At 38.9% G+C, this 72,089-nt stretch overlaps 3 protein-coding genes, 1 long non-coding RNA gene and 1 pseudogene across 4 annotated transcripts in view; 4 read left to right on the top strand and 1 right to left on the bottom strand.

The window, feature by feature from the left end:
• The window catches only part of LOC101400059 (olfactory receptor 1L4), a 951-nt gene extending 902 nt beyond the window's left edge, over positions 1-49 (top strand). The window contains exon 1 of the mRNA XM_004423760.2: positions 1-49. This exon is cut by the window's left edge and continues 902 nt beyond it. Coding sequence (XP_004423817.1) covers positions 1-49 — 49 coding nt within the window.
• A 5,497-nt stretch (positions 50-5,546) lies between these two features.
• Positions 5,547-13,288, top strand: LOC101400330 (olfactory receptor 1L4-like; annotated as a pseudogene).
• Positions 13,289-31,287: 17,999 nt separating this feature from the next.
• On the top strand, positions 31,288-32,226 carry LOC101400593 (olfactory receptor 1L4-like). Its single transcript, XM_004423761.1, has one exon. It carries the CDS (start codon positions 31,288-31,290, stop codon positions 32,224-32,226), a length of 939 nt encoding a protein of 312 aa, XP_004423818.1.
• A 14,813-nt stretch (positions 32,227-47,039) lies between these two features.
• Positions 47,040-63,365, bottom strand: LOC147913203 (uncharacterized). Its single transcript, XR_015549018.1, has 3 exons — positions 63,122-63,365; positions 50,495-50,629; positions 47,040-47,102 (listed from the first exon to the last, which is right to left on the bottom strand). It is a non-coding gene; the product is annotated as an uncharacterized LOC147913203 (long non-coding RNA).
• A 4,311-nt stretch (positions 63,366-67,676) lies between these two features.
• LOC101400859 (olfactory receptor 1L6-like) lies at positions 67,677-68,606 on the top strand. The gene has a single exon (XM_004423762.1). It carries the CDS (start codon positions 67,677-67,679, stop codon positions 68,604-68,606), a length of 930 nt encoding a protein of 309 aa, XP_004423819.1.
• Positions 68,607-72,089: the final 3,483 nt, after the last annotated feature.

Raw genomic sequence — 72,089 nt, 5'->3', positions numbered from 1 at the left:
AGATATGAAGATGGGTATGAGAAAATTAAGGTTCAGAATTCACTTGTAGAAAGAATAACAATGTAGAATGTTATAATTAAGAGATGACCTAAAAGATGATTAGGTAACCTTCCTTCCTACCCATTTTTCACATGGCACCTAAAGAGGTCTTGAGAGATGGTGTTGAATAGCAAAAAGAGCATTGACCCAGAAGCTAGAATAGTTGGTTTCTGTGAATGACATTGACCAAATATATGTTCAATTCCAGGCTGGGTATTGCTAGGATTCCAGATTTCTGGAAAACAGTTTCTGCCACCTGGAGTGGAATAAAGCTATTTGCAAATAACTCTTCTACAAGCCTGACATTGGCTAGTACTCAAGTAATTATAAAGCCCTATTGCTTTTTAAAATAAGACATTACATGGATTTTACAGGGAATTGGGGAAGATTCTTTGAGGAATGACCTAACATTTTCCTTAAAGAGGGACTGATTTTGAAAGACAAAGTTCAATAAATGAGAGAATGGGCAGAGCATTTCAAATAGTGGAAACCACCAATGCAGGTAGAGGCAATAAACATTGGAATGTGTTGGAGAAACAATGAAAAGTCCTCTGAGGCTTGGTCTATTTTAGAGCAGGGAGAATAAGGCTGGACAGATAGAAGAATTTACAAAGATGATTTACACCCCCCCTCCAACACCAAAGTGGCCTCACAAGGTGAATTCTCAATACTTGACTTTTTCCCTTCTCTTTTAAATCTTCCTTTCCCGCATGACCACAACCTCACAGAAATGCCCTTTATATCCTGGAAAAAGCAATGTGTATAAGTCAGGATAAGCTAGGTGATTCTGTGGAACAAACACTCTCAAAATCTTTGGACCTTAAATCCAAAGGTTTATTTCTTATTCACATTGCATTTCCTCTATAAAAACATATAAGGGTGTTGCTCTTTTTAAACACTCAAGGACCAAAGTTGATGGAGCAGTCACCATTGTAAACATTAATCATCACTCTGCCAGAAGCTGAGAAAGACTCTTGAAGATTATGCACTGCTCAGCCATAAGAAACGATGAAATCCAGCCATTTGTGACAACATGGATGGACATTGAGGGTATTATCCAAAGTGAAATATGTCCGAGGGAGAAGGTCAAATACGGTATTATTTCCCTCATTAAGTAGTAGATAATAACAACAACGAACAGACACATAGAGACAGAGATTGGATTGGTGGTTACCAGAGGAGAAGGGGGGAGGGAGGAGGGCGAAAGGGATAATTCCGCACATGTGTGTGGTGATGGGTTGTAATTAGTATTTGGGTGGTGAACATGATGTAATCTATGCAGAAATAGAGGTATAATGATGTACACCTGAAATTTATACAATGTTATAAATCAATGTTTCTGCAATAAACAAAAAATTAAAAAAAAAAAAAAAGATTGTGCACTGGCAATTAAAGACTGCTCCAGAAATGACTCACACCACTTCTGACCACAACTCATTGTCCACAACTAATCTCATCACCCACCAAACATAGGGGAGCCGGGAGGCACAACCCAAAGATGTATCTGTAAAATGGAGAGTGAGAAGTATTTGAAGAACTGCATTAATGACTGCTAAAGAGCTCTAATATCACAAATACATAAGTGTGAATTTGTAGGTTAATCAATTCTTCTCTGATTATGTCATCATCAATAACAATAGTAATGTAAGATATATAGTCTCTTTGGAATCCTTTTCCTTCAATTACTTCAAGTTTTTACAACCACCATCTTTTATAAACCAGAAGCTAGTTGATGGCAGGACCTGAAGTTGACTACAAGTCTTTTGGCCTTAACGACATAACAAGAGGTGTATAGCAGCCTAACGGAAGATAAGAACACCTAGGGCCCAACATCAAGGTCCTGGCCACTGTTGTCACTATGTCCTCTTCCAATTATCAGGAAGGAACCCTCATTCCAGGAAACAAACTCCTTTTGCAGTGGCCTTCATATTAGTAGGGGCACCCCTGGCTTTCACCACTCTCTTTCACGAATCACTCAGCTTTCGGGATGCAGGCCTGGAAGATCTGGACCCTCTCCACTTCCTCTATTGATGTGCTCTTATGCTCAACCAGTAAAACACATCACAATAGAATGCGAAGAATGCCTGGCCTATATTAAATAAGTAAATTCATTAATGACACATTCCATTGACTTATAGAGCTAATTAAGTCCTTTGGTCCAAGGTAACATAACATATTTTTTTAGTTTTGACTGCACGCTGCCATCAGCCCCAAACTCCTTTTTCTCAACAACATACAGTTACTAAGAAATCAAAATATTTATGCATGATCCTACAAATATTTTACAAGTTCAAACTAAAGAGAATTCTAGATACTGAGGTACCGCGAGATAGCACGTTGGGGTGAAACAGATACCTATCTGCTCCTCAGGTTAGTTCTAACCTCAGTCTGACATAGAGTGCTGTCTCTGTCAGAATATGAGGCAATTTCCACAACGTATCCTGTCACCCTTCAGAAGGGGTGAGCTGATTTGGGCAGGTCATATCTGGGACTTTAATAAAAATGTTGCCATCCAAAGAAGGGATGCCAGCAGTTAACTTGGAAAATTGCTAATAAGCATTGATAAGAATAAGATAAATCCCTTCTGAAAGTAGATATAATCAAAGTTCTAAGCAGACCTTCTGAACACCTCTCCAGGTTGGGTGAATGGTTCTCTATGGTCCTCGGGAGTAGACCAGGAAACTCCTTGACAGCTCCTCCTTCCACCATAAAGATACCTGGGAAGTGGTTGAATATAATGGTGAAAGAACACTACAGGCAAGTCCTTTGATGGGAAAATTATAAAGAGAAATGTATTGGGTTCTTCCACTGCTAGTTATTATATATTCATAAATGTTGAATAACGTTCAACACTGCACTAAGAAAAATTTAGTTCCTTGAACATATTTTGTCTTTTTAGAATGAGTGATATAAACAAGGAAGATTGTGAAACATGAAAGCTGAGGTAGACCTATGGAAGGGTGCAGAGTGTTTATGACATTGAAGAGTCTGACGGAGAAGGCATTAACAAAAAGACTGAGAAAGGGTAGTCATATAAGCCAAGAATAGAAGTTTCAAGAGGCAAACACCAGAGATGAGGATATGGATGTATTTCCCCCAAAGGCGGAAGATCTCTTCAGCCAAGCAATCTCCAGGAGATGCCCCATCAGCAGAAATTCACAGGGAAGCAGCTGAATAGCTAGTTAGGCTGTAACCTGGTGCAGGACTTATAACTACAAACAGTACTGCGCTCTCCAGAGCCAATGCATCCCTGGACAGGAGAGGTGCTCTGAGAGTGGTTTTCTCTGGATGTATCAGGAATTCCAGACATATACAATAAAGGAATTCCTAGCAGTGTACCCAGAAATTCAGTTCTTCTGAGCTAGGGCCCTACTGATCTGCATCATACGTACCCTGGCTTGCTGCACAGAAGCAGGAATAACCAGGGCTTCATGGACGGAGAAAGTTCAAAAGAAGAAGGTGAAGTCAGCCAGGTTCCACAGACATAAAGACACTGGGGACATGGTCCCAAGCCTCTTTTACCATGGTCAGCTTTCAGCTTCCCACTAGAAAACCTTGGAGTTTTTAGATTCACCTCATGGAATCCATCCACCCCCAGGCCCTGCACTAACCCAACACGCCTGCCCCTTGTTAGGAAGGTAGTATAGCTGTTATGACTCAGAGGCTGCCTAGGAGTCAGGAACAAGATAAGGAACCGTAAGACCAGGATCCCATTCCAGCCCCACCCTAATTGTGACCTTGGCAAGTCAGAGGACCACTCTGCCTCACATGTGAAGTGTGAGAGAGGCCCCTACATGGGTCCCTCTCAAAGGTGCTGTGAGGGTCAGACTGGAAGATAGAGGCAGTGCTTATAAACTAAGGCAGCATACACAACAAAGAAGACTGTGTCAGGAGGCAGAATAAATTTTTGCATTCCCTGTGTAACAATAAAATTATTTCTGGCTACTTAAAAAAAAAGACATCTTTTATTAGGTGAATGGTTAAATAAACTGTGATACATTCAGACAACGGAATATTACATGGCATTAAAAAGAAATGAGCTATCCAGCCACGAAAACACATAGAGAAAACTTACATGCATATTACTAAATGAAAGAATCTTTCTGAAAAGGCTACATGCTACATGATTCCAACTATAAGACATTCTAGAAAAGGCAGAACCATGGAGGCAGTAAAAAGATCAGTGGTTACGGGGGTTAAGGGGAAGGGAGGAAGGAATAGGAAGAACATGGAGGATATTTAGGGCAGGGAAACCATTCTGTATGATACTATAGTGGAGTCATTATACATTTGTGAAAACCCATGGAAGATACAACAGCAAAAGTGAACCCTAATGTAAACCATGGACTTTGGCTTGTGTCAATGTAGGTTCATCAATCATAACAAATGTACCACTCTGGGGAGAGATTCATAATGGGGGACACTATGCATGTATGCGGGTAGAGCATATATGAGAACTCTAAACTTTTGATCAATTTCACTGAGAGCCTATATCTGCTCTAAAAAATAAAGTATATGTAAATGGAAAAAAAGAAAAAAATTCTATCTAAAATTCTGATTGCATGGCATTTATATGAGAACAACATGGGTTAGTGAAGCTAAATGTCTTGCCCAAATTCACTCATTTAGTAATTGGTGAAACTGGAATTCAAAACAAGTAGTCTGGTTTAAGAAATAGAAGCAATAAAATGTTTAACAAGGGCAAAGAAAAAAGTATGAGAGTCAGAGATGTTAATAATAACAGACACTCACTCAGCTTGTAAGAGGCAGAGCCAGCATAGGAAACTATTCAGTCTGGCTCCACAGCCTGTACCTTAATCCCTTCCCCATAACACTACACCTGCACCAAGATACAGTCATGCATGCAGACATAGGACCTCAGAGATGTTAGAGGCCAACACCTCTCCTTCCAGGCAGGCACACATGAGCCTACACACAGATATGCACAGGAGAACATGCATGTTCAGAGAATACACATATGTGCATGAACACACACACGTACATAATTCATATGCATGAGCATGAACACACCTCCACCCCAGCTGCTGCATGGCCCTAATTTCCTTCTCGGGCACAAGAGGCTACACCTCTGGAGCCTAGGTTCCCCTCTGAGGGCATCAATAATGATCTCCTCTCCTGGGAAGACCACAGGGCCAATCCTCCCGGGGCTCTGGCTTGTGGGGAAGACAGGCTCTTAGGTCTCATTTTCTATCATCAACTCACACTATAGGTAGAGAGAAGGACAAGCATGTTTCTGAAGCTAGATCTGCACTTCAAACAGCCTCCCTCCTCAGAGATTCTGAGCTGATTATAACCTCCTGGAAGGCCCCCATGGCTGATCAGGACCCTGAATCCCCTCTGTCAAGCACACAGGTAGGCAGACTAAGGAGTCTTTGGAAAGAGAGATTCTGGGGTCTACAACTTCATGTGATCTTCCTCCAACTTCCTGATCTTATCTTCTTCTCTCTTCCATCACAATAGTCAAGAAAGAAGTGAACAAGAAAGTTATGATAATACAGGAGATAACAGCACACATTCTGACGCTGGACTCCACCACCATCGAGCAGTGTGGCCTTAGGCAAGTCACTTCAATTCCCGGTACCCCACTTTCATTATCTGAAAACGGGGTGCTGTAAAGATTAAGTGACTTAATGTAAGTAAAGTTCTAAGAGCAGTATCTGGCACGTGTAAGCACTATGTAATTACTAGCTATTATAGTACCGGGACAGAGAACATACATAGGAAGGGGCTGCAATGAAGTGGGTGTCTCTAAAGGGGACATCTGGGTGAGGCATTGCCAGCTCAGCAGAAGAAGACAAGAGATTGATTTTCAGCAATGTCCCACTTTAAGCACCTTTGGTTGATCCGATGTAGAGTAAAGATACGCTGAGAGAGAGGGAAGACAATTATTCACAAAAAGAATTTCAATGGGCATATGTTAAATGTACACTTGCCTTGGAATATAGAATTTAACAGCTGGGAAGGGCTAGATAAGGCTCTAATCTGATATAGGAGTGAAAACTAGTCAGAAAGGAGAGATTTCAGACAGCAGAAAAGAGAAGGACCCGGCCTGAAAAGGCCCTGCAGAATCCCTAAGGAGAAGATATATGTTCCAGAGGGCTATACACCTGTTTGTCTTACTGCTGGAAGTGGGAAGAGGGTACACAGGAGAAGATAGGATTCCAAAAATATGGACCCAGGAGAGATTCTAAGGTCAGTTACTGATGCTGCAAAAGCAGAGAGCTGCTGTTTTCTCAGAATTGAACAGAGCTGGGCTCCAAAGTGTGTTATGACCTTTCCTTCTGAAGGAAATGAAGAAAGGAGAGCATATGGCTTTTGAAATGGGAGGCCGAAATGGGAGTAGGATGGAAGGAAATTGAAAGGATCCTAATGTGTGGGACCAAAGGACGGATTAGAAGAAGTGGGTCAGCATGGAGGCTTAAGACACTTGGCAGTAAGTGTACTTCTCTCTGCAGAGGACACGCCAGCTTAGTTCTTGACCATATGTGTATGGTTCTGGGAAGAACTGTGGCAGAGTAGTTTAAAACACACAATTTGAAATCAGACATACCTGGGTTTGAGTCTTAGATATACCACTTACCACCTCAATAACTCTCTGAACTTCAGTCTCTTTAGTTATTAAGGGGGATAATAATCCTACTAGCATCATAGTGCTATTCCGAAGATTAAATGAGACAAGTGCTAAGCACAGAACCTGTCCAATAAAGGTAGCTGAATGTTTTTCCAACTTAATCCTTTCTCAACTGTCCTTGCTCATTCAGGGGAGCAGGTGCATGGACAGTGGATAGTTTTCCACCAGAGTATTATCCATCCAGCGTTTTTACATCCTGTTTAGGAAGTGCATTCTGTGCTCCATGTTTTACTTCCTGGGTTCATGTGGGCTGGTTACTAGAAGAAGAGCCCTGCGTAAGCCCTGAGGATGCAACAAAGAGAAAACCAACATGAGATGATAAATGTCCACAAAGTGGAAAGTTCCAATGGAGAAAGTGGAGAAGTATAGAAATAGTCTATATTTCCTGTCTATCCAGGAAGGGAGTAAATACTCTTTAAGGTAGGATAGTGTGATCTAAAAGGCTTGGAAAGGCTGCCAGTTCCTGATGATCCTTCCCAAGCATTAACAGATGACAAGCCTCAAAATTAATGTCATTTCTCTAGCTTATTGTATGAGCAATAATAATATCCAACTCTAGAGAGCTGTACCAAACTCTTTCACTCTGTAAATTTTTTGCCAGCAATGCAAAATGTTGCATTACTAATCATGATAACTTTCTATTACATGGTGCTATATCATGTAAAAATGTGTGTGCATATATTATCTTATTTAAATAATAGGAAGGTAGTGAAACAATGTATGTGATTCATAATAAAATTAAGACACATATTCCAATCAAGTTATTATAATTTCACTTTTAAAGGAAAAGAAATGTGGTACCATTTTTACTCTTAAATTGCCTGTGAATCAAACCCCATACTTCTTCTGAATCATCTAAAAACCTTGATAAAGCATCTTTCTCTGTCCACCTTGAGTAGGTCGTGCAAAACCAACAGCCATGGGAAAAAGAGGCTAAACATTTGGGGAAGAGGCAGAAGCACTTCTTATCTGAATTCTAGTTCTCTCATCTACTAACATTGCATTTTCACATGAAAATATCAGAATAAGCAAGGTATGTAATTTTCTGGTATCAGATAACAGGTGTATACCTCCTCCAACTATACTCTAGGGGCAACGAACAGGTGTTGCAAGTAAGTGGAATTGATTTTCACCTATTAGACTGCTCAACCAACTGCAGTCAAAATCATTTCATTCTTTTCATATCTACCTTTGAAAATTATTCAGGGACAGCCAAACAGTCAGAGTCCTTTGATCATTGTCTATGTAGATTAAGTCTGCAAACAGTCTGGGCTTTGTAATCCTTCTTTTTATTTTTTACAGCTTTATTGAGGTATAATTGATATTCAAAAACTGCACAAATTTAATGCATACAATTTGATGCGGTAATGGAACCATGGGCATACGCATATGTTGACTGTCATCTGAGTCTCCAAATGCAAGAGTAGGTGAGGAAGAAAGTAGAACCATCCCGATTTTATTGATGTGTATGCTCAGGTGAAATGACTTGCCCTGGGCATGAGGAAATATAAAATGTTACCAGATTCAGCTGCATGGGAAGGGGGCTGAGCACTGCCTCTGAGAAACATCGCATAGGACTGGAGAATTCCAGGTTCAGGCCCAAAGAGGGTCACATAGCCCTTCACCACCAGGGAAAACAAAGTCCTAGGAGTGAGGCTGAAAGACACAGTGAAGGCAATGGGGAAAGAGTCCAGAGAGTCAAATGAATACACTGCCCAGGAGTGAGGTGAAGGGTAGTTGGCTCAGTTTGGGAGTATCTATTAAAACGTTCAATGTTCATAAACTCCAACTCAATATCCAATATCTCAGAATGTATTCTGTACCATAGGAACTCTCTCATGAGTGCAATATATATATATATATACTAGTCTTATCCTTTTTCCAAGAGGGATATGTTCCAAGACCTGCAGTGGATGCCTGAAATGGCAGATAGTACTAAACCATATACATATTACATTTTTTCCAATACATACCTATGATAAAGTTTAATTTATAAATTAGGCACAGTAAGAGATCAATAGCAATAACTAATTATAAAATACAACGTTCTTAGCAATATACTGTAATACAATTTATGTGAACGTGGTCTGTCTCTCTCACAAAATATCTTACTGGCCTGTCCTCACCTGTCTTTTTCTTGTGATGCTATGAGATGATACAATGTCTACGTGGTGAAATGAAGTGAGGCGAATGATGTAGGCATTGTGAGATAGTGCTAGGTTACTACTGACCTTCTGACAACATGTCAGAAGGAGGATCATCGAGCCACGACTATGTCCATGGTTGGATATCAAGCGCAGATGATGTCAATGGTTACTTGAGCATGAACACTATGATACCACAGCATTCGATCTGATAACCAACCGGACAGCGCAAGATTTCATCACGCTACTCAAAACGGTGCGCGATTTAAAATTTATGAATTGTCCTTTCTGGAATTTCCCACTTAACATATTTAGGTTGTGGTTGATAGTGGAAAATGAAACTGTGGAGAAGGAGGGACTACTGTACAAAATATCCATTGTAACACTGCCCACAGGAGAGAAAAAGCATTATGGATACATGAACCCCATTCCTGGATATAATATGTATATAGATTTATGCAGAGAAAAAAACTTTACAATATGCACACAACTCTAGCTCTCTGAGAAGTGGAAATATAGGGAATTTTCACTTTTTAATTATAAAATTAACACGAAGAAACGTGTCTCTTAGTGTGAAATGCAAACAACATAATATAAAGTTAAATACGGAAGGAACTCCTCACTCCATCCCTCCAATATCGCTTCAAAAGGCAACTAGACACACGAAACACACACACACACCAAACACAAATATAAAGGACATATTCTCTTCAAAAAAATAGGATTATTCTATATGCATTGTTCGGCAACTTGCTTTTATCACTTAACAAAATATCACAGACAGTAGTGTCACAGTGATAACATAGTTTAGCAATGAATAGCTTCCGTTCTGCCATCAGATGCCTGAATTCAAATCCCAACTCTGCCACTTACTAACTGTGGGACCTGCTTGGTTACTTAACTTTGCTAAATTTGATTTTTTATCTGCAAAATAGAGATACTAATAGTACCTATGGAGATACTAATAGTACCTATCTCTTAAGATTTTGAGAAAATAAAATGATAAAATACATGCAAAGCGCTTAGCTCAGTGTGTGACATATATTGAGTGCTAATAAATGTTAGCTGACGTTAGCCATCTTATTTCTTTAGAGACTGCATGATACTGAGTAATGAGAATACATTATAAATTGTTTTAATAATTCAACTATTTGTAGATATTAAGGTTGTTTCCTCTGTGAGTTGTTTTGTTGGTTGGTTGGTTGGTTTGTGTTGTTTTGTTTGGTGTTATAAGCAATGCTATGATAAAAATGTGTATACATATCTTTCTTCTACACATACATGACTATTTTTAAGGGATAGATTTCTATAAGCAGAATTATTGCATAAAGAGATGCAGATTTTCAATTCTGATAGAAACTACCAGAAATCTTATACAACTACCCTCTCGCTACCAGTAAGTATAAGGGTCCTTTTCGTTTTGGATATTGTCGGAAAAAATATTGTTGACAATCTCACGGGTGTAAACTCTATTTCACTCTAATTTATATTTTCTGATTACCAAGGAGGTTAAACATTTTCTCGTAAGCTTTCTTTGGTAAATGTGTTGCAGATATTTTCTTTGACTCAATAGTTTATATTTTAGCCTTGCTTATGGTCTCTTCTGGTGTCATTTTCACATTTTTGAGAACAGTATTTTGTCATTCTTGCCTCTACGTTTTATTTCTTTCTTGAAATAGCATCCTCATCTTCAGACCATAACAATATACTCCTTTATTTTGGCTAATGCTTATTTTCTGGTGTGGATTTTTTACTTTTAGATTGTTCATTCAAATGGGTTTTATTTCTCTGTGTGGGTTGGACAGAAATCTAGCCTTACTTTTTCCAATTGTTCAGCCAATTGTAATAAATATCACCTATTTATAGTGCATCCTTTCTCAATATCTATGAAATAAAAATTTATTATACCCAAGTTCCATATAGATAAAAACCTATATATATGTATCAATATAGGTGTACAGAATACTTTATGATGGGCCCTGGATTTGTTTTTCTCTGTGTGTACCATTATCTTATGGTTTGTCATCATTATGTGCTATTATTGTGCGTTAGAAAAGTTCTCTGTCACTAATTTTTTTAAAATTATCCTGTCTTTCTTTAGACATTTACTCTCTAGATGAATTTTAGAATGACATTCTCAAGTCCCACTAAAAATTCCCTTGGGATGTTATTTAGGTGCATTGAATTTTATTAATTTGAGAGGAATTGACTTTTTGCAGCTTTATTGAGATATAATTGACACATAACATTGTCCAACATTCCTGATATATGCATGTTTAGAATAAGGACTTCATAGTCTTTTAATTAAAAAAAGTAATACACTTAAAGAATTAATCTGGGGCCGGCCCAGTGGCGTAGCGGTTGGGTGTGCATGCTCTGCTGCAGCGGCCCAGGGTTCTCCAGTTAGGATCCTGGGAGCTCACCAATGCACCACTTGTCAAGCAATGCTGTGGTGGCATCCCACATAAAGTAGAGTAAGATGGGCATAGATGTTAGCCCAGGGCCAATCTTTCTCGGCAATAAGAGGAGGATTGGCGTCGGATGTTAGCTTAGGGCTGATCTTCCTCACAAAAAATGGAAGGAAGGAAGGGAGGGAGGGAGGGAGTGAGGAAGAATCTCAGTAACATAGGATATTCTTGATAATATTCCTAGTTTGAGTGGCACCTCTGAACCTAAAACTTCTGATTTAAGTGTCTAGATCATGTTAGCCAAACAGAAATGCTCAAATAAACATTAAGCATGTTTTGCTCTGAAGATTTAACAAAGTCTCATCTTAATTCTGTGGGTACCATAGATGGTTGATTAAATCTGTTGCTCCCTTTTCTTCTATCCCCACTACCACCACCACCACCTCTGCACCTATGAGTAGAAGAGAACCTCATTCATTGGGACCCCTTGTATGAAAGCATCCTTATTCAAGGTGGCACTGAACAGCCTCTTCCCCTGAAAGAAGAAATAAAATAGGCTAAGAATTTAGTCAAGAAACAACCGAAGAAGAATCTTTAGAAAGAGAATTAAGAAGAAGCCAGAAAAATTAGGCTACATACAAGTTCCTAAGAACATGTAAGAAACTTTAGTTTCTCATTCAAGAAGTAGCCTGGAATTTTTAAATTTTCCCCTTGGTGGAAATTATTCCCTGTTTCTCTGTACAGTCACTACCACATAATGACATTTCAGTCAATGATGGACGACATATATGAAAGTGGTCCCATAAGATTAGTGCCATATAGCACAGGTTGTAGTAGGCTATACTCCCTAGGTTTGTGTAAGTACACTCTACGATGTTCACACAATGATGAAATCGCCCAACAAAGCATTTCTCGGAACATATCCCCATCGTTAAGGGACACATGACTGTATTAATTACAGTCATGTAATTAAAGTAAATATTCTTTAATCTAATAAATAGTAGTGGACTTTTTCATAGGCTGGAGGTTGGGAAAGAAATTGTCTTGATGAAATTTCCTGTCACATCTATACCACTGCTTCTCCAAACCCTGCCCAGGAAGTCAGAGACGTGGAGATAAAGAACTACAGCAGCAGCACATCGGGCTTTATCCTCCTGGGCCTCTCTTCCAACCCTCAGCTACAGAAGCCCCTCTTTGCCATCTTCCTCATCAGGTACCTTATCACCGCGGTGGGGAATGTACTCATCATCCTGGCCATCCACTCTGACTCCCGGCTCCACACCCCTATGTACTTCTTTCTCAGCAACCTGTCCTTCATGGATATCTGCTTCACAACAGTCATTGTGCCCAAGATGCTGGCGAACTTCCTATCAAAGACAAATTCTATCTCCTACATGGGCTGCCTCATTCAGATGTACTTCTCCATGGCCTTTGGGAACACTGACAGCTACCTGCTGGCCTCTATGGCCATAGACCGGCTGATAGCCATTTGCAACCCCTTACATTATGAGGTGGTTATGAACCCACGGCGTTGCCTCCTCATGTTGCTGGGTTCTTGCACCATCTCCCACCTGCACTCCATGCTTCATGTGCTACTCGTGTCCCGCCTGTCTTTCTGTGCCTCCCATGCCATTAAACACTTTTTTTGTGAGACTCAGCCTGTGCTAAAGCTATCCTGCTCTGACACTTCCTCCAACCAGATGGTGGTCATGACGGAGGCCCTGGCTGTCATTGTGACCCCCTTCCTATGCATCCTCTTCTCCTACCTGAGAATCACCATTACTGTGCTCAGAATCCCCTCTGCAGCCGGGAAGTGGAAAGCCTTCTCTACTTGTGGCTCCCACCTGACTGTAGTGATCTTGTTTTATGGTAGTGCCATCTATGTGTATTTCAGACCCCTGTCCATGTACTCAGTGGTGAAGGACTGGGTTGCAACACTTATGTACACAATAGTGACACCTATGCTGAACCCTTTCATCTACAGCCTGAGGAACAAAGATATGAAGACAGGTTTGAGAAAATTAAGGTTCAGAATTTACTCATAGCTGGAATACTAACATAGAATCTAATAATTGTGAGATGAGCTGAAAGATGATCAGGTTACCTTCCTTACTACTCTTTTTTTTTTTTTTTTTGGTGAGGAAGATTCACTCTGAGCTAACATCTGTTGCCAATCTTCCTCTTTTTTGCTTGAGGAAGATTATCCCTGAGCTAACATCTGTGCCAATATTCCTCTATTTTTTTTTTTTTTGTATGTGGTCACTGCCACATCATGGCTTGACCAGTGGTGTAGGTCTGTGCCTGGAATCCAAACCCACAAACACTAGCCACCACAGTGTAGTGTGCTGGAATTAAGCACTGCGCCACGGGACCAGTGCCCTCTTCCTACCAATTTTTCACATGGCACCCAACGAGGTCATGAGAGGTGTTGTTGAACAGCAGTAAGATCACTGACCTGGAAGTTAGAATACTTGGTTTCTATCAATGACCTTGATCAAATACGTGTTCAATTCCAGGCCACATTTTCTAGGAATCCAGATTTCAAGAAAACAGTCTCTTCCACTCATATAATGGAATAAAGTATTTCCAAACAACTCTCCCACAAGCTTGACATCAGCTAGTACTCAAGGAAATATAAAGTCCTATGAGTTTTTAGAAAAAGATGTTACATGGATTTCATAGCGAACTGGGAAAGACTTCTTGGAGTTATGATGAAAGGTCATCCTTAAGGATAGGTTGAATTTTTACAGCAAGTTAAAAAGACAAGGACATGGGCAGAACATTTCAAATAGTGGAAACCACCCAAGCAGGTAGAGGCAATAAACACTGGAGTGTGTTGGAGAAACAGTGAAAAGCCTCTGAGGCTTGGTCAATTTTACAGCAGGGAGAATAAGGCCGGAAAGATAGAAGAATTCACAAAGCTGATTAACACCCCCACCAACACTAAAGTGTCATCACATTGTGAATTCTCAATACTTGACTCTTTTTCCCTTCCCTTTTAATTATTCCTTTGCCACATGACCACAAACCTCATGGAAATGCCCTTTATATCCTGGAAAAGGCAATGTGTATCAGTCAGGATAAGATAGGTTATGCTGCAGAACAAACATTCTCAAAATCTTTAGACGTTAAAACCAAAGGTTTTTTTTCTTATTCACACTGCATGTCCACTAAAGAAAAGTATAGAGTGCTGCTCTTTTTAAACACTCAGGGAGCAAAGCTGATGGAGCAGTCACCATTGTTAACATTAACCATCACTCTGCCAGAAGCTGAGAAAGACTCTTGCAGATTTTGCACTGGCAGTTAAATACTCTGATCCAGCAGTGACTCATGCCACTTCTGACCACAACTCATTGTCCACAACTAATGTCGTGACCCCACCAAACACAAGAGAGACAACAGGCACAATTCAATGACATTTCTGTATAATGGAGAGCCAGAAGTATTTGGTGAACTGCATTAATGACTACTACACAACTCTAATAATATACGAATACATGTGTGAATTTGTGGCTTAATCAATCCTTCTCTGATTATGTAATTGTCAATAACAATAGTAATGTAAGATATATACTTTCTCTGGAATCCTTTTGCTTCAATTATTTCATCACATTTTTACAACCACAGCTTTTAAAAATCAGAAGCTTGTCAATGGCAGTACCTGAAGTTGAATACAAGTCTTCTGGCCTTAAATATATGACGAGAAATGTACAATGGCCTAATGGAACACACGAACATGAAGTCCCAGCAGCAAGATTCCTACCATTACTGTCACTATGGCCACTTCCAATTATCAGGAAGCAAGCAGCAATCCAGGAAACAAACTCCATTTGCGGTAGACTTCATATTAGTGCAGGCATACCCGGCTTTCACCACTCTCCCTCACTAATCTCTCAGCTTTGGAGATGTGGGCCTAGAAGATCTGGACCCTGTCCGCTTCCTCCATTGATGTGCCGTAGTTTTCTAACGCTCAACCAAGTACAATATACCACTTAAGAATGTGAAGAATGCTGGCAGATAGTAAATAAATAAATTCATTAATCACAATTTCCAGTAACTTATAAAGCTAATTAAGTCCTTGGTCCCAGGAAACCTAACATATTGTTGTAGGTCAGACCTCACTCTGCCATCAGTCCCAGACCCCTTTTTCTAAACAACACATACTCACTAAGAAATCAATATCTTTTATATAAGAGCCTACAGATATTCTAAAAGTTCAAACTAAAGAGAATTCTAGATACTAAGTGACTATGAGATAGCATGTTGGGGTGAAAGAGTTACCAATCTGGACCGCAGGTTAGCTCTACCCTTCTTAGTCAGAGCTAAGTGTTGTTACTGTCAGAATATGAGGCAATTCCCACAAGATATCCTATCACAAATCAGAAAGAGTGAGCTGATGTTGGCAGCTAGTATCTAGGGACTATAAATAAAAGTTTTGCTGTCCAAACAAGGGAGCCCAGAATTTAACTTGGGAAATTGCTAATAAGCATTGATAAGAATAAGATAAATCCCTTCTGAAAGTAGATATAATCAGAGGAAAGGTCTAAGCAAACCTTCTGAACACCTTGCCACGTTGGGTGAAATGCTCTCTATGGTCCTTGAGAGTAGACCAGGAAACTCCTTGACAGCTCCTCCTCCCATCATAAAAATACCTGGGAATTGGTTGAATATAATAGTGGAATAATGCTATAGGCATGTCCTTCAATGAGAAAATTGTAAACGGAAATGTATGGGTCCTTCCACTGCAAGCTCATTAAATATTAATAAATATTGGAGATTTTGCTCAATACTGAACTAAGAAAAATTTAGTTCCTTGAACATATTTTTCCTGTTTATTAAAGTGAGTGACGTAAACAGGAGGAATGTGAAACATGAGGAAGGCCTAGAGAAGAGTGCTGAGTATTTCTGACATTGAAAATTCTGATAGAGAAGGTATTAGCAAAGAGGACTGAAAAGGAGTGGTCATATAAGCCAGGAATAGAAGAAGTTTCAAGCGGCAACAGCTAATAATCAGCATCAAAATATGATGGGATGGGCCAGCCCGGTTAGGTTTGCATAGCTCCACTTCGGCAGCCTGGGGTTCACATGTTTGGATCCCAGGTGTGCACTGACCCACCGCTTGTCGAGCCATGCTGTGGCAGCATCCCATATAAAGTAGAGGAAGATGGGCACGGATGTTAGCCCAGGGCCAATCTTCCTCAGCAAAAAGAGGAGAATTGGCACCGGATGTTAGCTCAGGGCTAATCTTCTTCACAAAAATAATATATATATGATGAGAGTTTAAGCAAAACAAACTTGGAAGATTGTACTTTGGCTTTAGTGACATGAAGATCATTGGTGACATTGGTAATGAAGTTGCAATAGAGAAATGAAAAAGGAGCCAGATTGGAGTGGGTTAAGGAACCAGTTGTTACTCTATACATTAACAAGAACAATCTGAAAAGGAAATTAAGAAAACAACCCCATCAGTAGCATCAAAAAGAATAAATTACTTAGGAATAAACTTAACCAAGAAGTGAAAAACTTACAAATTGAAAACAAAAACATTTGGTAAAAGAAATTAAAGAAGACCCAAATAAATGGAAAGACATCATCTGTTCATGGACTGGAAGATTAAGTATTGTTAAAATGTCCATACTACACAAAGTGGTCTACAGATTCAATGCAATCCCTATCAAAATCCTAAAATCCCAATGACATTTTTTACAGAAGTAGATTTTTTTAAATCTTAAAAATCATATGGAACTACAAAAGACTCCAAATAGCAAAAAAAATCCTGAGACTAAAGGAGGTTTCACACTCATGATTTCTAAATATATTATGAAGCTGTAGTGATCAAAACAGTATGCTACTGGCATAAAGACCAGTGGAATATGATAGAGATCATAGAAATAAAACCGAGTACATACCATTAACTAATTTTCAACAAAGGCATTATTAACAATATATGATGAGGGGGACCGGGCCCATGGCATAGTAGTTAAGTTCCACGCACTCTGCTTCAGCAGCCTGGGTTTGTGGGTTCAGATCCCAGGCATGGACCTATTACCACTCATAGCCATGCTGTGGCAGTGACCCACATACAAAACAGAGGAAGATTGGCACAGATGTTAGCTCGGGGCTAATCTTCCTCAAGCTAAAAAAAAAAAAAGAGGAAGATTGGCAAAAAATAAAGAATATACGATGAGGAAAAGATAATCTCTTTGATAAATGGTGTTAGGAAAACTGGATATACATGTCCAAAATAATTAAATTAGACCATGATCTTAAACCACTCACAAAAAAATCAACTTGAAATCAGTTAAAGACTTAAATGTAAGACTTGAAACTATAAAACTCTTAGAGGAAAATCTCCTCAACTTTGGTCTTGGCAATAATTTCTTGGATATGACACCAAAAACACAGGCAACAAAAGTAAAAATATACAAGTGGGAATACATTGGACCAAAAAGCTTCTACAAAGCAAATGAAACAATCAACAGAATGAAAAAAAAGGCAACCTAGGAAAGGGGAGAAAATATTTGTAAATCATATATCTGATAAGACATTAATCTACAAAATATATAAGGAACTCCTAAACTCAATAGCAAAAAAACAAATATTCTGATTTAAAAATGGGAAAATGACTTGAATAGACATTTCTCCAAAAAAGCATACAAATGGCCATGGGTGTATGAAAAGATGTTCAAAATCACTAATCATCAGGGAAATACGAATCAAAACCATGAGACAACACTTCATACCTGTTAGGATGGCCGCTATCAGAAAACAAAACAAAATAGAAAATAAAAAATATTGATGAGGATGTGAAGAAATTGGAAACCTTGTGCAATATTGATGGGAATGTAAAATGGCACAGCCACTATGGAAAACAGTATGGAGTTTCCTTGAAAAATTAAAAATAGAACTACCATACAATCCAGCAATCCAACTTCTGTGTATTTATTCGAAAGAATGGAAATCAGGATCTCAAAGAGATATCTTCACTCCCATGTTCATGCAGGATTATTCACAACGACCAACATATGGAAACAACCTAAATGCTCACTGACTGATGATGGATAAAGAAAATGTGGTATGTGCCTATTATAGAATACATTCAGCCTTAAAAAAAAGTAAGGAAATTCTGCAATATGCAACAACATGGGTAAACATGAAGGACATTATGCTAAGTGTAATAAGCCAGTAACAGAAGGGCAAATACTGCAGGACTCCACTTACATGAGGTAGCTGAAATAGTCAAATTCAAAGAAACAGAAAATAGAATGGTAGTTGGCAGGGGATGAGAGGAAGAGGCAATGGGGAATTGCTGTTCAGTTGGTATAGAGTTTCAGTCATGCAAGATGAAAATGTTCTAGATATCGGATTTCTATACAATGTTGTGCTTATAATTAACAATACTGTACCATACAATTGAAAACATATTAAGAAGGCAGATCTCAAATGTTTTTTGCCACAATTTTTAAAAATAATGATACAACAGGAAAAAAAGAGAAGATCTAGATAAAGGTGGGGAAGAGGAACAGAGCCAGATATCTCAGAAAGTGGAGGGCCCTACCTTTGAACACTGTATGAAAACAACAGCAAACACAGAACACCATATTAAGATACTCAAGAGAAGAACGTATAAAAACACATGGATTTTGTATCCAGCCAAAATTACTTTCAAATATAAAGGCCTCTTCCACTACTCAAGAGCTTCTAAAGAACCTACTGTAGCACAAGTTTCAGAAAGCCAAAATGACTGGAGAGATATCAACTTAAGAACTGGTGACAAAGAGCAAGCATATGTTTACCCATAGAACTAACACTAAATGGAGAGCCATCACCAAGATGGTGGAGTAGGAGATCCCAGCCTCTCTCCTACCACAAAGATCAACAACTAGACAGCTATCTAGGAACAAAAACAGCTCTGGGAGAACTCTGGAATCCCCTTAAGAAATTTCAACAACATGGTAGAACAAAAAACTTGAGAATAACTGCACAAAAAGGGAAGAAAGAGCAGCCTCATTTTGCCCACATCATCCCATCCCCAAGCCGGCATCACTTGGTGTCGAGAGAACTCCCCAGCTACAAAGAGTTTCCCTCTCTGGAAAAGGGAGAGCGGGTTGAGCGACCAGCTTCCCCAGCCTTTTGAGGCACCACACAAGGGTGCTACTTCACCCTACCCAGAGACCAGCAAAGTTGAGATGTATAGAGATGGCTAGGAATAAGGAAGAAAAGTAGGGGCTACCAGCATCAGCCATGTAATGAGAGCAACCGTGGATTCCAGTGACCTGCTCTGCAGATGACCCCAGCAGCTTTCACCACTGAAGAAACCAACAGCCAGCACAGCGACCATGGACCTCCTGCAGATTTCAGCAGCTTTACCTCACAGGTATTTGCATTCACTGACACCAGCCACCTGAGTGCCTCTCCACTCCCTCCCCAACCCCCACATACAATGGAACATTATTGATAATAAAGACAGAATCCCACCATTTGCAACAACATAGATGGACCCTGAGGGCATTATGCTAAGTGAAATAAGTTAGACCGAGAAAGACAAATACTGTATGATCTCACTTATATGTGGAATCTAAAAAAGTTGAACTCACAGAAACAGAGAGTAGTTTGGTGGTTGCCAGGGACTAGGTGGGGGAAATGGGGAGATGATGGTCAAAGGATACAAACTTTCAGTTATAAGATGAATAAGTTCCAGGGATCTGATGTACAGCATGGTGACTATAGTTAACAACACTGTATTGTATACTTGAAAGTTGCTATGAGAGGAGAGCTTTAATGTTCTCACCAAAACAACAAAATGGTAATTATGTGAGGTAAAGCGTGTGTTAACTAATCTTATTGTGTAAAATAATTCACAATATATACATGTATCAAATCATCACACTGTACACCTTAAATTTGCACATGTTATATGTCAATTATATCTCGCTACAGCTGTGGGAAAAAAAGAACTGACAATAAATGATGGTTATAAGAGAGAGAGTATACCATGTAATGGCAAATGTTCTGACAGTGTAGAAAAAACAATAAACAAAATGTGAGGATAATGGGAAGAATGTATAAGAAATAGAATACTAGAATAATAATAGAATATGCTTATTAGCCTTTTAGTTATTAACTGAGAATTAAAGAAAATTATTTCTTATCAAGTCGTTGAGGACAGAGAAGAGGGGGGAAATTATCGGCTAATTTCAATACTGTTTATAAGAGCTTACCAGTAGACAATAATGAAAAGGTAGGGGACTGCTATAGATCAGGAAACAAAATGACAAAATATAATATGTGGACATTATTTGGATTCTGATTTGAAAAAATCAACTGAAAAGAGTAATTTTTAAGACAAGTGGAGAAATTTGAATATGGATTAGGTATTAAATGATAGCAATGAATTAGTGTCAATTTTTAGGGATGATGATGGTATTGTAGTTTTTTAAAAATCTCACTTCTTAAAGACACATCCTGAAGTGTATGGATGAAATTATGTGATCTCCGGGATTTGCTTTAAAATAGTTACCAGCAAATAAGCAAGTGAGGGGGACATAGATGAACAAGATTGAAAAAATTCTCACAATTATTCTACTGGGTAATCACGGGGGTTCAATTATACTATTTTCTATGCTGTTGTTTGAAATTTTCCATAATAAAATGTTTACTAAATCACACAGCCTATTAGCAGCACATCTAAGACCAGACCACAAATCTCAAGGCTCGTGGTCTATTACTCCTCTCCCTGTTATCATCTCTTTGCAGGGAAAAAAAAGAAAATGATTGTAAACTCATCGTTATCCGTAAGGTCCTGAAAGTCCTCGGTGCTTCCCAAAACCTCTAACTGAAATTCTAACATGAGAGAATTTACTGAAGTCATCAATCATATTTAAGACATGCAACCTGGGAAGAGGAGTCACTTGCCAAATTATGAATCGTTTATACCTGGTTGAAATGAATGATCTGAAACCAACTTCTAGATATGGAGGTGGTAGAAGAGCACGTGAGGTGTAAAAAAGGTGGAGAGAATTGGGCAGAAATGTAGAAGCCTGGAAGAAATAATTAATGCAGAGAGATTAAGAAGCAACCTTGCACTTCTCAAAACCAACAAAGGAACAATCCCAAATCCCCATCGGGGTATCAGTGACTCTACATTCTTCCATAGCCTGGGAGCACTTAATTTTTAGTCCCTCTGAGCAACAGCCTGTCCCACGGGTAATCGAGGCAAGTTTCACACGGGAAAAAATGCATCTTGGATGAAAGGTAGATATAAAGAGAGATGTTGGGGATTTTGGAAGCCAGGATGATAAAATATCTTGGTTTCAATGAAGACATAGTCCTTTTATGGATATAGTTTTCACCTTTGGCCCCTTTTGGGGAGTTTCTAATTCACTCCACCATACAGGAATAGTTTTGTAGAATCTTATCCATATGATTCTGCCATATCAAGATATTTTAAACTCACTGACACACAAACACATTGCTCCTCAGATGAAACTGAGTATCAGCGAAGTAGAGAATCTTTCCCAAGACAACAAGTGGAAGAGCTTGGATTGAGACCCAGAGGTGTCTGACTCTAGTTTTGCTTGTGATCACTATGTGATATTGTTTTTCATTATATAGGCATAGAAAACAGGGAGAGCCCTGGAGGGTCAGTTTCTAAACACTGTCCACATACCAGGAACTTAAGTAGAACATTTCTCATTTGATTTTATTTTCCACTGAGCCTAGGGCAGAGCTGAGAACATAGTCATATTATTCAAAATATACTAAGATACACTCTTCTAGGAACAATAGAGGATGAGGAGATAGAAGCAAAATAGGCTCAGCTTTCTAAGTTACACCCTAATGGGGGTAACAGCATACACTGTTCCACACAGTGCTAAGAGATCATATTGAATATGCATCAAGATACACAAGAAGAGTATGTTTGAAACATTACCTGTACAGTTGATTTTGCAAATAATCCAGGTATTTTTACAAATTATTTGGAAAGGAAACCTTTTATAAATGTTTCCCTAATTCCCAGCATCTCTCCAAGTAAACTGTTACACCTATATCTACCTTTCATCCAAGTGCGTACAGGGATGTGCCATGTGAATATGGAAAATGTGGTATCACATAAATTAAGATAAGAAGTCATTTCAGACTACGCAGATCTGACAAGGCATCAGTGGTAAAGGGGAAGATTTCTCTAAACCGATGGTTCTCAAACTGTGGTCCACATGACCCTGAGAGTCCCAAAGACCCTGTCAGGGGATTCATGACTTCAAAATTAACTTCATAGTAATACTAAGATGTTATTTGACTTTTTCCCCTCATTCCCCTGTACACTCATTCCCCTATGAGTGTACAGTGGAATTTTTCAGAGGCCACATAACATGTGATGACATCAGCATTCTGATTGTTAATAGAATGTGTAATGTGTATTCTTGTGGTTTTTAGACTGTCCTAAGGTAATGGGTTTAAGATATAGATATGTGCATTTACAGAGATCAACTTAGTTTGTTTTCAGTACTTCTACTGTGATCTTATTAACTTTATTTGTTTATATCAACTATATCTCTGTAACCTCATTATTATCTAATAAATTGTTTTTTTGAAATCCGGTATTTTTCTTGCACCTACATGGAAACTCAGGAAGAAGAAAATATACTCTGTCATCCTGTTTTACAATAATATTAATATTTTTTAATTTTTCAAAACTTCTCTAAATTCTTAAATTTTATCTAAATGTCTTAAAATTTTATAATTTAATAATTCAAATTTTTAAATATTTTTAAATTATAATATTATAAAATATTAAAATTTGCTTATAATATATTTTTCTAATACTTAACAATGGATTGTTGGCCTAAGAGAAAAAGATAGAAAGATTCATTTTCTCAACCCACAGCTGCACTATCTACATTTAAAATTTCTAAAACAAATGAAACTGGCATATTAGAAAGTTCTCTGAATCATGAAAGAGAGAACTCTACTTCAAAGAAATTGGGCAAACCTGTAAATAAGAAATGAAAAAATGACAAAACCATCTTTTCCTTGGCTTTATAAAAGTTAGTTAACTTACTTTATTGTGCCATATGAAACAGAGTATTTTCAAATAGTATACTGATGCTAGTTAAGTTGTAACATCACTTTGAGTCCAATTGTTTGGTGTTTAAAGAAAAAGGAAGTGAATATTTTAAACATGGACATTATGAGCATGTTTATATGAGCATGACTTATAAAAGTCAAAAATCGTGTTATGTATATTTTACTGCAGTAAAAAAAGCCAAAAATTATTTTTACCTCTCCTTCAAACTGGAAATGAGAAAGCCGTTAAGGCATCTTACAGGCTAACTAATCACACTGCAGTGTCTGGAGAGGGGTACACAATAGCCAAGAGACAAATATCGCCTGTTTCAGTTGACTTGGCTGAATGCTTGCTGGATGAAAAGTTAGTAAAATGAGTCATGGCACTGTCATTTTCTGATTCGGTCACTCATTGAATTAAATATTTTGCTGCAAACATTAAGACTGAGTTAATAGCTGGACTGCAGAATTGCACTTTTGCCTTAAAAATGGATGAATTGAATATGCTACAACATGGATGAGCCTTGAAGACATTATACTGAGTGAAATAAGCCAGATATAAAAGGACAAACACTGTATGAGGTACCCAGAATAGCCAAATTCATAGAGACAGAAAGCAGAATAGAGGTTACCAGGGGCTGAGGGGAGAGGGGAATGGGAAGTTATTGCTTAATTGGTACAAAGTTTCAGCCTGGGATGATGGAAAAGTTCTGGAGATGTATAGTGGTGATGGTTGCACAACAATGTGACTGTACTAATTGCCACTGAACCGCACATTTAAAAATGGTTAAAATGGTAAATCTTATGTTATGTATATTTTACCATAAGAAGAAAAGTTTGGTTTTTTAATGGATGGATCCACAGGTGTGGCTGTATTAGCACCAATTAACCAACAAAGAGATTTTATATGAAGACCTGGACTCTTCCCTTGACTCTAATATTCTACTCCACATCTTGGGAGAAGGCCCAGACTTTCTGTATGCATTTGCCTTTGTCTCCTTAGAAATTACTAGAATAACAAGTGACTAATTATCTGGGGCTCTAAGAAAAAGACAGCTATGGTAGCTTACATTTCCTTGGTCTCTACTGAGAGGTCTCTACTCCTCTTCCAGACACAGTGTTTAATGAGCCCCCTGGGGTTGGTGCCTGGGGAGGCTGCCTACCTCCTTGGGATGAAATCACAGTGCAAGACAGTCAGATACTTCCAAGCCCCCACCTTATCCCTTAACATCTGATAGAACCTGAAGGGGTCAGGTAGTGGATAGTTGGGAATGGAAGAAAGGCTCATGATTCCAGTGCCTGGGGCTACACTGAGGGGTCACCTCTCAGGAGGCAGAAGAAAAGTTGCCACCTCAGGAGCTGATAACCTTATCTCTAGGCTGAGGCAACAATCACACACACCTCTCACCCCCAACATTGCAGGTTTCGACACCTCTCACCAGAATCTGGGGCCTTTTCTTTTTCTTGGCCTGATACGAACATTCCTTCTATGCCCCACACCTTCCATTCCTCCTCGCAACATCAGAGCCTCGAGGCTGAGGAGAAGGTGCTTGGATCCTCCAAAGACCATCCTGGAGGTCACCATCCTTATCCTGAGTAAGTAGCTGGTATCCTCAACCTAGAGTGTTTCTAACCCGAGTGTCAGAAACTTAGAAACCTTCCTATCTAATACATTCATTTTTACAGAGAAGGAAAATGAGTTGCCTAATTACATACAGTAAGTTAATGCCATAGATGGGACTACAAGTCAGGTCATCTGATCCTTACCACCCTACCTCCCTTATTTCTTTGTTTGAGTGCCTCCAACTCCTCCATTCTCTGTTTTCCTTCTCCATTCACAAAAAAGAGGAAGGATTTGCTATGAATGGGTGAGACTCCAAGCAAAGAGATGGACCCTTTCAGAGGAATGGTGTAGCTGTACTCATGCTGATGGGTAAAATTCCAGCTTCCATCATCCCAGCCTGACTTCAGAGTGTCCCCAAAGCCAGTCCTGCACTTAAATGAATCCACTTCAGTAGCCTCATCCTAACTTTCAGAGCAGCATGGGTCATAGGCTGTGGGAAGGCTGAAACACGAGAAAAGGGAAGGAGGAGAAAATTCATAAGACCTTCAAAATTATCCTTTTTTTTATCTGTAAAATATGTGAAAGCACAATTTTTCTGGGTAAAGAGGAAGAGTCCTGAGACTGCTGAGTCTCTCCATTCACACTCTACCTCACCCGTGACATGTCTGTCACACAGGAGTGTCAGCCATGGGACAGAGGAAGAGGAAGACTGGAGATGTGAGACAATCTGAAGCTGTGTCCTAGGGGAGGGCCAGAGGAGGTGGGAGATAGTTGACATGGAAAGTGAAGACTCGGGGAGACATTGTCGCTGTCTTCAAACTGTCTTCAAACATCTGTAGGGTGGCTTGGTATCTCCTTACCTCTGTGTCCTGAGTATCTAGCATGACTGCTGGCATGCAGGAAACACTTGTTGAATGCTTAATAAATCAATAATTCCACAAGTAAAAGAAAAGCAAAATTGTGGTCACTCATTATAACTGAAATTAGTTAAGAAACCATATCGGAAATGTGAGGTTTAGAATTCTTGAGTCTTGGCTTTAATACCAAAAATGTAGATGTAACTCATTATGATCCCATGGGTAAAAATTATAAGGCAGTGAGTTCCCTGTCACTAGATGTATTCAAGCTGGATGACCACCATCAGGGCTACTATAGGTTTCTTGCTCTGGGTGGTAGTTTGGAAGGGATGATCTCTGAGTTTTCTTCTGGCTCTGAGATTATTTAGGACTATATATATTTCTTCAGGCACTTATTGAACATCTATTATGTGCTAGTTTTCTTTTTTTTTTTTGACTTTCAAATGGTTTATTTTTTTTAATTTTTTGTTTATTGCAGTAACATTGGTTTATAACATTGTATAAATTTCAGGTGTACATCATTATACTTCTATTTCTGCATAGATTACAATGCTTATATAGAAAAATCCATTAAATAGTGTTGTTAAAGAGCAGAGATAACTACAGCTGACATTTATCAGGAGTTTATTCTGCACTACCTAAGTTTCTAGCTGATTTATATGCATATTATGAGAATCCTCATAACTGCCTAGAGGCAGATAGTATTATAATTCTTGTTTTGTAAATAAGAAAACTAAGGTGTAAAGGTTAAGCAGCTTGCCCAAGTCACTCTGCCAAAAATTGGTGAGGCTAGGACTTGAACCCAGGACTGTCTGATCTCAGAGCCCTCAGTCCTAGGCACTAGGCTGGACTCAGTGGCATTTGTGATTACAACATGCAATTGAACTCAACCCAGTCACAACCAGCTGAAGCCCTGAGGTTCAGAGTTCCTGTAACCCTCTTCTCAATCCCCTCTCTGCTGTCAGCATTTTGCTTCTTTTTTTTAATTTTATTTTATTGTGGTAAGAACACTTAACATGAGATCCATGCTCTTAATAAATTTTCAAATGTGCACTACATTATTATTTGTGTGTGTGTATGTGTGAGTGATGTCTTTGTATATAATCTCTGGTCAAAATATATGTTTTCCACTTTAGGCAGGTGAAATATAAAAAGAAAAAAGGTGAAGTCATTTGAATGGCTTCCCCAAAAATAAAATCTCAGTTCATTGAAGTTTCAAAGTAGGGAAAACTCAATTATGATCATTTCTATATGAAGCTAATCCCATAGAAATCAAGGTCACATTGAAGTTCACAAAAAACATTTTTTTTTCAGTGTAGGAATTTCTCCAATACTATCTCTACAGTATTTAATCAATAGGTGTGATTTAAACAATTTCATAAAGGGAAGCTTCAATTTTTCCCAGAAAAGAACATATGAAAACACTGTATTGTAAGAAATAGAATATTAATATCTTTGAAGCCCTGAGGGCCTCTTCTTGATCAAATTAATTTCCAACCCCACCAAAGGTAACAACTACCCTATTTCTAAATTATTTACATGTCTTTATAGCTTTAAATATATATACTTGTATATATAAATGTGTTTTTAAATTATATAAATATTATATAAATACAAATTGTTTAATTTTATATTTTTTGTCATTATTTAAAAATGTATCATATTGTACTATATTCCTCTGTAATTTGCTTCTTTTTGTTTAACTTTACTTTTATTAGATTCAACAATGTTAATTTGAGTAGATATAGTTCATCCGTCTTCGTTGCTATATAACTTTAACATTGCATTGCATATGTATTATTATATATGCGTATATAAAAATATGTGTATGTAGAAACCATAATTTATTTATCTATACAAGGCAATTCCATGATTTTTTGTTTGTTTGTCTGCTATTACAAATGATGCTGCCAGGAACATTCTTATCCATGTCTCCTAGCATATAATTCTAGAAGTGGAAATACTAGCTCAGAGGGTCTGTGCATCATCGACTTTACTAAGTAAGCGACTGTTGTACAAAATAATTGTAACAGTTTGCACTGTCACCTGCAGGATATCATATTTCCCATTGTATTTCATTATAATGCCTTAACGTTGTTCCTGTTGGTGCTGGTCGGGGAAGTCTTGGCCTGGGAAAACAAATTTTTAAATGTGCAATACATTATACTTGACTATAGGTACAATGTTTCACAGGAACTCTCGAGAGCTTATTCATCTTATTTAACTGAAACTTTATGCCCATTGATTACTAATTCCTCATTTCCTCCTCCCCTCAGCTTCTGGAAACCACCATTCTACTCTGATTCTACGACTTTTACTATTTTAGATACCTCATATAAGTGGAATCATGACGTATTTGTCTTTCTTTGGCTGGTTTATTTCGCTTAACATAATGTCCTTAAGATTCATCCATGTTGTCACATATGGCAGAATTTCCTTCTTTTTTAAGGCTGAATGGTATTCCACTGTAGGTATATACCACATTTTCTTTATCCATTCGTCTGTCAATGGACGTTTAAGTTGTTTCCACATCTTGGCTATTGTGAATAATGTTGCAATAAACATAAGAGTGCTAATATCTCTTCAAGATAGTGATTTCATTTCCATCAGACGTATACCTCGAAGTGGAATTGCTGGATCATATGGTAATTCTATTTTTAATTTCTTGAGGAACTCATACTGTTTTCCATAATGGCTGTACCAATTTACATTCCCACCAACAGTGTGCAAGTATTCCCTTTACTCCACATCCTCACCAACACGTTGTCTTTTGTTATTTTGATAATAGCCATCATAACAGGTGTGAGGTGAGATCTCATTGTGGTTTTGATTTGCATTTCCCTGATGATTAGTGATGTTGAGCATTTTTTCTTAGATCTGTTGGCCATTTATATATCTTCTTTGGAGAAATATCTATTCAAGTCCTTAGCCCATTTTTTAATTGGCTTATTAGTTTTTTTTCTATTGAGTTGTAGGAGTTTCATCATTTTACTTTCTTATTTTAAAACTTCTTGGGCAAGGCTCTTGAGACTTCCTGACCCCCTCACACAGACATACACAATCATCATGTCCCGTTGCCTCATGCTGTCCTCTTCTCCATTTCTCCCACAGTCTCAGCTTAGAAACAATCTACCTTGGAATCAAAGAGGATGAATAGAAATAATCATAGGAACAAGGGAGCTGATAGCAAACCAGTCTCTTGGCCCACATCAAGCGATTTTTGAGAGGGTGGAACATACTGGGTGAAAAGGTCATCTGGCTTTCATGAGCTCTCTGAAATCACTCTCAGGGACCTGGTTGTGTGCAAGCTGTCAGCATCAGGCCCCTTAATTTATCTGTCACTACTGCAGGAAAGACTCTACAAAGCAAGAAATCCACTGGAATCTCTGTTCCTTCACCTTCTCTGACCAGGAAACTCTAACACCTTCTGCTCTGTTTATCCCCATCCTGACATTACTCTCCTTTCAGTGATAACCTCGACTATTTCTCTCTCGCTCGCTCACTTTCTTTTTCCTTGACCCAGCTAAACCGGGTACTATATATTAAATATGAGAATTATTATTTTCCCTTATTTTATATTACTTATATATTATTGATATGATTAGGACTTACATAGCACCTGCTCATTTACAAAGCACTTTTCAGACATGTTCATTCATTTGGTGCCCACGACCTTCTGATGAAAACGGTATTGTATTTCTCCCACTTTTCCATGAGAAAAATAAGTGAGTCACACAGACTTTCCAAGGGGAAAGCTGGTAAATAACTAAACCAGAACTAGAACCCAAATCCTAGACTATTTCCACTAAGTCTCTTCATCCAAAGAATCTGATTCTAGTCATTTATGCAACATGCCCCAGTCATTCAAGATGCTGTCAAAGTTGTCCATTCTGAGTTTATTCTGTCAGCAAATATTTAATAGGCAGAGAGGTGATATTGTATAATGGCTAAGAATGGGACCCTGAAGCCAAACTGCTTGTGTTGGAATTATAGCCACTTACTAGTTATACTATTGAGCAAGTTACTGATTATTGTAATAAGTCTGTAATTCAGTTTCCTCGTGTGTACACTGCCAGAGTTCTTATGTGGATTAAATCGTCATACAGTGCCTAGCACATGGTAAATACTCTCTACGTGTTCAGTATTTTTATTAGGCACCTGCTACAAGGATACAGTAGTGAACTGAGGATACAGTGTTGAATAGCCAGACAGGTCCCTCTTCTTAACAGAAGCAGTATCCTGGACCTCTCCTATGTCAATCACGTCTTATTGTGCCCTTCCTAGTAGGAGAAATCACTTTGTTCAAAGTTCCAAGCACTTTGGGGAGAAAACAGATGCTTCAGGAACCTATGGTCCTACATCTTAGCAAAGTGCCCAGAGAGATGCAGACAATATGGATTCTTTCCAACAACACAAAGAATTTCATTTAAGTACTTGGAACATCAAAAAAAGAAAAATCATTGGCACCCAGCATCCTTGGGTATAGACTTCTTCTCACTCACCTTTGTCACCCTTTATCTGGGCTCACTGAAAGACATCTGCAGATAACTCCCTGCATTCTGCTCTGGAACTAATCCTGACCCTAGGCAAAGTGAACATTAGCCCAAGTCTGGGAACACAGTGACTGACTCAGCATCAAGTAATTCTGGCTGATAGCCAGGATCTGATCCTGAGTGTAATTAATTTCTGATCATGTTCATTGCAACTGAGTTTCTGCCTTTATAAATTGCTGAGCAGAGCCATAATTCATTCCAGACTGGGATCCTACTTTGTTCTCTCTAGATCTTGCTCCTTAACGCCCATCTCTAGGACATGAATTCAGTTCCTGAGCCCCAGAACTTTGCTATCTAGTCCTCTCAGTGTTGTCTTCCAGCATATCTGCATCTTTTATATAGTTCTCATGCTCAGAAAACCACCTATAACTCAACTCAATTCCCATCTACTGTCAAGGCATTCACCTGTTACCTCTGTTATGACTTTCTTAATACCACCCACCTACATGAAATAAAAAGTTTAACCAAACCAGATGGATGCCCTCTCACTACCAGAAAGCGGTCTGCCCATATTCCCCAAAGTTCCAAAAAGTGGTTCTGCCCCCATGTCATACAGTTTCACCTCCTGGGGGATTGTAGACTTTCCAGTTTCATGGCACTCCTGACTTGATTGTTACTAAAATTCCTAAACCCATTCCACAAGCTTTTCTCAAAGAGATTGAGCTAGGAACACCATCTCTAGGATATATATGTGTTTTCTTCAGGGAGAAGTTGAGATAGTCTGATATCAGCTTTTAGAAAACCAAAGAAGAGACAGAATAGTATGAGGAGATAAATTTCATAATTTCTGTCTTTATAGATGAAGGAAATTAAAATTCAGGAGGTGACTTCATGCTCAGTGTAAATTAGTGACAGAGCCAGAATGGAAAGCCAGACCTGTGTGACACCAAAATCCATACTCCTGTCAACTATACCAGCCACTCATAGGAAGTTATAGGAACTGGATACTCCAAGCCAGGACACACATCTAACATCCCTTTATATTTTCTACTTGCAGGACAGTGATGCCAAGGGAAAACCAGAGTCACATCACTGAATTCCTCCTTCTGGGACTGACCAGTGACCCCAAATGGCAGGTGTGGCTCTTTGCCAGCTTCCTGGCCATGTACTTGGTCAATGTGGCTGGAAACTCAGTCATCATTGCAGCCATCCGGAGGGATGCTCGCCTCCACACCCCCGTGTACTTCTTCCTCTCCAACCTGTCTTTCGTGGACATCTGCTTTACAAATGTTATTGTGCCAAGAATGCTGGCAAACATGCTGAGCAAGAGCCAGAAGGTCCCCTTTGCCCACTGCCTCACCCAGATGTATTTCTTTGTGACCTGCGCGATCACTGACAGCTTCCTCTTGGCTGCCATGGCCATTGACCGCTACGTGGCCATCTGTATCCCACTGCATTACACCATGACCATGAGACCCAGGCACTGTCTCCTGCTGGTGATAGCATCCTGGGTGGTGTCCCACCTCCACTCACTCACCCACACGATTCTCATGGCCCGCCTCTCTTTCTGTGGGCCCAATGTCATCCACCACTTCTTTTGTGACGTCCAGCCACTGCTAACCCTCTCCTGCTCTGACACCTCTGTCAATGAGTTTTTGGCCTTCACAGAGGGCTCCTTTGTGATCATGACACCCCTTGTCCTCATCCTTGTCTCTTATGTCTACATCACCCATGCTGTTCTGAAGGTCCCTTCTGGGAGAGGCAGGTACAAGGTCTTCTCCACCTGTGGATCCCACCTCACAGTCGTGGCACTATACTATGGGACTGCCATTTCAGTGTACATTCGCCCCTCATCCACCTACTCAGTGACAAAGGACCGTGTGGTCACTGTCATTTATACTGTGGTAATCCCCAGGCTGAACCCTTTTATCTATAGCCTTAGGAACAAGGACATGAAACAAGCATTGAGAAAGCTGACTAGAAGAAAAGACTACAATAAGTAACACATATTTTATGGAAAGGTAGTTTGAACTTATGTAAATATCCTGTTCCTCATCAAACTTTTCCCCATCTATTCATTTACCTAAATTGGTGTAGACTTATGTTTTCTTACTTTATTCAGTGATGTATAATTTATTATTTCTGTGTCCTTTTGATATGTTCCCATCATTCTTTGAGCACTATCTTGCTTTCTATCACATCAAGATGTTCCAGTCTCATCTTGTACTTTCTCTGCTCCAGTTCTGGAATCAGCCATTTCTCCAAAAAGCCAGGATTCCCAACCTGGATGCCCTCTTCACCCTACTCAGACTCTGATATATGTCAAGTTACTCTTCATCTACTTTTGGATCTGACTCCCTTCTCTAGGATGTACCTTACATAGATGTCCTTCTCACCCTATGTGGGCCCCAACACCTAATGCTGTGTTGCCCTCAAACATGGACAACCTTCTTACCATGTTGGATCTCTGATTCCCCATACTGAGTAGCCTCTTCACAGTGAAACCTGTCTCATCCTGTTTGGGTTTTGACTCCCCACATTGGGTTTCCTCTTTCCGTGGAAGCCCTCTTCCTCCCCTCACATGGACTCCAACATCTCATGGGAGGCTGTCCTCATCTTGGACATCCTCCTCCCCTGTTCAGGTTCTGAGAACCTACATCTGGCTGTCCCTGTGTATAGATGCCATCTTCACTCTGCTTGAACTCTCTATTAGTCTGTGTTTTAGAGAAACAAAACCAAAATGATATAAATATGTAGGTATATAGATATAAAGTAAAGAATTGTCTCACGTGATTATGGAGGCTGAGAAGTCCCAAGATCTGCCGTTGGCAAGCTGGGGACTCAGGATAGCTGATGATATAGTTCCAGTCTGAGTCCGAGTCCAAAGACAGAAGAAGACCCACGTCCCAGCTGAAGATATTCAGGCAGAGGGAGCAAATTCTTCCCTACTCAGCCTTTTTGTTCTATCCAGGGCTTCAGCGAAAACTCATAAAACCACCTGCTTTGCCACTGCAGACCAAGACACTTGGTGGAAACTTCTCAGAGATTCTCAAGACTTGCAGCATCCTCCAGACAAGCCTTTGAGAACCATCTGCTTTGGTGCTTCTGGCAAAGATCTTCAGTGTCAATCTCTCTTACCTCTAGCAGAAGCTTCTCTGAACTCTGCTCCTCTCATTCTTTCAACAATTTTGTAAGCCCCAAATTCTATATTAAACTCATTATATCAGGAATATAATGTTTTTCTAATCAGGAATGTTTTTCTAACTGGCTGATGCAATTTTTAGTACCAAAAATGATTCCAAGGAAATAGAAATTTAAATATGAGAATCTGGAATTTGCTATACAATATACTTAGATCTGAAGGTAGTCATGACTTCATTGCTAGTGGGAAATGGGACACTGTTAACCCATTGAATCAATTGGCAACATAGTTACAATCACTTGGGAGACCAAATAGCCTTAGCAATAGGATGTTACAATGGAAATAAAGAGGATAAGGAGAGTGGAGTGGACTGGCTGCTTCAGAGTATAGTAGAGAACTTTGAGAAAGAATATGGAGGTGAGGTAAGCAACATAGCAGAGTGAGCTGTTCCCTTTGTCTCTCCCCATTTTGAACTACAACTAAATGGACATTCATTGACCAACAGAGGAAGCCTACACAGCACAACAGGATGCCTGAGAGACACATGCAGCTATTCATCTGAGGTGGATTGACTGACCCTCTGGGAAGTGGTGGAGATAGGTGAGTGCTCCCTACCCTCCCCCGACAGCTCTGTGCACACACAAGATCACTTTCCAGCCTGGTGCGAGTGCCCCAAAAGTGGGAACGTGCCCCGGGGCAACTGTAGGACGAGGCAGCGCAGCCCTTAGCCTACTGATGATTGCTTTCCTGGTGAGGGGGGAGCCCACTGTGCCCCTGACGCCCCAAGAAGTGGCCCTGGTCAGGTCCTCACGACAAGTTCCACCCACCAAGCACAGCAGCCTGTGGGTCTGCAAGCAGAGTCTGCAGCAGAAATAAGCACACCAGGGCAGGCATTATCCAGGCCCCCATGAGTGCACATAGTGTCACTGAACCCCAAAAGAGGGAGTGCACCCCAGGGGGACTGCAGGTATAGGCAGCAGCTGCCCTTAACCCATTCATGATCACTTTCCTGGTGGGGAGTGGGGAGCCCACTGTGCCCCTGTGGGCCCAAGAAGTGGCCCTAGCTTGGTCCCCATGAGGAAACCCTGCCTGCCAAGCACAGTCCACACAAGTGCCTGAACGCTCTCCAGGCTGGTGAAAGCACCCACAGTACCCACACTACTTCCAGCAGACAGGGTGGGACCAGAAACGCTGCTCTGCTCCCCCAAGTGGTAGCAGGTGGAATCTGCAACCTAATACTGCCACAAATGCCCCGACAAAAGATTAGTTCATCAAACACCATAAGAAACCACAGCAAAAATTCAGACCAGCAGGAAAATCACAATTCTCCAGAAACCAACCCTGAAGGCACAGAAATTTACAATCTAAATGACGGAGAATTCAAAATGGCTGTCAGAAAGAAGCTCAACATGTTACAAGAGGACACAAAAACAGTTCAGTGAGCTCAGGAATAGAATGAACCTCTTCACCCAAGAGATTGAAACTATAAAAAAAAAATCAAGTGGAAATTCTGGATATTAAATACATAATCAGTGAAATAAAAAATAATCTAGAATCCTTAAAGAATAGAGATGATGTTATGGAGGAAAGAATTAGTGATTTAGAGGATAAAATATAGAAATGCTACAGGTGGAGGAGGAGACAGAAATAAGATTTTTTTTAAATGAAGGAATTCTTAGAGAAATATCTGACTCAATTAGGAAAAGTAGCATAAGGATTATAGCTATTCCAGAGGGAAAAGTGAGTGTGAAAGGAGTAGAGAGCTTGTTCAAAGAAATAATAGCTGATAACTTCCCAAACCTGGGGAAGGAACCAGATTTACAAATACACAAAGCTAATAGAACGTCTAATTACATCAATGCTAAAAGACCTTCTCCAAGGCATATAATAGTAAAACTAGCAAAAGTCAATGACCAAGAAAAAATTAAGGGCAGCAAGACAAAAGAAAATAACATACAAAGGAACCCCTATCAGGCTTTCAGCAAATTTCTCAGCAGAAGCCCTACAGGCTAGGAGAGAAGGGAACAATATATTCAGAATGTTGAAAGGCAAAAACTTTCAGTCAAGAATACTCTACCCAGAGAAACTTTCCTTCAGATACAATGGAGAAATAAACACTTTCCCAAATAAACAAAAGCTGAGGGAGTTCATCACCACTAGACCTCTCCTACAAGAAATAATTAAAGATGCACTCACACAACAAACAAAAAGGCAAAGGCCTACAAACTGTTGAGCAAGGAGATAATTAGAAAAATCAGAAAACGGCAGCTCTATCAGAGCAGGGAAGCAAATATTCAGTTATAACCTAAAGATAAAGTGAATGAAAGCATCAAAAGTAACTACAAACACTTGATCTTAGTCACAAACTCGCAGCATTAAAAACAGAATAATTGGTAACAACAATAACTCAGAAGAGGAGGAGGAAAGGGATGGAACCTGCTTAGGTTAATGGAGATAAGAGGCTACGAGAAAATGGACTATTTCACCTACGAGATCTTTTATACAAACCTCACAGTAACCACTAAACAAAAAATCAGAGCAGAGCCACAATTCACAAAAAGAGAAAACCAGCTCAGAAAACCACCAAAATGAAATGGCAGTAAGAATTACAAAAGAAGAGAAAGAATGGAAACACAGATCAACCAGAAAACAATGGCAGTATGAAGCCGTCATATATCAATAATAACTCGAATGTAAATGGATTGAATTCTCCAATTAAAAAACACAGAGTAGCTGGATGGATTAAAAAACAAGACCCAACAATATGATGCCTCCAGGAAACACATCTCAGCTCTAAAGACAAACATAGGCTCAGAGTGAAGGGATAGAAGACAACACTCCAAGCTAATGGCAAACAAAGGAAAGCAGGTGTTGCCATACTTATATCAGACAAAGCAGACTTCAAGTTAAAAAAGACAATGGGAGACAGAGAGGGACAGTATATAATGATAAAAGGGACATTGCACCAAGAGGACATAACACTTATTAATATATACACACCTAACACAGGGGCACCAAAGTACATAAAACAACTATTAACAGATCTAAATGGAGAAATTAACAACCACACAATAATAGTACAGGACCTAAGCACCCAGTTACTGTCCATCTGTCAATGGACAGATCATCCATACAAAAAGTCAACAAGGAAAGAGTAGATTTAAATGAATCAGTTGATCAGATGGACTTATACATATATACAGAGCATTCCATCCAAAAACAGCAGAATACACATTCTTCTCAAGTGCATACAGATCGTTCTCAAAGATAGACCATATGCTGGCAAACAAGCAAGCCTCAATAAATTTAAGAAGATTGAAATAATTCCAAACATCTTTTCTGACCACAGTGCTATGAAATTAGAAATCAAATAGAAGAAAAAAAAATGGGAGAGTCAAACATATGTGGAGACTAAACAACATGCTACTGAACAACCATTGGATCAATGAAGAAATCAAAGGAGAAATTAAAAAATACCTGGAGAAAACTGAAAATGAAAATACAACATACCAACTCCTATGGGATGCAGCAAAAGTGGTCATAAAAGGGAAATTCAGGGCAATACAGGCCCACCCAAACAAACAAAAAAAATCTCAAATAAGTAACCTTAAACTGCACCTAACAGAACTATAAAAAGAATAACAAACAAAGCCCAAAGGCAACAGAAGGATGGAAATAATAAAAATCAGAGCAGAAATAAATGAAATAGAGACTAAAAAACAGTAGAAAGGATTAATGAAACTAAGAGCTGGTTCCTTGAGAAGATAAACAAAATTGACAAACTCTGCCAAACTCGCCAAGAAAAAAAGAGAGAAAGCTCAAATAAATAAAATTAGGAATGAAAGAGGAGAAAGTACAACAGATTCTGCAGAAATACAAAGGATTATAAGAGAAAACTATGAAAAAGTATATGCCAACATTGGATAATCAGGAAGACATGGATAAATTCTTAGATTCATGCAACCTCCCAAAACTGAATCAAGAAGAAACAATCTGAATAGACCAATCACAAGTAAAGAGATTGAAACAGTAATCAGAAACCTCCCAAAAAACAAGAGTCCAGGACCAGATGGCTTCTCTGGAGAATTTTACCAAACATTCAAAGAAGATTTAATACCTATCCTTCTCAAACTATTCCAAAAAATGAAAGAAGACAGAATGCTTCCTACCTCATTCTATGAGGTCAACATTACTCTAATACTAAAACCAGACAAGAATAACACAAAGAAGAAAAATTACAGGCCAATATTGCTGATGAACATAGATGCAAAAATCCTCAACAAAATATTGGCAAATTGAATACAGCAATTCATTAAAAGGATCATACCCATGATCAGGTGGGATTTATTCTAGGGGCACAGAGATGGTTCAACATCCGCAAATCAATCAATGTGATACACCACATTAACAAAATGAGAAATAAGAACCACATGATTATCTCAATAGATGCAGAGAAAGCATTTGACAAGGTCCAACATCAATTTATGATAAAAACCCTCAATAAAATGGGTATTGAAGGAAAGTAGCTCAACACAATAAAGGTCATATATGACAAACCCACAGCCAACATCATACTTAATGGTGAAAAACTGAAAGCCATCCCTCTGAGAACAGGAACAAGATAAGGGCATCCACTCTCACCACTCCTATTCAACATAATACTGGAGGTTGTGGCCAGAGCAATTAGGCAAGAAAAAGAAATAAAAGGAATCCAAATTGGAAAGAAAGAAGTGAAACTCTCACTGTTTACAGATGACGTGATTCTGTATATAGAAAACCCTAAAGAATTCATCAGAAAACTGTTAGAAATAATCAGCAACTACAACAAATTTGCAGGATACAACATCAACCTACAAAAATCAGTTGCCTTTCTATACACTAAAAATGAACTACCAGAAAGAGAAATCAAGGGTATAATCCCATTTACAATCAACAAAAAGAGTAAAGTGTCTAGGAATAAACTTAACCAAAGAGGTGAAAGACCTATACACTGAAAACTCTTAGGCATTATTGAAAGAAAGTGAAGAAGACACAAAGAAATGGAAAGATATTCCATGCTTATGGGTCAGAAGAAGCAACATAGTTAAAATGTCCACACTACCTAAAGCAATCTACAGATTCAATGCAATCCCAATTAGAACCCCAATGACAATCTTCACGGAAATTGAACAAAGAATCCTAACGTTTATATGTAATAACAAAAGACCCAGAATATCCAAAGCTATCCTGAGAAAAAAGAACAAAGCTGGAGGCATCACAATCCCTGACTTCAAAATATACTACAAAGCTATAGTAATCAAAATAGCATGGTTCTAGCACAAAAACAGACACATAGATCAATGGAAAAGAATTGAAAGCCCAGAAATAAAACCTATGGACAGTTAATCCTTAACAAAGGAGCCAAGAACATCCAATGGAGAAAGGAAAATCTCTTCAATAAATGGTGTTGGGAAAACTGGACAGTCATGTGAAAAGAATGAAAGTAGACCATTATCTCGCACCATGCACAAAAATTAACTCAAAATGGATTAAAGACTTGAATGTAAGACCTGAAACCTTAAAACTCCTAGAAGAAAATAGAGGCAGTACGCTATTTGACATTGATGTTAGTTGCATCTTTTCAAATACTGTGTCTGACTGGGCAAGGGAAACAAAAGAAAAAGTTAACAAATGGGACTATATCAGACTGAAAACCTTCTGCAAAGCAAAGGAAACCATGAACAAAATGAAAAGACAACCCACCAACTGGGAGAAAATATTCGCAAATCACTTATCCAACAAGGGGTTGATCTCCAAATTGTATAAAGAACACATAAAACTTAACAACAAAAAAACAAACAACCCAATCAAAAAATGGGCAGAGGATATGAATAGGCATTTTTCCAAAGAAGATATACAGATGGCCAACAGACACATGAAATGATGTTCAACATCACTATGTATTAGGGAAATGCAAATCAAAACAATCATGAGATATCACCTTACACCAGTCAGAATGGCTGTAATTACCAAGACAAAAAACAACAAATGTTGGAGACAATATGGAGAAAAGGGAACCCTCATGCACTGCTGGTGGGAATGCAAACTGGTGCAGCCATTATGCAAAACAGTATGGAGATTTCTCAAAAAATTAAAAATAGAAATACCATTTGATCCAGCTATCCCACTACTGGGCATTTATCCAAAGAACTTGAAATCAATGATCCAAAGAGATTTATGCACCCCATGTTCATTGCAGGATTATTCACAATAGCCAAAACATGGAAGCAGCCCAAGTGCCCATCAACTGACGATTGGATAAAGAAGATGTGGTATATGTTTACGATGGAATACAACTCAGCTATAAAAAAAGACAAAACTGTCCCATTTGCAACAAGATGGATGGACGTTGAGGTTATGATGTTAAGCAAAATAAGCCAGACAGAGAAAGACAAATACCACATGATTTCACTCACATGTGGAAGATAATGAATACATGGATAAAGAGAACAGATTAGTGGTTACCAGAGGGGAAGGGGGATTTGGGTGGGTGAAAGGGGTAAAGGGACACATGTGTACTGTGATGGACAGTAATTAGACTACTTGGGGTGACCATGATGAAGTCTACTCAGAAATTGATAAACAATAATGTACACCCCAAATTACACAATGTTATAAACCATTATGATCTCAATAACGTTACTGGAAAAAAAAGACATATTAAATAATACCTACTATATTATTCTTTAAAAAAAAAAATGAAGAAGATGGCAAGCTCAGCATTTTAAATTCCAAGCTCGATACATAAGTAAAAAACTAAAAGCTTTTATGATTTCCCTGTGGAAAAAAAATCCCTTCTTTCTTCTTTCACAGGATCAAGATTCTAAAAACTAAACCCAGAGTCTCACCCTGTAAGTGGCTGAATTACAATGCAAATTGAATCTACAGCCATTTACATTACAGTTAGGGTATTGCTTGAGAAAGAGTGATTTCCTGAGAATTGGAATGGGAAAATTTTAAGATTCATTGCAATCTGACTACATGGAATCTCCAAATGTCATTGAGCCTCCTTTGCCAGTATCCACAGTCCTTTCTTCTCTCTCTGAGGAAGTTATTTGCCCTCTGCCTAACAGGCTACAATACCTTTTCCTGAGGCAGTCATATTGAAGGGAGTGCTGAATCTCCTCAAGACCAACTTCCACCACCCTTCATTGTCTTCAGATCCATAATTAAACTTAAATCAAGGCAAAACCTCCAACAAGAGAATTACCATGTCTGCCCTGAGAGATGCCATACACAGTGAAAGAACAAGATATTACCTATTATGTTAGCAGGAAGATGGATAATATTTATGGGAATGGGTCTAAAGGTATTACACAAGGGAAGAAGGAAAATGATTTTGGATTGGGCTGGATTTATTGATGTGAGTGTACAAACCAGAAATTCTGGATTCATTGTGTTAGCTCAAGTAGCTGAAAGTGGCTCTAGCAGTTTTCTCAGATGGTTAACTGAAATCTTGGCTACGTTAAGTAAAGTTGAGAACTTCCCTGTATCAATAGGGAAGTTATATGCTGTATAGTATACCGTATATACTGTATACTGTAGAGAAAGTATGGAGACATAGGAATGTTGGAGTATACTTTCATGTGTCACCTCCCCTTAACTTTATATCATACTGAGGGGTCTAGAAGATACTTCCTCTACCAAGGCTTTGAGAAACATATTGGTGAGGAAACCATTCATCCTTGAAAGTCTCAGTAGTGCGTATTCTCTATAGATCATGAGAGATGGCATATAGATTCTCTATATGGCTGTGAGAGATGTCAGAGAGATGTCTCTGGTGTTCCTTAAGTAAACATGGATTTCTCCTGCCTCAGGGCCTTTGAATTTCCATTTTCACTGTCTGAAATGCTTTTCCCTCAGATACTCACATATATCTCCACTTCTGCTCTCTCTCCATATTCAAGCTTTACTCAAATGACACTTAAAATCTATGGCTTTTTCCTCTTGGAAACACAGACAGCCCATATTTCCCAGCCTTTCTTAGAGTTGAGTATGGCCATGCAACTGAGTTCTAGCCAAAGGAATGTGGGTGGAAAGAATGCTCATCACTTTTTGGCCTGGTCCATTGAAGTCTCTTACCTGCAACCCTTTCTCTTAACCCAACCACTGGCTGAATAGGGTGGTCTCTGAGAAACTAAAGGAGGGTAGAGCCACAAGAAGGAGGGATCCTTGTGCCCTGAAAGACCACATGGAAATCACATTCATATTGGACTCTGTTTCAGAAAGAAATAAACTTTTATTGTGTAAGCCAAAAATAAACAGGCATAATAATAGTACATACGTCTGTGGGCTATTGTAATGACTGAATGCAATGATGACTGTAAAGCAACCAGCTTAGAACCTTAGAATGCACTCAATGCGTGTTATAAATGATCATGAAAGGAGTGCATGAAACTGTGAGAAAATTACATGTGCCTGATAAGCATGAAATGTGCCTTGTTTGGCAATGTCACGATTGTAAGAACTGTGTAAAGTTGGTCAAAGGATATAAAGTTTCGGTTATACCAAATGAATAAATTCTTGAGATCTAATGTAGAGCATGGTGACTATAGTTAACAACACTGTATTGTGTGCTTGAAATTTGCTAAGACGGTGAATCTTAAGGGTTCTCACTTCAAAAAAAAAAGGGTAACTATGTGAAGTGTTGGATATGTTAGTTTAATTATGATGATCATTTCACAATGTATACGTGTATCAAAATATTAAGTAGTATGCATTAAGTATATACTATTTTTATTTGTCAATTATACCTCAATAAAGCTGAAAAAAAAAAGAATCATGCAAAGTCATTCTTCTGAGTCAAGGCAAATTAGAAACTTTAGCTAAAAAAGGCCTAAGTATTCGTTAGACTTGAGATGTGTCTATCACCTTGCTCAGCAAGCGAGTTGTAAGCTGGATGAGTGAAAGGTCAAAGGAAAACTAGAGCAGCTGATCCTGCAAAGCCAGCAGAAGAAGAATGTTTGCAATGGTTGAGGAACTCAGTCCCCACCATCACAGGGTACAAAGAATACAATACGACTGGAACAATCCCAGACACTTGAACAAGTCCCAGTGCTGCCTAAAGATGGGTAGGGTGGTCTGAACAGAGGTGAGCTTTCCACCACAGCAAATGATAGATGATATGGGAGAAGATTAAATGTTATCTCAAGAGTGGGACTAGTGATATTTAAGATCCTGTCCAATATGAATGTTTGACTATTCTGGACTAGAACAAAGGTTAAATATGACAAGATTCACTACAGGGAAAAAAGAGCCATAATATATAGTCTGTTCACAGTCTCCCTGTTACTAGACCTTCCTGAGAATACATCATGCCTGATTTGTCACCAATTACCTGTCACCTCAAAATATTTTATCTGCCTTTATGGATTTCCATTATCACACCCAGCTGTGTCCACCCCAAACATGGCCTTTACTTCAAGTGTGTATCTCCTATGTCTAGATCCATCTCTCCATTGATCTCTTGGTTTCCCAAAAGGTCTCTGTATAATTTGAATTCACATTTGACTGAAAGAAATGGAAAACCTTACTACAATGGCTTAATCAATTGGGGGAGAGGTTCTTTACATCCCATGACCCAAGAGATCAGAGGTGATGGTTGCTTGCATTAGGCCCACACCTCAGTGATGTCAGGGATGACATATGTCTCAATCTCTTGACTCTTCTTTTCATATGATGGCTACTTCAGTTTCAGCCACAATAGTTAAAGGTAGTAAAAATGGGAAAGACAGGGAAAGGATAGCAATGGATGACTTATGTTTACATCTTTTCATTGACTGAGACTTTGTTACATGGTCTCTTCCAGCTGAAATGGTGGCTGAAAATCCAATGAATAACTTTCACAGCCTGTATTTTAAAAGCAGGTGAGGAAAAGAGGGATTGAATTGAGTATTGGGTAAACCAGCCACCAATGCCTGCCTCATCCCACTCTGATGAGCCTTGCCTTAAAAGAGTTGGTAATCTATCAGAGGAGATGAAGTGAGAGCACAAAAATAAGCACACCAGGTAGAAAGGGAGTCTCCATGTGACTGTGGAAGAGCCAGTCCACAATGAATCAAATTAAGTGACAAATGAATCAGATTCAAAGGTGAGCAAATATGGTAAACTTTCATAGAAGAGGAAGGCTAGACTTGTAAGAAGTTTTTCAGGCAAGTAATGATGGAAAGGCTATGCAGATAATGATGCTAAGGCAGTGGCACATGCAAATCCACATGGCAATCAGATGCTAAGAATGGCAAGAAGCCAAGGATGGCTATGGCCTCAGGAGTACTAATAGGTGTTGAAAAATAGGAGCAGGACTAGCTCATGGAAAGCTATGAATGGCAAGCTAAGGAGTTTGAATGATTTTCAATAAATATAGCAAGCCCTAATATTGCAGCCTTATCTCTTGTCACTCCAACATATTCACATGTGAATAGTCACATGTGACTATTTACGGATCCCCAGACATAGCATTCCTGCCAGTAAGAAGGTCCCTCTGCCTTAAGTATTCTTCCCCCATGACTCTCTGGCCACCTTTTACTTATCAAGAATCAGCTCAAGTGTCATTTCTCCTCTAGATGCTTTTCTCAACCCATCCCTAACACCTTAGCCCCACCCAAGCATGAATTCAATGCTCATTTTTCTGTACTCTCAAGACTCCTTACACATTCTTATTTTACTTGACTCATCACTCCATATTGTAAAAACTTGATTACGTGTCTCTATCCACACTAGATTGTAAGAATAAGGACATAGTCAGTGTGCTTGATTTCTTTATTTCTAGCATCTAGCATAGTATCACATGAGTGAAGAACTGAAGGTTTTAATCAAAGGAACAACACGATTGAAGGCAAAATGCTCTTTAAGGGTATTTTCTGGCTTTCTTATTCTAAGAAGCTTATTGATACGATGGCTGCATTATATTAGATATAGTAGAATTATCTTTAAGTTTCTCTGTTTGCCATTTCTGAGCATAATGTATTCCTTTAAGTCTTAAAACACCTTATAAATACAATTATTGTCTTGGTAGCACAGCAACAAAAACTTATTCCAGTTTGGAATTCCTTTTTAAATTCTTTACAAAAAATTTTAAAATGAAATATGGTGACTTGTATATTATTTATTAACTTAACAAATGGTTTTGAATGCCCACTATGGACCAGACTCTGTGCTAGATGTTGGGGCATGCATCAGTAAACTAAAAAGAAGTCATGGCCCTATCCTCAGTAAGCGACTTGACCAATGGCAAAACAGATTGGTCAGCATTATCAGAATAGGGAAAAGGAGTAGCTAAGTTTGTAGAGCATCTAAGGATGGTCTAGCACCTAGGAGCAGAAAATGAGAAGGAGCCATGAAAGATATTCCTTGGTGTAGACTTTGCATAATAAAGTAGAATAAGTGTGGAATTTAGGAGCAAGGCAACCCTGGATTTGAACTTAGCTCCAGCATTTGCTAGCTATGTGGTGTGGGGCAAAATATTTAATAAGACTGAGCCTCATTTCCTTCATTTGTAAAAATAAGGACAGTGCACTTGAAGAGCGGCATACAAAATGCCACATGAGCATTCAATAAATAGTCATTGTTAAGTGAACATATTCTCACTCTTGACATTATTTAACTCTTCAGGCAACACTCTCTGGCATACAGGTACTAAAAAACCCATGTTATAGATGAGAAACCTAAAATTCAGAGAAGCTAAGAGTTTGCCCGAAATCACAGCTACTCATAGGCTGACTAGAACCCAGGAATCTTCGCTCTCAAGATCCTTTCCATGGCACCACACATCACCACCCCAACATCCCAGGGATGGTCCCAGGCCCAAGCCTTCTCTATCTACTTCCCTCAATCTCCTTCAAAATCACAATGATAAGAAGACACTAATTATCTGAGATTCAAAGAAACTCATCACCCTGGAATTCCTCAGTCTCTACTCTTCTCCCCAGCCTTCCTTCTTAATGAACTCCCTGGGGGTGGTGGACGGAAAGACTGCCTGTCTCCTTGGGCTAAGATTATGTGCAAGGCAATCACCTCCTTCCAGGTCCCCAAGCTTCCTCATCATTCCAGTAAATCTGCAGAGGCCAGTGATAGTAGCTGGGGATGGGAGAAAGCCTCGTCTTCCTGATACCTGAGGCTACATTGAAAGACTACTTCTCTAAAGGAAGAGAGAGAAGTGTCTGAGATGACAAACACACAGCTCTCAGGATGTAGAGAGTTCTGTCAGCTCCCACACCAAGCCTGGGTCTTTTCCTTCCTTGCCTGATAGGATAGCTCTGTCTGTCTCCCCAACCCCCATTCCCCCCCTAATCACCAAGCCAATGAGGCTGAGGAAAAGTTGCCGGGACCCTGGAATGGCCACCCTGGAGATCAACATCCTTTTTCTGAGTAAGTAGGTGTTATCTTCCACCCTATCATTATACCCAAGTCCTACAAATCCTGGAGTATTAGAAACTGAGAAATCATTTTGTATGATGTCTTCTTTTTACAAGGATGAAATCTGAGACTCAGCATAGCTGATACTACAAACCAGGTCATCTGCCTAAATTTCCACTCCCATAGTCTCCACACTCCTCTGTTTCTCCTTCTCCATTTACATAACACCGAGAGGATTTGTTATTGGTAGGTAAGACCCCAAGGCAAGAGGTTCTGCACTGGGGAAGGGACAGATATAGCTGCCGTGATGCTGTCAGGTAGAACCCAGCTTCTTTTGGCCCAGCCTGACCCCTGGTGGTCCTAAAGCCAGGCCTGCTGAGGGAGGCTCTGGATTCTATGGCCTCACTCAACCTCTGAACATCTCCAGAACAACATGGGCTATGAGACTGTGGTATCACTTTCACATGACAATGTTAAGGGGAGATTGCGGTATTGGTTAAATCATTCTCTCTCTGAGCTTCAAGTTTTCCCTACATAAAGTGAGTATGTTGTTTTCCACTACATCTTCATAATATTTCTAATGCAGTAATTCAATCTGTAAAACACAAGGGTAGCAGAATTGCTCTGATTAAAGAGGAAGAGACCTGGAGTCTCTCTCATTCGTCATTCCCCTCAGCTTTCCAATCCCTCCTGGGGTGACCCTAAGTATCCTAGGGAAGCACAGTTTGGAAACCTATGAAATGGATAAATTCTAAGGTCACTTCCATCTCCAACAACCTAGGATTTTACAAATGTCATTCTGTCCCCCACGAATTTACATTCTAAAAGGAAATACTTGACCATTACACAGGGAGCATTAGCCACCCCAGCCAGTAGTTTAAAAAGGTGACTGTAGATGTTGAGATGACTTAATACTAAGTCCTATTAGGTAAGGATTGGAAAGAACTGGGGAAATTTCACTCAAAGAAGAAGGCTTGGGGACATGGTCCCTGTTGTCAAACATTGGAACAGCTATCATGGCATCTGATTCTTCTGTGTCACCAGTGCCTAGGCTGTCTCCTGGCTCTCAGTGAAAATTTGTTGAGTGAATTATACATCAATCAATCAAAGTGTGAAAGAAAAGCATATATAACATCACTAGCAAAGAGAAAATCAGCTAACAGGATGCTGATAATGCTGGGCTTAGTAGACTGCTTGGCTTTTGCATTTCACTCCAAGATATACAGATTTATCCAATTTTGATTACAAAGGGACAAGGGTACAATTTGGGAGGCAGTGGGCTCCATTTACCGGCAATATTTCAGCTGAATAACCTGGCATCTGTGTTCCTGGTGGTTTCATGTTCTGGGGAGTAGAAGAGAAGAGAAATCTCCTGAGTTCTATTTAAGACCTGAGATTCTTCTTAGTATTCATAGACTTCAGATGCAAAGCATTGAATTAACCACACATCTCAGTTCATGGCATATTGCCAACATGGCATATGAACCCCTTTTTCTTTTGTTTATTTGCTTCCTCACTCACTGATGAACTTTTATACCCACTCCTCACTCCCATTGCCCTCCTCCATTCTAACATGCTTAATGTTTGACTTTGTGTATGGATTTACTTGCTGTTTTGTTGCATTTTTTAATTATTTTTTAAGGCATACAATGCGATGTTTTGACATATATATATATATCATGAAATGGTTAGCATTTTGTTGCATTTTTAATTTATATAAATCATCTTGTGCTATAGATCTCACTCATTTTCTTACTTTTTCACTCAGATTATGTTTTCAAATCTATCAATGTTGCTGCAAGTAACTCTAGTCAGTTGTTTCTAAACAGCTGCATTGTACCCTATGGTGTGCTTCTGTCACATTTACCAGCCTAATGACAGACATCCAAATTGCCATAAACTCCCCATCACAGCAAATGACAGTGTAGAAACACCCTCATCCATAAGCTTTTATTTGCCTGTATTGGAATCTCCCTGGGATATCCATGTTGGATCAGGATTGTTGGGTTGTGGAATATTCATTAACTTGACTAAATCATGCCAGTTTTTTCTTCAGATAATGCACCAGTTTACATCCTGACCAGCAGTGCCCAAGCATCCCTATATTGCCACATCCCTGACAAGATTTTTCCTTATTCTCCTTTCTAATGTTTGCCAAGGAAACAAATGTATAGTGAAATCTCACTGTTTTTTTTTTTTTTTTCATTTCTCTGATAACCAATGGATTTGGGCACATTTTCAGATGCTTGTTAGCCTTTTGGCTTTCTTGCACATTTTTCTACTGGGATTCTCATATTCCTCTTGCTGATGTGAAAGTGATTGTTGCATATTCTAGATATTAGTACCTCAGCTGTTAAACATTACAAATATCATGTCCCAGTCTTTCATATGTCTATTAGCTTTATTCATAATCATGGTATAATCAATTTTTTCTTGCCTTTTTTGTTTTATGTTGTTGGGTGTCTTGTTTAAGAAAGTCTTTGCCTTCTAGCTCATAGATATTCTCCTATAGCTTTTTTCCATTGACTTTATAGATTCATGTGTCACCACAGATAAGTCCATAATCTATCTGATTCCTCCTTTATATATGATATTAGATAGCAATTCTCTTTGATTATCCTCAATATAACGAGCCGGTTTTCCCAACACTTCTCAACATTCCATCCTTTCCCCTATTGGTTTTTAGCGCCACTATTTTCCTGCATTAAGTTCTAATATAAATGTAGGTCTCGTTCCAAGATATCTAGTATTTTCCATTGGTCTTTCATCTGTCCCTGCACCAAAACTACAATGTTTTATTATTATGGACTTTTTTTTATTATTAATGTCTAATAAGACAGGTGTTCTCTTTTTACTCTCCATTTTCAAATTTGACCTAGCTATTTCCTGATCTTTATTGTTACATGTAAATTTGAGAACAAATTTATCAAGGACTTCAAAAAAATCCAACAGATTTCGATTGAGATTTAATTAAATTTATAGATTAATATGGGAAATTACATCTCTGTAATATTATTCATTCCATCCAAGAAGATGGAATTTCTCTCCATTTATTTTATTCATCTATATGCCCTTTGTTAGACTTAAAAATGTTTCCACATAGTAGTTTTGTGTTTCTTACATAAATTAATTCCTGGAGCTTTAGAGTTTTTGCTGCAACAGTGAATAGCAACTTATTTATTATTATATATCCTGATTGGTTATTTCTAATTTAGAGACATGCTATTGATTTTTTTAAGTTGATCACGTATCCAGCTACCTTGCTGAATTCACTTATTGGTTAAAATTTGTCAATTGATTCTGTTATTTTTTCCAAGGAGATTATTCTATCTTCTTTAAATAATGAAATTTCCTTACATTCCCTTCACTTCATTTTTCTTTTCTTAAAGTGTTAGTCAGGATTTCCAATACTATGTTAAACATTTGTGGTAATAATGGATGTCCTAATCTTGTTTCTCATCTTAAAAGGAAGGTATCTAAGTTTAGCCATTTAGCATAATATATGTGGTAGGGTTTTAGTATATATAGCTTTTACTAAATTAAGAATATTCCCTTTGGGCCGGCCCCATGGCTTAGCAGTTAAGTGCGCGCGCTCCACCACTGGCGACCTGGGTTCGGATCCCGGGCGCGCACCGACGCACCGCTTCTCCGGCCATGCTGAGGCCGCGTCCCACATACAACAACTAGAAGGATGTGCAACTATGACATACAACTATCTACTGGGGCTTTGGGGGAAAAATAAATAAATAAAAATTAAAAAAAAAAAAAAAAAAGAATACTCCCTTCTATTCCTAGTTTGCTAACAGTTAACTATAGACAGGCACTGAACTTTGTAAAGTGATTGTTCTGTTTCAATTAAAATTATCACGTAATTTTTTTCTCATTTATTTTATTATTGTGGTGAAGTATATCGATGAAGTTCTCTGATGTTGAACCATCCTTGCATTACTGGGACAAATCCTGCTTGTTCATGATGTATTATTTTTAGTGCTATGTTGGATTCACTTAACTATTACTATATTTAAGACTTTGCATCTACATACATAAACAAAGTGGTCCATAATTTTCTTTTCTTTTCTTTTCTTTTTCTGGTTTTGGAGTCAGCCTTAAACTCATCTTGTAAAATTAGCTGGTAAGGCCCCCGTCTTCCCTCTGTTTTCTAGTTCCTGGAGCAACTTGCATAAAATAGAATCAGCTATTTTGAAAGTTTGGTATAATTCACCTTAAAACTATTTGGGTCCAAAGTTTTTTGAGAGGGGAGGTTTTTGACTTTTGTTTCTAATTTTTTTTACAATTGATTAGTTTATTCAAGTAATTCCTGTACATTTTGTATGTTTCTAGGAATTTATCCATTTCATCTAAATTTTCTAATTTAGTTCAGAAGACATTAAATCTCTGTTTTTCTGAAATAATTTCCCTTTTTTTGATTATTTTCTATGCATTCTTTATTTTCTGATTAGTCTTACCAAAGGTCTGTTTCATTTCATAGGACCTGTGTATTAGTTTCTTATGGCTGCTATAACAAATTACCATAAAATTGGTGGCTTAAAACAACAGAAATTTATTCTCTCACAGTTCTGGAAGCCAGAAGTCTAAAACCTTAAAATAAAGAGACTATCCTGGATAATCCAAATGGGCCCAGTGTAATCACAGTGTCCTTAAATGTGGAAGAGGGAGGCAAAAAAGGAGAGCCAGAGAGATGGCAGCATGAGAAGGATTTACCCATTGTTGCTTACTTTGAATATGACCACTAGCCAAGGAATGTGAGCAGTCTGTAGAAGCTGGAAAAGGCAAGAAACTGGATTCTTCTGTGGAGCCTTCTGTTGCCACCTTGTCAACACCTTGATTTTTCCAACTTCTGACATACAGAACTGTAAGATAAAAATTTGTATTGTCTTAAGACACTAAGTTTATGGCAATTTATTACAGCAGCCATAGAAAGCTAATACACACTCCAATATGAATTATCCTAAAGAGCAGTAAATCCTTGATTTTCCTTCTCTTCTCAGGAAAGGCCAATTTGTCCTGTATTCACCCTGTTGCTCTTTCATCCCCTCCAGCTTAGTACTTACACTCCTTCCAGTGACAACTTCAGTCTCCTCCCCAAACACACTAGCCCTCTTACCCTCTGCCTGGCTTACTCTAGATTGAATCTGCTATTTTTCAGCTGTACAGAATTAGGTACAGAATACTAATAAGAAATATATAGTAGTATACATAACATTTGCTTTGAACATTGTAGATCTCAAACACTTTTCAAATATGTTACCTTATTTGAACTTAACAATAAACTTCTAGAGATGACATTTTATTTTCCCCATTTTTCAGATAAGAAAAAAATAGAAACATAGAAAAGTTCCCAAGGAGAAACAGCTAGTAAGTCTCCGAACCAGAACTACTTCCCAAATCATGAACTTTTCCCATTGACTCTCCTGATCCTAGGAGACTAGTCTCCCAGATACTAATGTAAAACCCACAGTCTTGCAAGGGGTGATATATCTGGTTCAATCTGTCAGCCAGTGTTTATTATGCAGCTATATGAATCAAGTACTATGTAATTCACTGGAAAACAATGGGGAGCAAAACAGACTTGGATGCCGCCTTGGTAACTCTTTCATCATGGATGTCTCCAGATGTTGTCCATGCCTAGTGGCTCCTTTCCTAGTGGAAGGATCCAATTTGGACCAAGCACTAAATATCTCAGAGAGAAAGGAAATGCTTCAGGAAACAATACTATTGAATGCATGTGCTTGTTCAAGTGTTAAAAGAGAAACAAAAAGTCTGAGTTCTCCTATTCAGGGCAGTGAGTTTCATTCAAGATCGCTAAGCATTTAAAACATACCGTTAGTACACAGGTTTGCTTTTGACTCTTTGTCAAAAGTACCAGAGGAGCTGGCCTGGTGGCATAGTAGTTAAGTTCACACACTCTGCTTCAGCGGCCCAGGATTCACCAGTTCATATCCTGGGCACAGACCTACACAACACTCATCAAGCCATGCTGAGGCGGCATCCCACATAGAGCAACTAGAATGATGTACAACTATGACATACAACTATCTACTGGGGCTTTGGAGAGAAAAAAGAAAAAAAGGAGGAAGAATGGCAACAGATGTTAGCTCAGGGCCAATCTTCCTCAAAAAAAATAAAATAAAATAAAAAAGTACCAGAAAGATGATGAGGACACAAGGAGTACAGGATGTGGACTTCTTCTAATTCAAAATCTGCACCCCTAACTCTACCCTCCCTTACCTGGGATTATTTGACTACTACTTTGAGGCTCTCTTTTCTGCTCTGTCTTTCTGAAGCCAATCCTGTCCCTAGGCAGAGTGGACAGAAGGAGTGCATGTTCTGTAACTCAGTGGTCTCACTATCAACCCAGCTGGCTGCTGGCTGGTTCTAACTCTATCTCCCAACGGTTTCTTGTCTTCCTCCATTCCAACTGGTCCCTATCTTGGTAAATAGATGACTGGTTCCTGAATTCCTGCCATACTGGAGCCTTGGCTCATTGTCTTTGGCTCTTGCCTTTTAGGGGAATAAAGGACCAGTTTCTGAACCTCAGCACCTTCCTATTCATACCTCTCAGTGTTTTTTTGCCAGAATGCTACATCTTCTCACATTTCCATTGCCCACAATACCACCCATGGACCCTTCTTACCTATAAGAACACCCACCTCTTAGTTCCTCTGTCTTCCTTGATGTCACCCGCCTGCCTAAACCACTAAGCTCAATGTTGGGTAAATAGATTCCCTCTGCCAGAGACACTTTTCCAACATCCCACTCACCCTAGACAGTTCTACACTCTGTTAGACATGTCAAATTTCCAGATCCTTGCCACTCCTAGTCTGACCTTCCTGTCCATAATTAAATTCTCAAACTCATTCCAAAACTACTTTTTTCAAGAGGGGCTGGATCCAGGAATGCCATCTCTACAATGTTTATGTGATTTCTGTAGGTAAAACATAAGATGTTATACTTTTCTTTCACAAGGGGGAGAAGAAAGAGAGAAATCCTGGCCAGGAGTGACATCAACATCATGGCAGAGTGAGTTGTTCCCTTTATTTTTACCCTCTAAGTTACAACTAAATGCACCTTCATTAACCAGCAGAGGATCCCCTGCACAGCACAACAGGATGTCTGAGAGATTGATGCAGCCATGAAACTGAAGGAGGATACACTGGATCCCCAGGAGGCGGTGGAACTAGGTGAGCACACACCTCCCCCACCCTGGGGGCAGTGAGCCAGGTCTTGGATACTCACACAGCAGCCAGTGTGACTGCAAGAAGAGGCAGTGGCAGCCTGGCTCACGCGAATGCTTTCGGAGTGGTAGCCCAGCCCACAGGAGCACCCTAATTGCTGCAGCTGCCCTGCCTGTGGGAACGCTCCCCACCAAGTGGCAGCAGCTCAGCCCCCATGAAGGTGCCCGCTGGCCAAACACAGTGCAGGTGAGAAGGCATCCCGCCCACCCAGAAAGCACCCTGCCTGCAAAGCACAGCAGCCCATGGGACCCACCAAGTGGTGGCTCAGCCCCTGTGAGGGTACCCACCTACAGAAAGCAGCAGCTCAGCCGGTCCCTTGCTGAGTGCAGTGGCCCTGACCACACAAGGGTGACCCACCCACTGAACACAGAGGCCTCGCCTATAGTGCATGACCCTCCTGCCCAGCACAGAGGCCCTGCAGATGTGAGTGCAACCTGCAAATGCAGAGCAGCCCTACCCACACAACTTCCAGCAGTTGGGCCGGGATCAGAAAACACAGCTCCAGCTCCCCTCCAGCAGTGGCAGGTGGAAGCTGCAACCTGATACTACCACAAATGTGCTGGCAAAGGATTAATTCATCAAACACCGTGAAGAACTACAATAACACTTCAAAGAAGAAGGAAAATGACAAGTCTCCAGAAACCAATCCTGAAGTCATTGAAGTTTACAACCTAAGTGACAGAGAATTCAAAATAGTTGTCATAAAGAAATTCAGTGAATTACAAGAAAAATCAGAAAGATAATTCAATGAGCTCAGGAATAAAATTAATGAGCAAAAGGAATACTTTAGATAAGAGATTGAAACTCAAAAAAAAACAAATTCTGGATATGAAGAACACAATTAATGACGTAAAAACTCAAAAAAAAACAAATTCTGGATATGAAGAACACAATTAATGACGTAAAAAATAATCTAGAAACCATAAAAAATAGAGCTGATGTTATGTAGGACAGAATTAGTGATTTAGAGGACAGAAATATAGAAATGCTTCAGGTAGAGGAGGAGAGCAAACTAAGATTTTTAAAAAATGAAGAAATTCTTCAAGAAATATCTGAGTCAATTAGAAAAGCAATATAAGGATTATAGGTATTCCAGAGGGTTAAGGGTGGGAGAAAGGAGCAGAGAGATTATTCAAAGGAATAATAGCTGAGAACTTCTCAAATCTGGGGAAGGAACTGGACTTATACGTACGTGAAGCCAATGGAACTCCTAATTACATCAATGCAAAAAGACGTTTTGCAAGGCATATAATAGTAAAACTGGCAAAAGTCAATGACAAAGAAAAAATATTAAGGGCAGCAAGGCAGAAGAAAATAACCTACAAAGGAACCCCTATCAGGCTTTCAACAGATTTCTCAGTAGAAATCTTACAAGCTAGGAGAGAATGGAATGATAGATGCAAAATACTGAAAGACAAAAACTTTCAGCCAAGAATACTGTATCCAGTGTAACTATCATTCAGATATGATGGAGAAATAAAAGCTTTCCCAGATAAACAAAAGCAGAGGGAGTTCATCATCACTAGACCTGTCTTACAAGAAATGATGAAGGAATCCCTCCTACCTGTAACAAAAAGGCAAAGGTTTACAAAGCTTTGAGCAAGGAGATAAGTAGACAGACAAAATCATAAAAATTTCAGCTCTCCATCAGAACATTAGCAAACAATTATAAAATATAAAGGGAAGGAAAGTATTAAAAATAACTATAAACACTTCATTTTAATCACAAACCCACAACACAAAACAGAATAATTTGTGACAACAATAACTTAGACAGGGAAGAGGAAAGAGATGGGACCTGCTTAGGCTAATGGAGATAAGAAGCTAAGAGGAAAGGGACTATCTCATCTATGAGATCTTTTATACAAACCTCACAGTAACCACTAAACAAAGAATCACAGCAGAGCCACAAATCATAAATAAAGAGAAAACTGAGAAAACCATCACAGAAAGACATCAAACTGAATTGGCAATCAGAAATACAAGGGAAGAGAAACAATAGAAATATAGAACACACAGAAACAAGAAATAAAATGGCAGTATTAAGACCTCATATAACAATAATCACTCTAAATGTAAATGGGTTGAATTCTCCAATCAAAAGACACAGAATGGCTAGATGGATTTAAAAAAAAACAAGATCCAACAATCTAAAGACAAACATAGGCTCAGTGTGAAGGGCTGAAAGATGATACTCCAAGCAAATGGCAAGCAAAACAAAGCAGATGTTGCCATACTTATATCAGACAAAGCAGACTTCAAGATAAAAGAGACAATGCGAGACAAAGAAGGGCAGTATATAATGATAAAAGGGACAATCCACCAAGAGGACATAACACTTATCAACATATATGCACCTAACACATGAGCACCAAAGTATATGAAGCAACTACTGGGGCCAGCCCGGAGGCGCAAGCAGTTAAGTGTGCGTGCTCCACTGCAGCGGCCTGGGGTTCACCGGTTCGGATCCCGGGCACGCACCAACGCACCACTTGTCAGGCCATGCTGTGGTGGCATCCCATACAAAGTGGAGGAAGGTGGGCACGGATGTTAGCCCAGGGCCAGTCTTCCTCAGCAAAAAAGAGGAGGATTGGCAGATGTTAGCACAGGGCTGATCTCCTCACAAAAAATAAAAAAATAAAGCAACTACTAACAGACCTAAAAGGAGAAATTGACAGCAAGACCATAATAGTAGGGGACCTCAACACCCCACTTACATCAATGGATAGATCACCCGGACAGAAAGTCAATAAAGAATCAGTGGCCTTAAATGAAACACTAGACCAGACAGACAATAGACATATATAGAACATTCCATCCAAAAACAGCAGAATAAACATTTATCTCAAGTGCACATGGAACACTCTCAGACCATAGGTTGGGAAACAAGGCAAGCCTCAATAAATTTAAGAAGAATGAAATCATATCAAGCATTTTTTGTGACCAGAATGCTAAGGAACTAGAAATCAACAACACGAAAAAATCCAGGAAAGGCACAAATATGTGGAGATTAAACAACATGCTACTGAACAAACATTGGATCAATGAAAAAAATCAAAGCAGAAATCAAAAAATACCTGAAGACAAATGAAAATGAAAACACAACATATCAACTCTTTCTTTCTTTTTCTTTATCTCAGGTTTTCTTTATTTGAATCTGTTTTACCAAGGGTCTGAATATACATATAATGCAAGTTTACAAATTAGCATTTCCTGGTTTTGCTGAACTTTGGGGGGATGGTCATTTGGAGTAAAATGGATTTAATTTTAAAAGTATTAGCTTAATTAATTTCTCATCTGGGTCCCAGGGAGTTGAAGCAGCACTGATGTGTAGGCTGTGTACTATTAATCTGGTGTTGTTTTTATTTAAAAAAAAATTTTGAGGAAATGCTGATTTATAACATTATATAAATTTCGGTGTACATCATTATATTTCAATTTCAGTGCAGATTACATCATGTTCATCACCCAAATACTAATTACCATCTATCACCATACACATGGGCCCAGTCACCCCTTTTACCCTCCCCCCTCCCACTTCCCCTCTAGTAACCATGAATCCAATCTCTGTATCTATGTGTTTGTTTGTTGTTGTTGTTTTTGTTATCTTCTATTTACGAGTGAGATTATACAGTATTTGACTTTATTCTTCTGACATATTTCACTTAGCTTAATACCCTCAAGGTCCATCTATGTTGTCACAAATCGCAAGATTTCAACGTTTTTATGGCTGCATAGTATTCTATTGTGTATATGTACCACATCTTCTTTATCCATTCATCCCTTGATAGGCACCTAGGTTGTTTCCAAGTCTTGGCTATTGTGAATAATGCCACAATGAACATAGGGTTGCACATATCTTTACGCATTCGTGTTTTCATTTTCTTTGAGTAAATGCCAAGCAGTGGAATAGTGGGATTGTATGGCAGTTCTATTCTTAATTTTTTGAGGAATCTCCATACTGTTTTCCACAGTGGCTACACCAGTCTGCATTCCCACCAGCAGTGTATGAGAGTTCCCTTTTTTTCCACATCCTCTCCAACATTTGTTATTTCTTGTCTTGTTAATTATAGCCATTCTGAGGGGCATGAGGTGATATTGTAATTTTGACTTGCATTTCCCTAATAATTAGTGATGTTGAACATCTTTTCATGTGCGTGTTGGCCATGTGTGTATCTTCTATGGAAAAATGTCTATTCAGACCTTTTGGTCATTTTTTAATTGGGTTGTTTGTTTTTTTGTTGTTGAGATGTATGCATTCTTTGCATATTTTACATATTAACCCCTTATCAGATATGTGGTTTGCAAATATCTTCTCCCAATTGTGAGGTTGTCTTTTTGTTTGGTTGATGGTTTCCTTTGCTGTGTGGAAGCTTTTTAGTTTGATGTAGTCCTATTTGTTTATTCTTTCTATTGTTTCTCTTGCCTGGTCAGACATGGTTTTTGAAAATATGTTGCCAAGACTGATGTCAAAGAGCATACTGCCTATGTTTACTTCTAGAATTTTTATGGTTTCAGGTTTTACATTCAAATCTTTCATCCATTTTGAGTTTATCTCTGTGCAGGGTGTAAGATAATGGTCTACTTTCATTCCTTTGCATGTGGCTGTCCAGTTTTCCCAATACTATTTATTGAAAAGACTTTCCTTTCTCCCTTGTGTGTTCTCGGCTCCTTCACCAAAGATTAGCTATCCATAGATGTTGGGTTTATTTCTGGGCTTTCAATTCTGCTCATTGATCTGTGTTCTGTTTTGGTGCCAGCACCATGGTGTTTTGATGACTATATCTTTGTAGTATATTTTGAAATCAGGGAGTGTGATACCTCCAGCTTTGTTATTTTTTCTCAGGATTGCTTTGGCTATTTGGGGTCTTCTGTTGTTCCATAAAAGTTTTAGGATTCTTTTTTCTATTTCTGTGAAAAATGTTGTTGTAGCTTTGATAGAGATCTCATTGAATCTGTCGATTGTTTTAGGAAGTATGAATGTTTTAACTATGTTAACTCATCCAATCCAAGAGCACGGAATATCTTTGCATTTCTTTGTGTCTCCTTCAATTTCATTAAATAACGTTTTATCATTTTCAGTGTGCAGGTCTTTGACCTCTTTGGTTAAATTTATTCCCAGTTATTTTATTCTTTTTGTTGCAATTGTAAATGGGACTGTGTTCTTTATATCACTTTCTGCTACTTCATTATTAGTATATAGAAAGGCAACTGATTTTTGTATGTTGATTTTATACCCTGTAACTTGACTGTATTCATTATTATTTCTAAAATTTTTTCATAGATTCTGTAGGGTGTTCTATATATAAAAGAATGTCATCTACAGATAGTGACAGTTTCACTTCTTCCTTACCAGTTTGGATCCTTTTTGTTTCTCTTTCTTGCCTGATTGCTCTGGCTAGGATTCCAATACTAGGTTAAATAAGAGTGGCAAAAGTGGGCATCCTTGTCTGGTTCCTGTTCTTAGAGGGAGAGTTTTCAGTTTTTCTCTGTTGAGCATGAAATTAGCTGTGGGTTTGTCATACATGCCTTTTATTGTGTGGAGGTACTTTCCTTCTATCCCCATTTTATTCAGAGTTTTTATCACAAATGGATGCTGTATCTTGTCAAATGCTTTCTCTGTATCTATTGAGATGATCAGGTGATTTTTATTCTTCATTTTGTTACTCTGGTGTATCACGTTGATTGATTTGTGAATGTTGAAACATTCATGAACACCTGGAATAAATCCAACTTGATCATGGTGTATGATCTTTTTAATTTATTATTGTATTCGATTTGCTAGTATTTTCTTAAGGATTTTTGCATCAATGTTCATCAGTGATATTGGCCTGTAATTTTCTTTTTTTGTGCTGTCCTTGTCTGGTTTTGGTATCACGGTAATGTTGGTCTCATACAATGAGTTAAGAAGCTTCCCTTCCTCTTCAACTTTCTGGAAGAGTTTGAGAAGACTAGTTATTAAGTCTTCTTTGAATGTTTGGTAGAATTCACCAGAGAAGCCATCTGATCCTGGACTTTTATTTTGGGAGAGCTTTTTTATTACTGTTTCTATCTCCTTACTGGTGATTGGTCTATTCAAATTTTCTTTTTCTTCTTGATTTAGTTTTGGAAGGTTATATGATTCTAAGAATTTATCCATTTCTTCCAGATTTTCCAATTTCTTGGCATATAGCTTTTCTCAGTATTCTCTTGTAATCTTTTGTATTTGTGAGGTGTCCATCGTAATTTCTCCTCTTTCATTTCTGATTTTATTTATTTGAGACTTCCACTTTTTTCTTGGTGAGTCTAGCTAAAGGTTTGTCAATTTTTTTTTTATCTTTTCAAAGAAGCAGGTCTTAGTTTCATTGATTTTTCTATTGTTCTTTTGTATCTATTTCATTTATTTCTGCTCTGATTTTTATTATTTACCTCCTTCTAATGATTTTGGGCTTGTTTATCCTTCTTTTTCCAGTTCCTTTATGTGCACTGTTAGATTGTTTATTTGTGATTTTTCTTGTTTGTTGAGGTGAGGCTGTATTGCTATAAACTTCCCTCTTAGAACTGCTTTTGCTGTATCCCATAAATTTTGGCATTTCATATTTTCATTTTCAATTGTCTCAGGTATTTTTTGATTTCTCCTTTGATTTCTTAGTGACCTGATAGTTGTTCAGTAGCATTCTGTTTCATCTCCACATATTTGTCGCTTTTCCAGTTATCTTCCTGTAATTGATTTCTAGTTTCATATTCTTGTGGTCAGAAAAGATGCTTGGTATTATTTCAGTCTTCTTAAATTTATTGAGACTTGTCTTGTGGCCTAATATGTGATCTATTCTGGAGAATGTTCCATGTGCATTTGAAAAGAATGTGTATTCTACAGTTTTTGGATGGAATGTTCTGTATATGTCTAAGTCCATCAGGTCTAGTGTGTCATTTAAGGCCAATGTTTCCTTATTGATCTTCTGTTTGAATGATCTATCCATTGATATAAGTGGAGTGTTCAAGTCCCCTACTATAATAGTATTACTATTTCTCCTTTTATGTCTGTTAATAATTGCTATATATATGTAGGTGCTCCTATGTTGGTTGCATAGATATATAACACTTGTAAGTGTTATATCCTCTTGTTGGATTGTTCCCTTTATCATTATGTAGTGCTCTTCTTTGTCTCTTATTATAGTTTCTGTTTTAAGCCTATTTTGTCTGATATAAGTATTGCTACCCCAGCTTTCTTTTCATTGCCATTAGCATGGAGTATCTTTTTCCACCTCTTCACATTGTTTGTGAGTGTCTTTAGATCTGAAGTGTGTCTCTTGTATGCAGAGTATATATGGATCTTGATTTTTTATCCAATTAGCCACCCTATGTCTTTTGATTGTAGCATTTAGTCCATTGACATTTAAAGTAACTACTGATAAGAATGTACTTATTGTCATTTTGTTATTTTTTTCTGGATGCTTTATTAGTCCTTCCCTATTTCTTTCTTCTTCTCTTGCTCTCTTCTCTTGTGGTTTGGTGGCTTTCGTTAGTATTATGTTTGGCTTCCTTTCTCTTAATTTTTTGTGTATTAATTATAGGTTTCTGGTTTATGATTATCATGAGGTTCATATATAATAACCTACATATATAGCAATCTGTATTAAGTTGATGGTCTCTTTAGTTCGACCTCTTGCTAAAAGCTCTACTCTTTGACTCTCCTCCTCCCATGTTTTATGTTTTTTACATCATATTTACTCTCTTTTTTGTGTGCATGTATCCATTACCCTCTTATCATGGAAAAAGGTAATTTTCACACTTTTGCTTTTGACTTTCATATTAGCTTCATAGGTTGATCTGCTACCTTTACTGTATATTTTCCTTTACCAATGATTTTATTTTATTTTTTTACATTTTTCTATTGCTATTTGTGGTCTTCTCTTTTCCACTTAAATAAGTCCCCTTAGCATTTCTTGTAAGACTGGTTTCTTGGTGATAAACGCCTTTAACTTTTGCTTATCTGGAAAACTCTTTATCTCTCCTTCCACTCTGAATGATAACCTTCTGAACAGAGTATTCTTGGCCATAGGTTTTTTTCCTTTTAGCACTTTAAATATATCATGCCACTCCCTTCTAGCCTGTAAGATTTCTGCTGAGAAGTCAGCTGATAGCCTTATGGGGTTTCCTTTGTATGTAACTTGTTGCATTTCTCTTGCATCTTTTAGGATTCTCTCTTTATCTTTAATTCTGGACATTTTAATTATAATGTGTCTTGGTGTGGGACTTTTTGTATTTACCTTATTTGGTGCTCTCTGTGACTCTTGTACCTGGATGTCTGTTTCCTTCCTTAGGTTAGGAAGGTTTTCAGCTATTATTTCTTCAAATAGATTCTCTGCCTCTTTGTCTCTCTCTTCTCCTTCTGCAACACGTATAACATGGATGTTAGCGTGCTTGATGTTGCCCCAGAGGTCCCATAAACTGTTCTCACCCTTTTTAATTCTTTTTTCTTTTTTTGTTCAGCTTGGATGACTTCCTCTAATCTTTCATCGAGCTTGCTGAACCGTTCTTTCATATCTTCTACTCTACTATTGTTTCCCTCTAGTGAATTTTTCATTTCCATTATTGTATTCTTCAGTTTTGATTGGTTATTTTTTATATTTTCCAATTCTGTTGAAGTTCTCACTGTATTCATCCATTCTTCTCCCAAGATCAGTGAGCATACTTATGACTATTAGTTTGTACTCTTTATCAGGAAGATTGCTTATCTCACTTTCATTTATTTCTTTTTCTGAGAATTTGTCTTGTTCCCTTATTTGGAACATATTCCTTTGTCTCTTCATTTTGCCTCTTTCTTGGTGCTTGTATCTATGTATTAGGTAGACCAGCTACATTTCCCGATCTTGGAGAAATGGCCTTATGTAAGAGATGCCTTATGAGGCCCAGCAGCGATCTTCCCTCTTGTCACCAGTTCCAAATGTTCCGGGAGTTTCCTGAATGTGGGTTACACGTGTTCTTCTGTTGTGGTGGGGTTTCTCTTGCTTCAGGTGCTCAAGGAGACTAGGCTGTTGCCTTGGTCAGCTGACTGAAATGCTCAGCTGTGTGTGCCTGCTATGGTCCTTTCAGTCACCTTATCAGGGAGGGGGAGCCCGGTACAGTTGGCTGCAAGGTCTAATAGCACATTCCAGCTGGAGTTCTTCTGTTAAGTGAGTAGGACCCCAGCATGGATGGTTGCCAGGCTCAGGGGCTTACAATTGCCATAGGACTCTGGCCTGCAAGGCTATTGTCAGCTCCCTCAGTAGTACAGCTGGGTGGGGCCAGCCCCAGGTGTGGCAGCACAAACTGTTTCAGGCATTGGGAGGTGGGTCTGATCCCCTATGTGACTCTTTGATAAAGACAAGTCTCCTGCAGCTGACAAGCCCCATTGCCTGCAGGCCCACACATCCTGTCAATGAAGTCCTGCCCCATGCACATGCCCCACCACATGGGAGCAGACCCATGCTGCAAAGGACCCATATACTCTGCCAATGCAGGCTTGCCCCTCACACATGCCCTGCCCCACAGACGTGGACCCACTTGCCTGACTGCAGAGGTCACACACACCCCGTCTACAGGCCCACAAGTTGCCTGAAGTCTTCCTGACAGGTGTAGCCAGTCCCTAGGGTGGGCTGCCTGCCCTTGCTGAGCTGGATTAAATTGGTGCTCTAGTGGATGAGGCAGACCCTCACACTAACAGGCCAGGGAAAGAACTCCAATGGCATCTGCCAGCATCTATGTCAGCACGCCTGTACTAGGTCACAATAATGGCTGCCACCAATGTCTGTCCCTGGGGAGGTGGTCGCAGCCACCTCCTGCCTCACCAAGATGCACCCAGAGCCTATCAAATGAGTCTCTGTTCGCCAAGTGACTGTGCATCGTTTTTTCTTATGATTATAGGCTGCTTTCCAAATTGGGTGAATTTCTGCATGGGCCCTTTAAGAGCAAGCTTTTCTTTCTCTTATCTTCAATAGCCTTTCTGGGGGTATTTCCCATTATATTTAATAGCCAGCAAAGCCAGATATTATGACACTCATTTTGGTTGTGCTGAGTCCAAAAGCTTCTTATTGTGGCAGAACTCTCCGGCTCAGAACCCCCATTCCTCCCAGGAAAGCTTCTTACCTAAGTGTGCTACTAGCCATGAAGTGCTGTGGCTTTTTCCTCTCCAGGAAGGAATTTCTGCTTCTTCCACCTCAGTCAGCACTGTCCCTCGTTGTGGGGGTTTCTTAATCCAGTTTACGGTTCTCTCTTAGGGGTAATTGTTCCAAGGGTAGTTGTAAACTTGTTGTGTCCATGGGAACAGGTGAGTTCAGAGTCATCCTATGCCACCATCTTCCCAGCCACGACATACCAACTCCTATGGGATGCAGCAAAAGCGGTACTAAGAGGGAAATTTATAACAATACAGGCCTACCTCACAAGCAAGAAAATCTCAAGTAAAAATCTTAAACTAGACCTAAAAGAACTAGAAAAAGAAGAAAAACAAAACCCAAAGTCAGCAGAAGGAGGGAAATAACAAAAATTAGAGCAGAAATAAATGAAATAGAGAGTAAAAAAAGCAATAGAAAGGATCACTGAAGCTAAGAGCTGGTTCTTTGAGAAGAGAGATAAAATTGACAAACCCTTAGCCAGACTCACTAAGAAAGTATGAGAGAAGGCACAAATAAATGTAATTAAAAATGAAAGAGGAGAAATTACAACAGATACCACAGAAATACAAAGGAGTATAAGATAATACTATGAAACTATACACCACCAAGTTGGATAACCTAGAAGAAATGGATAAATTCTTAGAATAATACAACCTCCCAAAACTGAATCAAGAAGAAATAGAGAATCTGAATAGACCAATCACAAGTAAAGGGATTGACATAGCAATAAAAACCTGCCAAAAAACAAAAGTCCATGGCCAGATGGCTTCTCTGGAGAATTCTACCAAACATTCAAAGAAGAGATAATAACTCTCCTTCTCAAACAATTACGAAAATTTGAAGAAGACAGGACACTTCCTAACTCGTTCTATGAGGCCAACATTACTCTGATACCAAAACCAGACAAGGGCAACACAAAGAAGGAAAATTACAGGCCAATATTGCTGATGAACGTAGATGTAAAAATCCTCAACAAAATATTGGCAAATCAAATACAGCAATACATTAAAAGGATCATACACCATGACCAAGTGGGATTTATACCAGGGATGCGGGGAAGGTTCAACATCTGCAAATCAATCAATGTGATACACCACATTAACAAAATTAGGGGAAAAAATCACATGATAATCTCAATAGATGCAGAGAAAACATTTGACAAGATCCAACATCCATTTATGATAAAAATCCTCAATAAAATGGGCATAGAAGGAAGGTACCTCAAAATGATAAAGGCCATATATGAAAAACCCACAGCCAACATCATACTTAACAGGTAAAAACTGTTCTCCCTCTGAGAACAGGAACAAGACAAGCGTGCCCACTCTCACCACTCCTATTCAACATAGTACTGGAGGTTATGGCCAGAAGCTATTAGGCAAGAAAAAGAAATAAAAGGTATCCAAATTGGAAAAGAAGAAGTGATACTCTCACTGTTTACAGACAACTTGATTCTATATAGAGAAAGCCCTAAAGAATCCACCAGAAAACTATTAGAAATAATCAACAACTACAGCAAAGTTACAGGGTACAAAATCAACCTACAAAGATTAGTTGCATTTCTATACACTAATAAGGAACTAGCAGAAGGAGAAGTCAAGAATACAATCCCATTTACAATCACAACAAAAAGAATAAAATATCTAGGAATAAAGTTAACCAAGGAGGTAAAAGACCTATACACTGAAAACCATAAGACATTATTGAAAGAAATAGAAGAAGGCAAAAAGAAATGGAAAGATATGCTGTGCTCATGGATTGGAAGAATAAACATAGTTAAAATGTCTATATTACCTAAAGCGATCTACAGATTCAATGCAATCCCAATGAGAATCCCAACAATATTTTTCATGGAAATAGAACAAAGAATCCTAAAATTTGTAGGGAACAACAAAAGACCCCAAATAGCCAAAGCAATCCTGAGAAAAAAGAACAAAGCTAGAGGTATCACAATCCCTGATTTCAAAATATACTACAAAGCTATAGTAACCACAACAGCATGTACTGGCACAAAAATAGACACACAGATCAATGGAACAGAATTGAAAGCCCAGAAAAAGAACCACACATCTATGGACAGTTAATCCTTGACAAAAGAGCCAAGAACATACAATGGAGAAAGGAAATTCTCTTCAATAAACGTTGGGAAAACTGGACAGCCGCATGCAAAAGAATGAAAGTAGACAATTTTTTTACACCACACACAAAAATTAACTCAAAATGGATGAAAGACTTGACTGTAAGACCTGAAACTATAAAACTACTAGATGAAAATATAGACAGTACACTCTTTGACATCAATCTTAGCAGCATCTTTTCCAATAACATATCTACTCTGGCAAGGGAAACAAAAGAAAAAATAAACAAATGGGACTATATTAGGGAAAAACCTTCTGTAAGGCAAAGTAAACCATCAAAAAAATGAAAAGACAACCCACCAACTGGGAGAAAATATTTGCAAATCATATATCCAATACGAGTTTAATATCCAAAATATGTAAAGAACTCATACAGCTCAACAGCAAAAGAACAAACAACCCGATCAAAAAATGGGCAAAGGATATAAACAGACATTTCCAAAGAAGATATACAGATGGCCAATAGGCACATGAAAAGATGTTTAACATCACTAATTATTAGGGAATTGCAAATCAAATCTACAATGAGATATCAGCTTACACCTATCAGAATGGCTATAATTAACAAGACAAAAAATAACAATCGTTGGAGAGGATGTGGAGAAAAGAGAACCCTCATACACTGCTGGTGGGAATGCAAACTGGTCCAGCCACTATGGAAAACAGTATGGAAATTTCCCAAAAAAATTAAAAATAGAAATACCATACAATCCAGCTATCCCACTACTGGGTATTTATCAAAAGAACATGAAATCAACAATTCAAAGAGATTCATGCCCCTCTATGTTCATTGCAGCATTATTCACAGCAGCAAAATTGTGGAAGCTACCCAAGTGTCCATCAACTGGTGAATGGATAAAGAAGATTTGGTATATGTATACAATCGCATAATACTTAGCCATTAAAAAAAGAAAAAATTGTCCCATTTGCAACAACATGGATGGACCTTGAGGATATTATGTTTGTTTGTTTGTTTGTGTGTGTGAGGAAGATCAGCCCTGAGATAACATCCATGCCAATCCTCCTCATTTTGCAGAGAAAGACCATCCTTGAGCTAACATCTGTTGCCAATCCTCCTCCTTTTTTTCCCTTCTTCTCCCCAAAGCCCCAGTAGATAGTTGTGTGTCATAGTTGCACATCCTTCTAGTTGCTGTACGTGGGACACTGCCTCAGCATGGCCAGACAAACGGTGTGTTGGTGCGCGCCCGGGATCCAAACCTGGGCTGCCAGTAGCGGAGCGCACTCACTTAACCGCCAAGCCATGGGCCGGCCCCCAAGGATATTATGTTAAGCAAAATAAGCCAGACAGAGAAAGACAAATACTACATGATTTCACCCATATGTGGAAGATAGACAAAAACATGGATAATGAGAACATATTAGTGGTTACCAGAGGGGAAGGGGACTGGGGGGTGGCCAAAAGGGGTAAAGGGGCACATATGTATGGTGATGGATAAAAGTTAGACTATGGTTGTGAGTACAATACAGTCTATACAGAAACTGATAAATAGTAATGTACACTTGAAATTACACAATGTTATAAACTATTATGACCTCAATATTTTTTTTTTCTTTTTTTTGCTGAGGAAGAGTCACCCTGAGCTAACATCTGTGCCAATCTTCCTCTATTTTGAATGTGGGTCGCCACCACAGCATGGCCACAGATGTACGGCATAGGTCCATGCCCAGGAACCAAACTCGGGCCGCTGAAGTTGAGCACACCAAACTTAACCACTAGGCCACGGCGCCAGAGCCCCAATAAAATAATTTTAAAAAAACAAAACAAAACAAAATGAAAAAACCAAGACTATGGAAAGGGTTACAGTTTTGAAAATCCTTTGCTGAAAGAGTCAATCTTCTTTCTCTCTAGATTATGGTTATATTAAACTAATTCAATATTTTAAAAAAAGAAAAAAGAAGAGAAAAAAAAAGAAATCCTGGCCAGAAGCATCAGATGGAAACAACTGGAGGTTAGCAGGCTGATCAGTAACTGAGGCCAGACAGAGCAAAAGGATATACCTTAGATACAACTTGGAAAATGGAGCAAAATTATTACTTTTGCAGCCTTTTCCTCAGATTTTTACCACGTATCCTCAGAATAGCATAACAGCATGGGTATTACAAGTTTTGTCTTTGGATAAGGAACAAGAGATGAAGTATCTTGTTCAAGTTCACTAAATTAGTCAGATACAATGATGGAATTGAAATCAAAGCGTGTTGACACCAATCCTATGAAGTTACATCATAGAACATATGGTGGTCTACATGAATGACTCCCTTTATACAGTCATGAGCTGGAATAAGTTATGAGATATCCTCTCCACCGATTGAAGACTCCAAGCTAGGACACACACCTAACAGTTCATATTTTTTACTTGCAGGAAATCAATGCTAAGGGGAAACAAGAGCCATGTAACTGAATTCCTCCTTCTGGGACTGACCAGTGACCCCAAACAGCAGATGTGGCTCTTTGCCAGCTTCCTGGCCATGTACCTGATCAATGTGGCTGGCAACTCAGTCATCATTGCAGCCATCTTGGGAGATGCCCGTCTCCATACTCCCATGTACTTTTTCCTCTCCAACCTGTCCCTGGTGGACATCTGCTTTACAACTGTTATTGTTCCACAAATGTTAGTGAACGTGCTGACTCAGACAAAGACCATCCTCTTTGCCCATTGCCTCACACAGATGTATTTCTTTGTAGCCTTCGGGATCACTGATAGCTTCCTCTTGGCTGCCATGGCCATTGACCGTTACATGGCCATCTGTAACCCACTGCGTTACACCACGACCATGAGCCCCAGGCGCTGTCTCCTACTGGTGATAGCATCCTGGGTGCTGTCCCACCTCCACTCGCTCACCCACATGATTCTTATGGCCTGCCTTTCCTTCTGTGGGCCCAACGTCATCCACCACTTCTTTTGTGATGTCCAGCCGCTGCTAACCCTCTCCTGCTCTGACACCTCTGTCAATGAGCTTTTGGCCTTCACTGAGGGCTCTTTTGTGATCATGACTCCCTTTATCCTCATCATTGTCTCTTATGTCTACATCACCCGTGCTGTTCTGAGGGTCCCTTCAGGGGGAGGCAGGTACAAGGTCTTCTCCACCTGTGGATCCCACCTCACAGTTGTGGCACTATTCTATGGGACCATAATGTCTGTGTACATTCGCCCCTCATCCACCTACTCAGCAACAAAGAATCATGTGGTCACTGTCATCTATACAGTAATTACCCCCATGCTGAACCCTTTTATCTATAGCCTTAGGAACAAGGACATAAAGCTGGCCTTGAAAAAGCTGATGAGGAAGGCAGAATAGCGTAAACCATGTATAGTACTTCTCAGCATTCATTCATTCAATAAGAACTCATGAACCACCTCAGGAACTATACTTAACTATGAAAATATTGGAAAGATATCTCAATCATAGCTCCAGTCTTCAAAATTAATTACATTTCAGAAAGAGAGATGAGACAACAACAATAGAAGGTTATTGTACTTGTTGGTAAAAATAAATAAAATGAGATGTGAATATTGACATCTTACTGTATCATACACGTAGTTTCGTTCTTTTTCTTTTGCAATCTCTGACTCATCTGTGTCACATACATGACCAGTGTTGTGCAATTGGTGTCCTGATGAAAAGCAAGAAAAAACTTCAGTTGTAATGGTTTTTGAATCTGTTAGTTATGTGGGTCAGCCCACATAAAGCCTCAATAAGTCAATATTCTCAACCTATGAGTTATTAATCTTATGCATAGACCCCTTGAGTCTGGCTAGTAGATTTTCTTGTTACCTTTAGAACAGCTTGTAACTTCTCCAAAGCTGTTTACACATTTATCAGAGAAGGCAGCTGCACCAGCATAGTAATAAGATCCTAAGATTCTGAGAAAAAACTTAACTTACAACTCAGTCTTACAAATTGTGTGACCACGATCAAATCACTAAATCACTCTAAGCCTCTCTTTTCTTGTCTACGTAATAGATACAATAAATAATCTCACCATGTGGTTGTGGGTGTCAAATGGAAAAATTCCAAATCTACCATTTAGTGACTCGGAATTATCTACTTAACCTCTCTGAGCTTCAGTTCCCTAGTGCTGAAATTATACTGCTTGGACTGGAAGCCCAGATCCACCATTTACCAACTCTGTGATCTTGGGCAAGGACATTAACCTGTCTGTACCTCAGTTTTTCATATGAAAAGTGGATTGTTATGAGGATTGAATGATATAGTAAGTGTTCTAAGACTTATATGTTTTAAGTATTTGAAACCATGTCTTGCACATAGCAAGCCCTTAATAAATTTCAGCCAATACAACAAAATTATATGAAAATGTGGACCAAATGAATTATGTGGTCACCTCTTAAATAACATTCCAAGTTTTGTAATGGGGTGGGAGATAGTCATACTGTCATGCATCCTCCTGCTGAGTTCAGTCCAAGTGTTTCTTGAAATTCACTATAAATTATTCTGTCTTTAGGACCTTATCACTGTGTCGTCATTTTTCTTAGGAATTCCAGGGGGTACAGAGAAGGCCTCCCCAATGTCCAAAATAACAAAATGCCGTGGAGCCTCCTCCCTCCATCCCACCTCCATTTCCACTAACTTGGAAATAATTTCACTATCAAACAGATCTCCATGAGGAATTATATCCAGCACTTTAAATTCCTGAATATAAACTATGGCTATGGGATGTGAAAGAGACAAATGAAGAAAAGTTGGGGGAGAAAAATATAACTTTACCCAGGATGAACTAAAAGGATTGGATGAAAAATGTAGCAACTTTATTTAAGAGAAGATGTAGCAGATGATAAAATGAATGTTGTGTGCCATCTCAGCCTATTGATAACCAGTGTTATGACTGGACTGGCCCTTGTGGTTCTTATTATGATTGCAAGATGGCCTCGGCAATAATCATCAGGAAACTTTGGGAAAAAAGGGTTTATTACTCAGAGGTCCTGGAGTGTACATGGCATACCTGGGGCCACACAGCAAAGTTGTGGGTAGAGAGAGAAAGAGAGTGTGAAGGCCTGGGCTTCTGCTTTTATTGGGGTAGAGGGCGGGGGTCTAGAGTTTTGCAGGTGAATTTAAAATGTAAGAGTGGAATTTAAAGCACAGGAAGAGAAGAAAACAAGTGGTCCAAGCTATTGGACCAAGCTATTGAAATCAACCAAGATCTCTAAAACAAATGAGCCTCAGGTGGGAGGCGGCCTCCTCTTTGTCTAGTCCTGTGGCTCAAATGTGTTTATTCCAGATACCCATCTCTGAAGTGGATGCGTCTTTGAAGTAGATGCCTCTGCAATCAAAGCTTTAAGTCAGTCTCATTACAAAAAGAAAAGCCAACTATCAGGGCTTACGCTACAATGAACCTTCTAAGGGATACAAGCTTTCAATTATAACATGAATAAGTTCTGGGGATCTAAGGGACAACATGGTGACTATAGTTAATAATACTGTATTGTACACTTGAAATTTGCTAAGATAATAAATCTCAAGCATTCTCACCACAAAACAAAATAAATATGGGAGATGATAAATGTGTTAATTGACCTTATTGTGGTCGTCATTTCACAAAGCGTATGCATATCAAATCATCATGTTGTACACTTTAAATATGTACAGTTTTATTTGTCAATTATACCTCCATATTGTTGAAGAAAAAAATATTAGAAGTTTTCCCAAGAGTCTGTCCTGAAGCAAGGTGCAAATAGGCTAAAAAAAATCACCAGTAGGCTAAAAATTATTACCTAGTGAGCTCACAAGGCATATTAGGAGAACCAGTGACAGCTATAACATGGTGTAGAGAAGTAGCCAAGGAGAACAATGGCTTTGGATTCAATTCTTGGCTCTGCTACTTATTTTTACCAAGCCTCACTTTTCTCATCTATAAAATGGACTACATAGTAGCCGGTCTCTGGACTTTAGCGAAAATTAAATGAGTTGACTATCTGTGTAAAGCAAGTAGTAGATTACCTGGCCCATTGTAAGTGCTTGATAGAGGTTAGTTAATATGATTGTGATAGTATATGGAACTTTATAACTTGAGGCAGATAAACTGAGTTTTTGGAAGAAATAAGGGCAAATGGGAGAGGATCAACCAGTAGAGATATTTGGTCATCAATTCTAGGAATCAATTTTCTAAGGCCTAAGTCAACTCTCAGGTTAAGGATGCTTTCATGTAATGGGGACAGGGAGGAGTACATATAGAACCCAGATGTGACAGCTGAGGGCAAGAGGACATTAGAATGGATAGTGTAGGAGGGTGAGGATGAGTACTAGTTGCAACTTCAAGACCAACTACAGCAAAGGAGGTTGATCCCACTCACCTCCCTCTTCTAAGATTCCCTGAGGAAAAAGGCCTATGGAATCCATGCAGGACGTGCTCGCCATACATGTGTGGAGAACTGGATCTGTGTGACACAGCAAAGCTTACACTGTGGCAGTCATGAAAATGCATCACTCAGATCTCCTGTGGTGGGAGCATAACTGACCAATGGCCCTAGCTACTGCCACTCCCGATGCACCACCAGGTTTGTACAAAGGCCAGGCTTATACAGGCTGCTCCTCGCCAATGATTAAGCATGACAAGGGTACTATTTTCAGAGAAAAACAGGACTCTTCTGATGGACAGCTTTGTTTCTAGGACACCCCTTCCCCATTGGCCTGGTCAAACTTTCTTCGTACTTTGCTCTAGTCAGAGACTCTTTCTACCCCATTCCTCCTTCCTTCCCTCTTTTCTTCCCCAGGTCTCAGACCTGCGTTAGAGTTTGAACATTCTCCCTGATTTCTCCTGCTCCC

This window comes from Ceratotherium simum, chromosome 29, assembly GCF_057802395.1.
Source record: "Ceratotherium simum simum isolate JZ-2026a chromosome 29, ASM5780239v1, whole genome shotgun sequence".
Lineage (NCBI taxonomy): Eukaryota > Metazoa > Chordata > Mammalia > Perissodactyla > Rhinocerotidae > Ceratotherium > Ceratotherium simum.
Note: the sequence above shows the minus strand (reverse complement) of the source record. Positions and strands in the feature narration are given on the sequence as shown.

What these genes read in the sequence shown, in the direction of transcription:
- LOC101400593 (XM_004423761.1), top strand. Translation starts at nt 31,288, where the DNA reads ATGCCAAGGGAAAACCAGAGTCACATCACTGAATTCCTCCTTCTGGGA.
- LOC101400859 (XM_004423762.1), top strand. Translation starts at nt 67,677, where the DNA reads ATGCTAAGGGGAAACAAGAGCCATGTAACTGAATTCCTCCTTCTGGGA.